We start from the raw sequence: 71,376 nt of genomic DNA on the forward strand, positions 1-71,376 counted from the left end.
TATCAAGGCACACAGTTCAAACCAGCCATCACCACAGACACTCAGGAGAAGCTCTGACATGTTGGTATTCAGCAGCTGATCTGCATGCAAACATCTTGGCAATTACAATATAATAGCTTTTTCCTGTGGCTTGGTGGCGGAGGAGACACATCCCTGGCTGGCACCTACTGGCATGTGGCCTGGTTAACTAACTACTTATATTGAAGCATTTAATTGGGTTATCTTATACTGGTCCCTTTTGTTTGTATCGAACCGGATTCTCTGGGGCAACGTTTTTCAATTAAAGCATCTTTGTTAATTTATTGTTTGCAGAGTTGGGTACCTGGCTGGAAAGCTCGCTAAATCTTTGAAAGAGAAACAGCCTGAACTGAAGATCGATGACAGAGACGTCCTCTGTGTGCAAATCGCTGGCCTCTGCCATGATCTGGGTGAGTAACAAGAGCTGCACCCCAACCCTTGCCCCAAAACATCCAACATAGGCCAGTTTCTGTGTGAGCATGAAACTAGTTCTGTTTGACGTTATCAATGATGGGATGGTAAATAATGAATGGTTCCATATTTCTAAACATATTTCTCTCTCTCTCTAGGACACGGACCTTTCTCTCATCTGTTTGATGGGATGTTCATTCCTAAAGTATGTCCAGACTTGCCAAACAAATGGAAGGTACTGAAGGATTCACCCACTGCTTTCCCCAAAATTCCCCTCGCTGTTTGTTCCGGGACATTTCACAGACCCTTATTTGGCAACACGCTAAAACAAGCCAAACCTCTGGCCTAACGTTCCTGAACTACTACTTTCTATCCACAGCCTCAGGATTCCAACCCAAAATCATTAATTTAATCTCAATCATTTAAATGATAACGTCATGGGTGCAAATGTGATTGACAGGCAAGAAAAATACAGAATCAATCAGGGAAGGGCCATGAATTGTTTAAAATATATAATGAATATGGCTGGTGGATGACTATGCCGTTTATAAAAGATTATACTCAAATTATAGCTCTTAAACAACTATAATTTAAGCATAACACTCGTGAAAAGATTTTCTCCAAACCACTGAACAAATCCTTGATACAGTTTTCTCCATTCATGCAAATTATTGAAAGTGAGAAACTGTACATTTTCCTTCGCTTCATTAGCAGTGTTAAGCAAGAATCTGTTCTTCAATGCATATAACCCAACAAGGATTAGAATTAGTATTAGAACATAATCGATATTTATCCCACTGCCTGGCTCCTTCTGAAGTCCACCAACTGCCTTTTCAGCAATTCATTAAACATGTTATATAGAGGTTGTTCTATATTAATTTAAATATTCAGATCCTCAGTCCTTAAGTTGCAAGCAAACCTTTTTGTTTGCCTAAAGCAAAATCTCAGCAAACCTCTAAACTATGCATACGCTGCGCACAATATATTCTATGAGTACACAAGGCTACCATTGTGTACTCACCATGGTGTACTCACCATACCATTATTATCCATTGTCAGGCAGTAATGTTTCAGCTGATAAGGGTTGGCGTTCGCACTGTTAAAGAGTATTTTGCTGCAGCTCTGGTAACATAAAAACTAAGAGAACAAGTTAAGATAATGTGTGTGTGGAATGCATTCATAGTGCTTTACACACATCCACACACTGTCGGCGGTGTCCACCATGCAAGGTGGCAGCTAGGTCGTAGGTCGCTAGGTTGGAAGCGGTAAGTGTGTCTTGCTCAGGGACACCTGAGCAACCTCTGAGTGTGTGTGTGTCATTGCAGCACGAGAAGGCATCGCTAGACATGTTAAAACATCTGATTGCTGTTAACAACCTGAAGCCGGTGATGAGGGAGAACGGGCTGGAGCTGCCAGTGGACCTCTTCTTCATCGAGGAGCTGATCTCTGGGAAAAAGACAGACCCTGATCATCCAGAAATAGAGGTGCACAATGACTCTCCCAACAGAAGGGTTGAAACAATGACTCTCCCAACAGAGGAGAATGTACTATGACTCTCCCAACAGAGGGGTTAGTGAAGTAACTTTCTCAATAGAGTGGCCCCGGTATGTACATTTTGATTTAGTTAATTCGTTATCCAAAGTGACTTACAAGTGGGGCTAACGACAATCAAAATTGGGGTAACTACAAAATAAATGCTATATATAGTGCTATGTATAGAGCTTCAAGAACTTACTGTTCATAACCTCCTCTCACAATAGCCTGAATAATGAATTGTTCTCAGAGAACCCCCTAGTAAGACTTGCTACACCACATAGCAGGCCTTTTTCAGTTCAAACTCATTGTACTCAGAAATAGGGTTTCCTTTGAAGTGAGCTGCTACATTGCTATGTTCTATTTCTATTTGTCTGTTGACCATTTCCTCGTGCTGTCGTGACAGTTGCCATACGAAGGCCGTCCAGATAAGCCTTTTCTGTACGAGATCGTGTCCAACAAAAGGAACGGCATCGATGTGGACAAATGGGATTACTTTGCGAGGTCAGTCCGTACTCAGGTCACTCACCTTGTTTGTGTATTGTGTGAGATGTTCATGCCACTGCTCTTTACAACTATGCAAGATATTCACTGCAGCCATCAATTACTTGAAGTGCGGGTCCGATGGGGGCAGGATATTGTAGTAGCTCGGTGGTTCATGGCTTTATCCCAAATGTCCATTTAGCCGTAACAGCGGGAATAGCGCAGTAATAGTGCGGTTACTTGATCTCATTCCACAAATCTGTTTAGCCGTATTATAGAGGTCATCTTTAAATCCTGTTCCACTTGTCAAGCGCAACGATTTTTCCAACAACAAAATATCTATAAATGAGAGTTTCCTGGTTAAAGATGAGATTGTCTTTTATTTCATTGGATACATGAGTGAAACTTGTACCTCAAGCCTTGTAAGAAATAATAACCTGCCAAAAAAATGTTGTTCCTATATTAACAGGCAAGGTATGTAGCGTCATATCGCTTTGGGTTGGATGCCTAATACTAATATTCCTAAAAATATGATTAGTTGGTCATATTTTTAAATACTAAAATGTATTTCAATTGAGAGATGACTATTGGACATAGGGTAGAAATAAATATTAGGCCAACATATAATTCAATAATACAAAGGAATACTATATTTAGGATAGAGGACCACACTCCCAACCAATGTTTGCACTACAGTAGGCCTACTACATTTACCATGGTTAAAAATGTCTGCACAAGACTGTAACTGACTCTTTTAGAAATAATAATAATAATAATAATAATAATAATAATAATAATAATAATAATATAATAATAGGGGATATCATATCTCATTGATATATGGACCTCTTAACCATGAATGTAACCTTTGGCTTGACAGACAATAAAGTCAGTTAGTTGAGTTTTTTCAGTATGAGGGGTTTTGAGGAGGTGTTATGGGGAAGAAGAGCGAGTGGACCCAAATGCTCGACACAGAGCAAATTATAAGGGGCTTCACTGAGAGCAACAACTAAGTTACGGCGGGGAAAGGGACGAGGAGCTTGACGGCAGGCAGGTAGACAGGCGAGGGTTCGGCAACAGGCTCGTAGTCGGACAGGCGAGGATTCGGCAACAGGATGGTCGGCAGACTAGACACAGGGAGAACACAGGGAGACAGTTTGGCGAAAGCGACGGAACACTACAACCAACAATCTTAACACGAGGAGGGGCCAGGGACGAGGTACTGACTGCTAGGTGTGAAACAACGATCTAGCGATGATTATCTGGGGAACCTGTATAGAACTACTGTGTGCTGATGGAAGATTGCCGGCAGGTGGGTAGAGCGAGGTAGATGAATGGGCAGTGGTGGGCCGTCAGGGCCAGCAGGGCCTTCTCTGCTGGCCCTGTCAGAATCTAAATAATATATATATGTATTCTTTTTTTCAAAATTACATTAATTTGTGTCTGAACGCATCTTAATTCCATATTTTTTTCAGTACTTAGAACATAATTCCAGAAGGAAAACCGTTTTTTTTTGTAAGGCTGAGCTCAGCTGAATAACGCATCACAGCTAGGTTACATGAACCGGCGGGGACAGCACTAAAAGTATTGCTACCCTTTCGCTGAAGCTGCCACCTCCCATTGGATAATAAATTTGACTGACGTGTGTAATCAGCCAATCAAATGTTGATGTATAATAATAGAACGACCCCAGGGCCCAGCAATATGCCGGCACTGGCCCCCGGTGATGACATCAGCGAATTTTGAATCGTTGGCGGTACAGAGTTGATAGTGAACTACCATGGCCACCGCCTTCACAGCACCTAGCGATCCTGTTTCTGATCTCCTTCGTTTGCCTTTTTCAAGGCGATCGTTTGGAGAGAAGACAGCTTTAATTTCAAGAGGAAGACCTACACCGAAGCCTGATGGGCTGACCCAGGCCGGTAAAGTCTTTGTGCGGCACTTTACAGAGTGCAACTACAGCCACTATGACTGGCTAACGGCTAGCACCGTTCAGAACAACCTATTCTGCTCGTCGTGTTTGCTGTTCAACATCAGTGAGGGGACATGAAACAGCGCCGGATTTAGCAGTCTTAACAGCTTCACCAAGGCAGCTTTAAAATATCAGGCAATGGGTGATGGTGAGTTTTACTTTGCACTGTGTAGGAGCAATAATGTTGTTGTGGTACTTTAGTTCATAACGCATTTTTTTTAATGGTTTGAAACACAAATATATTGCTGGAATTTGGGCAGTAGGCTTAATGGTAATGCTTTGTGTGGATGCCGCTTAATAAGCATATTAAATTAACCCGTTCACTACTACTCATGTGGGCCTAATATTCTGGCTGGAATAGCTGTTGTAAAATATGTGGCATAAAGCCCTACTTGTATGTTTCATTTTTGTTAAAGGGGACATCATACCACCAGGTGTGAGTGTGATTATCCATTACAAGCAGGTTTGAAAATGTGCAGCATTGTGACATCACAGGTGGGCGCGTCCATCTAGATGTGTGCTGCATAGATCAGTCTACCAGCCTACCCAGTAGACTAGCAAACACTGCTCATCTATCCGTCACACATCTAGGTGGACACTCCCACCTGTGATGTCACAATGCTGCACATTTTGAAAACGGCTTGTAATGGCTAATCACACTCACACCTGGTGGTATGATATGTCCCCTTTAATGAACTGGCGTTGCACTTGTAATATTGTCGCTGTAGGCTACTTTATTGAATCCGTTGAAGTTGCGAAAGCATCCGGTGAAAATAATAACTGAACACTTGTTTTTGTGTCATGTGTGTGATATGCAATCTGGTTGCGGAGTGACATAAGGAAAGATCTGATGGTGATGCTGCATTACTCTAGCTCTGCGGTAATGCAAAGTGGTGTGCGTGTGCGGTGTTGTTGTTGCTGAAGATAAACTGTCTTGTTGTGGATGTTGTGCAGTTGCGCAAATTGTGTCTGTATTGGCACCTAATATGAAATTTGTGTGCATGTCTGAGTGTTTGGGGGTTGGCCGTTGGTGGACTTCGTTACTGAAGGCCTTGACTTAAACCCCACGGTACGCTACTGTGAATGGGTGATGAGACTGGCCCCCGCACAGAAGTGGACAGCGTGACAGGAGGAGGCTCGATGCTGCTCTCATGAGAGTCATTTACAGTTACATTTAGGGCATTTAGCAGAAGTCTTTATCCAAAGCGACTTACAATAAGTACATTTGTCAGGAGAAAGAGATACAATGTATCGCTGTCGGTACAGTAAGGATGTTTATAGAACCAAGTGCCAAGCACTAACAACTGCTAGGTTAAACCCTTCCTCGTATACAACAAAGTACCATTTTTTTTAGTGCAAGGACGTACTATATACAATAAGTTTGTAAGAGGGGTGTGGGGGGTAAGGGGGGGAGGCTATGCAGAGTCTAGGTCAACTGAACAAGTGAGTCTTGAGTGAGATGAGGAATGGAGTCAGTGATGCAAGAAAAAAAAGATCCCAATAGCTTTGTTTTACCCCATGAAAGTTGTAATGAAACTAGAAATGAGAAATTAGCATGTTAATCTAATATCTTTCACATTTTTCTCCCAGAAGGCCATGCAACCAGACCTCCATAGCTGTCAGGGTTTCTCTATCCATGCAATATTCTCACCCTTTTTAACCCTTACCCATTTGTAAACCCCTCTACACCTTCCTGCTCCATAATGACTGGTATCAGAATTCACTGCACCACTCTGTAATACATTCTTTGAAAATCTCCTTAGTGACCTAACCGTACTCAATAACCACCCACAGCTGCCAGGGATATCTTTCTCTCTGGATCAACCAATCAATGGAGAAACAAAGCAATAACCTGTAAAAGTAAACCTGCACTATCATGTCAATGTACTCATCCTTTCCGTTCCTCATCTCAGAGACTGCCATCACCTGGGCATGAAGAATAACTTTGACCATGACCGCTTCATCATGTTCGCCAGGGTGTGCAAGGTGGACGGAGAGATGCAAATCTGTACCAGGGACAAGGTCAAATGATCTCAGACTTCTGTTTTTAATCTGATTGAAGCAGCTCTCTAATTGGTCCTATATTTGACTAAACATAACTATGGGTATTCCTTCAACAGGAAGTGGGCAATCTGTATGATTTTTTCCACACAAGAAACTGTCTCCACAGAAGAGCCTACCAGCACAAAGTAACAAACATTGTTGAGACCATGTAAGTACTGTGTCTGTGCTAGGTACTATAATAATTACGAAAGTAACTGTTTTCCAAACTGAGTCTGGTTGTGTTTTTCTAACTAGGATCACCGAGGCCTTTGTATTGGCAAACAAACACCTCAAATTCCAGGGGTCAGGTGGGAAAATGTCCACAGCTATAGATGACATGGTGGCATACTACAATCTGACTGGTGAGTGTTGAGACCACACGGTGCTCTGGTTGGCTTGGGTATTGCATTTTGCAATGTCAAAGACTAATTCTTTCTTACCCCAAGGGTAAACCTACCCTAAGGCTTCCTTAAGCACCGCTATCTGCTCCTTATTTTAAGATGTACTATAAGTCACTTCTGATGTGTGTGTATGCCCCTGTAGACAACGTCTTCGAACAGATCCTCTTTTCTACCTCCAAGGACCTGGTTGAGGCCAAGAAGATCCTAACGGACATCCTCCACCGTCGCCTCTACAAGTGTGTTGGCGAGCACTATTCAGCAAATGTAATCAACGATATAGAGGTGTGTGTGTGTGTGTGAGTGTGTGAGTGAGTGAGAAGCTGAAGTGAGCGAGCGGACCAAAATGCTCGACACAGAGTATTAATAAAAGTGTCTTTACTGAGAATCAACAGATATGTTAAGGCAGAACTTAACATATCTGTTAAGGGAGGGTAGTCGGACAGGTGAGGGTTCTGCAACAGGAGGGTGGTCGGACAGGCGAGGGTTCTGCAACAGGAGGGTGGTCGGACAGGCGAGGGTTCTGCAACAGGAGGGTAGTCGGACAGGTGAGGGTTCTGCAACAGGAGGGTAGTCGGACAGGCGAGGGTTCTGCAACAGGAGGGTAGTCGGACAGGCGAGGGTTCTGCAACAGGAGGGTAGTCGGACAGGTGAGGGTTCTGCAACAGGAGGGTAGTCGGACAGGCGAGGGTTCGGTGACACTGTTCACAGGGAGGAGATTGTTAGGGCGAGCAGCAGAACACAAGGACTAAGCAATCTAGACATGAGGAGGGTGTGTGTGTGTGTGTGTGTGCTTGAAGTGACAGAGGAACTAATAATTATAATTGATCCGTTTTTTATAGCACTTTTCTAAGTACTCAAAGACGCTTTCCAAATAAGAAAGGAATACATACAGACAATCAAACAAAAGGGAAAATAAATAAACAACACCACAACAATAGGCAACACATTAAGAGAGCGGGAGAGAGAAGATGGCGGAGGATGATTTGTCATATGTTGTAGGTGGTCCTGAAGAGATAGGTTTTTAGTTGACTTTTGAATGAACAGAGTGTATCAGAGATTCGGATGGCCAGAGGGAGGGAGTTCCAGAGGGTAGGGGCGGTGATGTCGAAGGCTCTGTCCCCCAGGGTGCGATACTTGGTCTTGGTGATGGAGGTGAGAAGGTTGGCATCAGCGGAGCGTAGGCGGCGAGTGGGAGAGTGGCGATGGAGGAGATCTGTTATGTACGAGGGTGCAAAGTTGTTTAGCGCTTTGTAGGTGGTGAGGAGGATCTTGAAATTGATGCGTTGTTTTATTGGAAGCCATTGAAGTTGACGGAGGATGGGAGTAATGTGTTCTCTGGAGGGGGAGTCAGTAAGCAGTCGGGCAGCAGAGTTTTGAACATATTGCAATTTTTGAAGAATAATGGAGGCGAGGCCATACAGAATGCTATTGCAATAGTCAAGTCTGCAAGTGATGAAGGCGTCCAAATCCATGACAGCTTTGTCGCTCTTTCCCTGATCTTCCCTGAAGGCAATTCCTATGCAGTTGGCAGGTGGCCAGGACATTAACCCGAAACCAGGCGACTTCATTGTCAATGTAAGTCCTACTGTCTCTTAGTGGCATCAAATCTATGCTGATTTTGAAGTTTCCCTTTGAGAGGTTAGTGGTTGATCTGATAGCTCTGTGGTGGGAATCAGGTATGGAAATCCCAGAATGTAGTTATGATTTACATTTCAACAATGTCTCCTGTGATTGACAGGCAACCAGGGAGTAAATGCTCCGATTGGTATGAAATGATCCGGGACTGTTCTAAATTCTGGGACATGGCCCAGGCGTGCAGATGAAAGTTATCAGAAATCCAGTTAGCTGCCGTTGTATTAAGCAGTTTGAAAAATTTATAAAATAACTGTGTTAGTTGTTGTTTTTAACAATGACTATTGCTTTCCCACCCATAATTTCACTGCACGTTATAAATACCCTTCAACTATGCATGTGACATATACGTCTCTGCTTTAAATTGAAAACATACCTTTTATTTATTTGTTTTCTTGATCAACCTATGACATGTACTGTATTCTTCCCTCTCTAGCACCATTCATGTGTCAGTAAAAGGTGAAATGTCTCCGCCCTGGTGTCTCTTAGGTTATCAAGATGGACTATGGCATGAACGAGAAGAATCCCATCGATGAAGTGCGTTTTTACAGAAAGAGAGAACCCAACACGGCCTTCAAGATCTCCGGGGGCCAGGTAAGAACTTTGCCATTGAACACAATTATTTTTAAAAGCATGATATTGCAGTATAAACATATATGTATTTGAGAGATAATATGTTAATTTATAATGGTTATTGTGATGAATAGTAAATGCTGACCTCCCCATCTTAGACTGGCATTACAGTGCATGCGTGAGATAAGCTGAACACTGGGCATCATTCGGGCAGCATTTCAGAGTAGACTCACATCGTAACTCAGCTTTACAACTGTAGTCAATGTTGTTCAAAAATTAAACAATTGGAGTAAAAGTACCACTAGTGTGTTTCCACACAAATAATGGTTGTTAATTTAAGAAAATAATTGAAAATGTCTGATATTTTTTTTTGGTCTTTCAAAACGCCTGGACATTTCACGTCTTATATGGACAGCTCGCCACTGCATTACAGTAAAGTATGGAGAATCTGGTGTTCTCTGATGATATGAACCAGGAAGCCTTCATCTCTTCAGCCTTCATGGTCATTAGGATTAGAAAAGCTTATTTACTGTTAACATTATCAATGCTAAGGTGTTATGTGTATCAATATATCTAGCTCTAGTCTCAGTACTCCTACGCTCTACTGAACCTGAACAAGTCTGTCCCTGACTGTGCTTCTTCTTTGTTCTGGCTCCTGTCCGCAGGTGTCCACGCTCATCCCAGATCACTTTCAGGAGTGGTTGCTACAGGTGTACTATAAGGGGACTGATGAGAAGAGCCTGGCGAGGGCCAGGGAGCGCTTTGAACAATGGCGCAACACTCAGGTAATAATATATTGTCTTCAGTTTATCGCTCCATGTGGTTACATTTTTTCAAATTAGATTGTTTTACTACTGCGTAACTAGATGTAGGAGTTGAAGCAAAGCTTTTATTTTAGGCTATTTTTTCCATACGATGGTGGCATCACCAATCGCATTGTGGCATGTTAACCTGTTGAAGATGTGACCTGTTTAGTGTCATTTCTTAAGTTCTTTCTCTTTCTTTCTTCAAGAATAGAGATGTGAACACTACGGAGCTGGAAGCCAATGAAGGCCCAAACCCAACTTGAGTTTTGACAGAACCAAACGAAACAAGATTTTCCTTGCTCCTTTTTTGATATTGGTATGGGTAGGAAATTGGATGGCTTAAGTAGAATTGTAATTATTACAATCCACCATTGTAACCAGAAAATGTCTTTAATCAAAGTAGGAGGCCGTTGAGGGCCAGTGCTCAGGGTTATACACTCAAAAGCTTATGCAACTTTGTGTCTCTTCATTTAGATATGCATGTTCTGTCCATAATTTACATGTTACCTTAAGGGGAATGTAACGCTGAGAGTTTTCATGCAAGAACTCTTTTTAGTGTTTCTGGATTGATTCGATTTTTACACAAAAGGTAGGGTAGGTATTTTCAAACTATTATCTCTCATATTTGTTGAAATTCTTTTTATATGCCGACAGCAATCAATATATCAAATGATCGGACAGAAAAACAAGGAAATCCGGTATCCTTGACGGTCGCAAGCCTGTAATTAGTCTGTTCAATCAATTCAACACACTTGAATGTGTATTTGTATGCAGTGGCTTTTAACTTCATATATATTCAATCTCATCTCTCTCAGAGGTTTCTTTAATCCCATATGCAGCTATTATTGTACTCATTTAGTCCAGGCAATAAATGACCAGAATCAAAGCAGGCTACAGACACCATAATGAATACATAGTCTAATCTTTGTTCATGGTTTTCTTGTAGTGCATTTATTATTAATTTTGTTGAAGTGTTCTTTTTCATTTTCAAAGTTTGAACGTCGTCCTTAATATTATTATTTATTATTATTATTATTATTATTATTATTATTATTATTAATAATAATAATAATAATAATTTTGGGAGATTCGTCCTTTGTTTGGGTTACTATGGTAAACATACCACAACGCTTGATACATTTTGTTCTCAGTGTGTGTGTGTGTGTGTGGGTTGAAAAAAAAAAGATATATTCTGTCTACGTTCATGTTAAGTGCTCTTTTCAAAGATATATTATGATATAGGCAAAGGTTGTATTAAGGGCTCAGGAATAGTGTTTAGAAGAGGCTGCTTTCTGTTTTGCTATTTAGGTTTACTGAAAAGTATATTTTCAAAAGATAGACAGAGGCTGGGGCAAAAATTGTGATAAATGGTGATGAAAAAAATAAACGGCTTTGTCCTCAACGTCTAAATGTTTCCTTTGTAACCACCAGAGGGCAGCATGGCCATGCGTTTCTCCAAGAAGGCAGTCATCCGCGGTCACCTGTTGAACGTTTCCTATTTGGAAATAACTTTTAAAGTATACGTCAATATGTATTTAAACATATTTAATTTGTTTTTTAACAAATGAAAAAAGGTGTGTAGACTAGTTGGTCTATAATGAACCTCATTTGTATTGTTTTTATCTTTGGTCTTTTAAATGCTCATATATCCATGTTTACCATAATTTGAGCTATTCTTGTTAATTTACCAGGAGGGAGGAGTTTTGTTGGTCCTTTCAACCAGGAAGACCATCATACAGGATGTAGGGACACACACACACTTCCACATCCTTTGGCAGTGATTCTCTTAGGGGAGACCAGAAACAAACACTACAGAGCGGTAGGACCAAGCCAACTGCCTGCTAGTATTTTTATAATCTTCATCCTCCGTCACATTTTGCTCTCTTTACATATGATGCCATCTCCCTCACTCTCAACACTGCCCTGTCCCACTTGGACCATAGGGACACATATGTGAGATTGCTGTTCATTGATTACACTTCGGCATCCAACACCATCGTGCCCTCCAAGCTCATTACTAACAGGGTTGGTGCTGGCCGTTTTGGTGCCCTACAACGGTGGGCCTCTTCATAACTAATTTACATATTTTTGTAATTCAATAATGTATTAATATATATTGTGGCAACCCGGCCCGGACCAATTAAGGACATGCAGAGCATGTATATACAGTATGTACAGTACAGTACAGTATGTAGGGACCCACACACTTCCACATCCTTTGGCAGTGAAGGAAATTATGTCAAGTTCTCGCTAGAGCAGGTCGGACGTACCGGCGTACCATGCAAATGCATAGCACCATTGGTAGAACATTTGGCGGGGTGTGATACCTGGGCAAGATGGGCCCCCGACCTGTTTGTCTGAGGGGGATCTGTCCTTGATCTGTGAGATAAAGGATCGGCCATTTGGGGTTGGGGACAGATGGCAGGGAGGAGGATGAGCACAAGATCAAGGTGAATACACATCAATTGTTTGATCAACTCCTCAAGTGTAATGGAGGGATAAGAGGCCAGCAGGGAGGAGGATTTAATCAACTGAAAGTGGGGGTCAGAGAAAGGGATCTGTTGTTGGGCTGTAAGAGCCAAGAAGGGCCATTTGAGGCTAATGCCAAACCCCTCAGTGGCTCCGTTGATCAGTTGCCTTAAAGCAAAAGGGGGGTTGGAGGCAGACGTCTGGTAGGGAGGTGGATGAGAACAGGATGAAGGTGTATACACATACATTGATCGACTCCCCCAAAGTAGTTGGGGGAGGGAGGGAGGGAGGATGATTGATAACAGGATGAAGGTGAAAGATATATATCAACTAAAACTGGGGGTCAGAGAAGGGGATCTGGCAGGGTGGGGCGTGAGGGCAGGGAAAATGTGTCATGAACTAACAGAGACAGGGCTTTAGTAGGGAGGGGGAAAACAGCATGAGACAAAACCGGATCTACCTTTAACAATAAATACAATCGTCAACACAGCCCCGACCGATAAGCCACCCAGCCCTACCTTGTACACAGGGATGTGCTGCTGTCATTCCATGGCAACAAGTGGAACCAATGCATTGTTGTAGATATGTTTAAAAGGTACAGCTAACCGGTTTGCCACAAATACACCTTTCAAAATAGACTATTGCACTTCATGCTCCTCAGTTTAAGGAAAACTTCATGATTGTTGACTAATGCAGACAACAAGGGAGAGAGAGGGTATGGGCAAATGCCACTGGTTTTATTTGTTTATGTGTTTTTGCAAGTATTTAGTCAAAATACTATCGATGGACGGGTTAACAAGTGGCGGTTATAGTTCTGAACAAAAAGTCAGAATAACCATCCCAAGTTGCAATACAAGTTATATTTAGCATCAACACAAGGTCCTGAAGTAAACAATAGGCTACGTTTTAATATGCCAGAACATCTCCTAATGACAAATGTCGGTAATCAAAAGATAAACCGGTATAACCTTGCACTCCGCACCAAACCAGTGAAACCAGAAACTACCCAACCCTGCCTTGTACTCAGTTATGTTCTGCTTTCATTCCATGGCAACAAGTGGAACCTCTGCATTGTTGTAGATGTTTGTTTCAAAGGTATACTCGCATCCTTTTCCACTCAGCTAACCGGTTTGCCACAAATGTGCCTTTCTATTCCTTGCGGCATTTCAAGGAGGCACGCCCCCTTTTGGTCGTAATATAAACCTTCCCAGTGGTAGTTCTGAGAGTAGACCGAGTTCAGTGAAGCTGAACGACTCAACAACAAAAATGGCTGCGCCCTTTTAAGAGAATTATTGCTTTGTATTTGTACCACGTTGGTCATTTTAATGTAGATTTTAAATGCTCTTAGACACTTGAATACATTGCTACTTTATTCCGGTCACACATTTATGCATTGCACGGTCTTGCTGTGCATGGCCTTTGTTGTTTGTTTTCGAGCTGGTTTGCTAACAATAACAACAACTAGCCAATGAGAAACTCGAATGCTTTAAGGTGCTACGAGCCAGGAAATTACGTCAAGTTCTCGCTAGAGCAGGTCGGACTTACCGGCGTACCATACAAATGGATAGCACCATGGGTTGAACAATTAGCGGGGCAAGTTGGGCCCCAGACCTGTTGGTCATGGGGGGATCTGTCCTTGATCTCTGAGATAAAGGATCGGAGTCTTGGTGTTGGGGACAGATGGCAGGGAGGAGGATGAGCACAGGATCAAGGTGAATACATATCAATTGTTTGATCAACTCCTCAAGTGTAATGGAGGGAGAAGATGCCGGCAGGGTGGAGGATTCAACTAAAAGTGGGGGTCAGAGAAAGGGATCTGGTAGGGAGGAGGATGAGAACAGGATGAAGGTGTATACACATACATTGATCGACTCCCCCAGAGTAGTTTGGGGGGGGAGGGAGGGTGAGAAATAACAGGATGAAGGTGAAAGATATACAGTGGGGCAAAAAAGTATTTAGTCAGCCACCATTTGTGCAAGTTCTCCCACTTAAAAAGACGAGAGAGGCCTGTAATTTTCATCATAGGTAAACCTCAGCTATGAGAGACAAAATGAAAAAAAAAATCCAGAAAATCACATTGTCTGATTTATTAAGAATTTATTTGCAAATTATGGTGGAAAATAAGTATTTGGTCACCTACAAACCAGCAAGATTTCTGGCTGTCACAGACCTGTAACTTCTTCTTTAAGAGGCTCCTCTGTCCTCCACTCGTTACCTGTATTAATGGCACCTATTTGAACTCCTTATCAGTATAAAAGACACCTGTCCACAACCTCAAACAGTCACACTCCAAACTCCACTATGGCCAAGACCAAAGAGCTGTCAAAGGACACCAGAAACACAATTGTAGACCTGCACCAGGCTGGGAAGTCTGAATCTGCAATAGGTAAGCAGCTCGGTGTGAAGAAATCAACTGTGGGAGCAATTATTAGGAAATGGAATACACACAAGACCACTGATAATCTCCCTCGATCTGGGGCTCCACGCAAGATCTCACCCTGTGGGGTCAAAATGATCACAAGAACGGTGAACAAAAATCCCAGAACCACACGGGGGGACCTAGTGAATGACCTCTAGAGAGCTGGGACCAAAGTAACAAAGGCTACCATCACTAACACACTACGCCGCCAGGGACTCAAATCCTGCAGTGCCAGACGTGTCCCCCTGCTAAAGCCAGTGCATGTCCGGGCCCGTTTGAAGTTTGCTAGGGAGCATTTGGATGATCCAGAACAGGATTGGGAGAATGTCATATGGTCAGATGAAACCAAAATATAACTTTTTGGTAAAAACTCAAATCGTCGTGTTTGGAGGAGAAAGAATGCTGAGTTGCATCCAAAGAACACCATACCTACAGTGAAGCATGGGGGTGGAAACATCATGCTTTGGGGCTGTTTTTCTGCCAAGGGACCAGGACGTCTGATCCGTGTGACGGAAAGAATGAATGGGGCCATGTATCGTGAGATTTTGAGTGAAAACCTCCTTCCATCAGCAAGGGCACTGAAGATGAAACGTGGCTGGGTCTTTCAGCATGACAATGACCCCAAACACACCGCCCGGGCAACGAAGGAGTGGCTTTGTAAGAAGCATTTCAAGGTCCTGGAGTGGCCTAGCCAGTCTCCAGATCTCAACCCCATAGAAAATCTTTGGAGGGATTTGAAAGTCTGTGTTGCCCAGCGAAGGCCCAAAAACATCACTGCTGTAGAGGAGATCTGCATGGAGGAATGGGTCAAAATACCAGCAGCAGTTTGTGAAAACCTTGTAAAGACTTACAGAAAACGTTTGACCTCTGTCATTGCCAACAAAGGGCATGTAACAAAGTATTGAGATGACCTTTTGTTATTGACCAAATACTTATTTTCCACCATAATTTGCAAATAAATTCTTTAAAAATCAGACAATGTGATTTTCTGGATTTTTTTTTTTCATTTTGTCTCTCATAGCTGAGGTATACCTATGATAAATGACAGGCCTCTCTCATCTTTTTAAGTGGGAGAACTTGCACAATTGGTGGCTGACTAAATACTTTTTTGCCCCACTGTAATTATTCTTGGGTATTGCAAAAATAACATAAGCGTTATGCAACACTAAGAAGCCAAAAACAGCACAGTGTGGTCTCAACACTCACCAGTCAGCTTGGTGTATGCCACCATGTCATCTATAGCTGTGGACATTGTGAACATTTTCCCATCCGACCCCTCGAATTTGAGGTGTTTGTCTGCCAATAAAAATGCCTCTGTGATCCTAGTTGAAAAGCACAACCAAACTCAGTTTGGAATACAAAGACTCTGATTCATCATGTTAATACCGGACTAGATGATGATACTGGTAGTATTATAGTACCTAGCAAAGACACAGTACTTACATAGTCTCAACAATGTTGGCTACTTTGTGCTGGTAGGCTCTTCTGTGGAGACAATTTCTCGTGTGGAACATGTCATACAGATTGCCCACTTCCTGTTGAATGAATCCCCAGAGTTATGTTTAGTCAAATAAAGGACCAATTAGAGAGCTGCTCGAATCAGATTACCAACAGAAGTCTGAGATCATTTGACCTTGTCTCTGGTACAGATGTGCTTCTCCCCTTCCACATCACACACCCTGGCGAACTTTAGGAAGCGGTGGTAGTCAAAGTTATTCTTGATGCCCAGGTGATAGCAGTCTCTGAGATGAGGAATGAAAAGGATAAATATATTATAATAATAATGCAGGTTTACTAGTTAGTCACTTAGGGAACTTTTCATATATTTATTACAAAGCGACTTGGTTTGAATTCTGATACCAGTCAGTATGGAGCATCAAGGAGTAGGCTTTTGCTTAAGGCTGCTTACAGGAAGGTAGGGGATTGAGCCATGTACCACCTAGCCACCACAATATCCTGCCCCCTTATCTAATCACTTCAGTTATGGCGGCAGTGAAAATCTTACAAAGACCAGTGGCATTTACTCCCGACGCTACGGTCAGCAGAACAGACAGACTGACCTCGCAAAGTAATCCCATTTGTCCACATCAATGCCGTTCCTTTTGTTGGCCACGATCTCGTACAGGAAAGACTTCTCCTCTGGACGGCCTTCGTATGGCCACTGCAGCGACAGCACGAGGAAACGGTCAACGGGCAAACAGAAATAGAACACATCACATTTCACAGGAAACCTTATTTCAGCGTCCATGAGGTTCAGAACACAAAAAAGACCTGCTTTGTGGTGTAGCAAGACTAATCGGAGGAGGTTCTGTGAGAATGATTCACTTTTTTGTCAATGGTGGGAAGAGGTTTTTGGACAGCCTTGCTGACCAAAAACTTCTTCCCACCATTGCTAGAAAAGTGAAAGATCATACATATTTATTTTTTTTGCGATTTCTTATTGGTCAGGCACATACGCCACAATCAATGTACATACCCCTCTGTTTGGAGAGTCAATGTACATACTACGGTAGGAATTTTGAGACCGGTGTGACTGGTAGACAGTGTTGTGTGTAACGCGTTACACAGTAAGTTGCGTGTTAATACATTAACGTAACTACTTTAATGTAAAAAGTAAAGTTTCAATTCGGCGCAACATTACTTTTCCACGGGACAGATTTGACAGCGATACTGCAATCTCAGGCAGTACGCTATTGTGCATTAGCATACTATTGCGAAGTAGCTAGCATACTGCGCAATAGTATACTATTGCGCAAGCACGCAGGCGCGCTTACTGCGTACCTGCGTACTTGCACATTAGTCCCTTCACAAGCTCTCATTCCACACCGTACGAGACAGAAGCTGGTAGCGTGAAACTGTCCCTGCATCTCAGACATCGCTTCCACAGGCATTGTCCAAAGCCAGTCCTTAAGACAAAAAAAGCCAGCGGTGGAACGTGATAACAGACGCTGTCACTGTTGACCTGTGATATACATTTTAGTCCATACCGTACAGCCCCAGTACACAGCCCTCTGCTGGGAGAGTCAATGTACATAGCCCACTGCTGGGAGAGTCAATGGAGAACTGGGGTCCACCTATCTGCTCCTTGATGAAGACAAGGTCCTCCGGTAGAACCAGCCCGTACTCCTCCATCACCGGCATTAGGTCATTATCCTCAACCAGATAGTCAAACATGGCTAGTGACGCAGTCTCATGCTGCAATGACACACACAAGCAGAAACGCATACACGATTCAACAAACTTTCCCCCACAACTCGAACACTGCACAAAGTACAAGCTTTTCATGAGCTTGTATAAACTTGGTTTGATTTGCAACTAGTTTGTTGAAAGGGTTTTTCAAACAGCTGATATATAGCTCTTATCTTATTTAATGAATGCTAACAGCCAAATAGTGACCTCTAAACATTTAACATTTCAATGGCCAACCCTTATCGGCTGAATCATAACTGCCTGCCAATAGATAAAGCTAAAGGGCTGATTATGGTCACAACCGCACTCCATATTGGTCCCAAACTGTGCTCATGGTCACGTTCTCTTAAAATGACTCAGATACAACCTCACCCGAGACCATTTTACAGCAACGTCGCAGTAACCTCTCGTGAGTTGAGCAGGTAGGCAAAAGGAAGGAGTGCGGATGCACACAAGTACATTGGAGATCGTACAACTTTCAGAAACAATCAAGACACATGTGGATACGTGATTATATGTTGCGTCAAATCGGTGTTGGGTGTATATTATCCATACTGTCCATGGTATTCTCAATACTTTCCTTAATTTGTGAGGGTCGGCCTCACTTATTCGCATGAATAGTATTCCCACTGATTCATTCACTTTGTTAAAGGTCCCATGGAATGAAAATATCACTTTTAGGTTTTCGAACATTAATATGAGTTTCCCTAGCCTGCCTATGGTCCCCCAGTGGCTAGAAAGTACACTAGGTGTAAAACGAGCACTAGGTATCCTGCTCCGCCTTTGAAAAATTAAAGCTCAGCCGTGTCGATTCGGATTTGGCCCCATATGTCGTCATAAGGGGCCAGGTTACCTCCCCTTTCTGTGCTTTGCCCGCCCAGAGAATTTGGCCCCCCAATGAGACAATGACAAGACAACGAGCGCCACATGTGTGTGTGTGAATATACACACCGTAACGCAAGTGTTGTACACTTCTTTGTTATTTGGATTACCGTTCTGCTGTTGGTGTTATGGCGCATAACACCCAACAACATAAGGTAAGGTTTGCGTAAAGCTCCCATTTGGTGGAAAGACTAGACTGCGTCGGGTTCTCTGATGTCTCTGGTACTTCCACAACGAGACTCATAGTGGGGGTTATCTCGGCCATGGTTGAGAAGGACTTTGGCTTTGGCTCCCTGAAGTCCAGATTGAACCGCAACATGGAGGAGAAAGGGATTGTTGCCCGCCGGGAGACAATCCTGGTCAACAATTCCTTTCTCCTCCATGTCGGCGGCGGTGCATCACCGTCGCCGCCTGGCAGCGGGGCTCAGGCGGGAGACAATCCCGGGCAACGATCCCTTTCTCCTCCCAAGATAACCCCCACTATGAGTCTCGTTTTGGAAGTACCGGGAGTCCGCAAACGGCAACAATCCCTTTCCCTCCATGTCGCCGCTCAGTCTGTACTTCAGATTGACATGGAAGAACCAGTTGAGATTCATAATATCATCCGGAGGCGCACACAGCTTTTGGCCATGATAATATATATTATATAGATATCTATACATTATATTAAATTATTTAGATATAGAGCTCCAGGACTCCACCCGGAGCACCTGGAGTGTTCTGAATATTTACAGAACACAGCAAAAAGCTGTGTGCGCCTCCGTATGACATTATGATTCCGAGCCATTGCGATACATCCACTGTAAAGGCCAGCGCATGGCGGAGCCTCATTGTGGGACTGGCTCGTAGTGGCTGTAATTCTGAACCAAGGCAGACGTTCTTGAACGTCTTCAAATACTGTATTAGGGGCCCAATGACACCTATATAAAAGCATCCATAAAGTAGCCTGCCATGGGACCTTTAAAGTGAGTCAGTGCACTCAAGTTTAGTTTTGTTTCTACATGGCGTCTTTTCTAAAAGGAAAACAATGCATTTCCGTTGCCTCAACAAAATAACAATAACTAGCATATAATGCATTGCATATATCGTGCAAACCCTTCTATAATGGGCAAAGAATTATCATAAACGTCAAATTAATATAGGGAACAAACAACCCAAGTCAGCAAAAGCATCATGTTGTACAGTTAATTATAGTCAGAAGTTGAAAAACATCTGATGAAAATCAAACATATTTTCGATGTCATTGTTAGAACTGCAATGGTAGTATGAAGTACTTATATGTGTACTTTGTATCAGCAAGTATCCAAATGTAAGTACTTGGTTTGAAAATGTGTTTTCGGTGGATCCCAACTTGTTTACCATATGTCTGCATAAGCCTATTGTAATCATAGCACATGATACGATTAAGAGAATAAAAAATAAAAGTTGGCCTGCAACTCAAGAACTGAGGACATGTAAATATAGAAGAACAAAGCTTGCGGCCAAGACCGTTGGTGGAGTTCAGATTACGACCAGGCAATGGGATGAAAATAGAAACTATTCTAGTCCGATTGACTCATGAGTTACCACTGCTAAATAATAAATAAAAAATGTAACAGATCCACACTTTTAATCAGTTGACTTAATAGAGAACAATGTGTCCAAAAATTAATACATTTGTGGGAGAAAATCTGGGAAATTATAATTCAAATTCTTGGGATACAGATTCCGTTGACATGTGTATCATTGTATTTGGTTGATTTTTCAGAAGAACTAAATGTGCTCGAAATGAATATGCTCCCATAGCATTTTTCACTTGTTATCTTGTCAGCAGATGGATGACTATGCCACAGATTATACTAAAATTGTAGCTCTTAAATCTGTAGACATCTGTAACCTTCCTAGAGTTGACTGTGTCTGGCCTTGTACAAGCCCTTTTACAATTTAGGCAACTCCAGGCTCTTCCATGATTGGGTTGGGGAATTGTCAATCACATTCGCAAACCCTGAGTTACCATCTCAATGGCAGAGAAACGTATGGAGGGAGCAGAGAGGGCCGGTATGTTTTTCTGGATTCTCAAAGAATTCAAAACTTACCAAAAACACCTTTCATTTATCACATCTCAAGGACAAAAATTTTCTTTTCTAAATTGAGATTACATTTAGTTAGTTAGTTTCTGAAAGCTTCAGTGTTTTGGGGTTGGATCCTGAGGATGTGGATAGAAGGTAGTAACTAGTAAGTTAGTTTAGGAATGTTTTGCCAGACGTCTGACCTGTTCTAGCGTGTTAAGGGATAAGGGTCTTTGAAATGTCTTCGAACCAACAGCAAGGGGAATAAACAAACTGCAACGCCTGACCTTGAAACAGGGGTTTGGGTTATAGGGAAAGCAGTGGGAGAACACTTCAGTACCTTCCATTTGGATCCTGGACGTGCTTTAGGAATGAACATCCCATCAAACATATGAGAGAAAGGTCCATGTCCTAGAGAGGGAGAAATAGGTTAAGGAAATATGGAACTATTCATTCATTCATTAATTTACCTTCCCATCGTTTCTCACGGCAACCATAAGTGGTTTCAATCTCACACAGAAACTGGCAGTTGTTTTCTGGGTTTGGGGTGTGGCTCTTACTCACCTAGATCATGACAGAGGCCAGCGATTTGCACACAGAGGATGTCTCTGGTATTTATCTGCAATTCAGGCTGCCTCTCGTTCAGAGAGTGCACAAGTCTTCCAGCCAGGTGCCCAACTCTGCAACCAGTCAATTAACACAGATGGTTTAATTGATAAATATTGCCACAGAGAATCCGGTTAGATACAAACATAAGTGGTCAGTAAAAGATATCCCAGTTAAATGCTGCTACACAAGCATGCAGTGCAGCATGCATTATTTGTCAAGAAAGCAATGAACTTACAAGCATACATTATATTAATTTTGGGGTATTTAAGGCCTAATATCTGGAAACATATGTGGGAACACACACACACACACACACACACACAAACACACACACACACACACACACACACACACACACACCCAATGGAATGCTCGAAGCGATTATGAGATGCTCCGGGGAAAACGAGGTAGGCCCCTCCGAGCTGCTTGAGGTTCCTCAGTCTTTGGAATTGAGGTGTGTCCATGATTTTGACCAGAAGAGGGTGGAGTTCAATGTGTCCGTGGATGGGGTCATTAAAAACCTGAAAGAGAAGAGGAGGGAAAAAAACATTACTCCAAGCAACAGAATCAGCCGTTTAGGTGTTGATAGGTTGTATCAGCATGATGCGACATGTTGTACATCACAGAAATACTGCAGGCACAACACCAGTACATTCAATACTGCAGAGATAACAGGCCTAAAAGCTGTCTGGTCTGTTGCCTTGATTTGAAACAAAGTGAGTTTGAAAGCAAATATGCTAAATACAGCAGGTTTACAGTTTTGCATTATGCTTCACAGGTGTGGACATTCCTTTGGCTCAAAAAGGGTTTAGAGTTTCAGCAAACCATAGCAAAACAAACCTTTAGCTTAACAACCATTTACTTGGTCTTATCTCTGATGCTTTCTCTGCAAGAATTGAATTACCTTGGAGGGGATTATTGAAGAACTTTGGAGCTTCTTAATACTGTGCAGAATTTTTAGGCGGACACCTAGCGGGCTGGGGAAATGAAAAAATAAGAGTTAGAAATGTGTATGAGGATAGACTTTGACTAGCACATTTCATCAGGCAAATACCATATCTTATTGAGCGACAGTTGTCCCTGCCAGACTTACCTAATATTCATTTTCTGCAAATGTTCTTCAGTAAGTTCACGCAGCCCAACACCAGTTATTCCATTTTCTTTAAAAAAGGTATATACACATATGTTTATCTATCAAATGGCCACAATGTAAATGCTATAGGTTGTGTTTAGCAGTAGTGGTCAAGGGGGCTAGCGTTAATGCTAAAACTGGACAATGTATACACAAATAGTTTGAGGTTTGGATGGCTGTTCAAAAGACAATCTACCACTAAAATAGAAAAACAAAATGTACCTCTAAAAGTGTCCGTCCATTCTTGGAGCCCCTGCCCTCGAAGGAATTGACATGTGTCCTCAACTTCCCATCGCATAAAGTACTGCTGGGGGACAGAAGACAACAGTTTCTGTGCCGTTTTAAATACGCCAGGGGACAAATCCTCTTCAATTGGGCGCACTGGACAATCCATGTTGATCAAACAGTCGGCGAGTTTTCTGAGAGACTACTACGTTACTCAAATAGTGTCGGTTCAGCTGATCAGACTTGGCGCCCGACATGGATAAGACTCCCCGCGTGAGAAAATGCCGGGGGTTGCTTCGCTCTGATTGGCTGTCTGGCCAGTAGGCGGGACAAAGTGCCCTGAGTAAAACGTGACGTAATTGCTGCGCTGCGTTCAACAGTATCTGCAGAAAACACAGTTGCTTGAGATATACACCGTTTTATCACCGACTATTTGGTAAACCCTACATGAGTCTCACAAATCCGTCTAAATAATAATATATAAAATCTGATGTGTGATGAGTGATGAGTTTCACTTTATTTTGCGTCATGTTTGTTTGGACCAATCATGTTGCTAGAGGCGGATATTCTTTCGGAAACCCAGAGCCATAGAGCGAGAAGAGTAACAACACTCTCTGACCTGGCCGGCAGGGTGGTCACGTGGTTCATGTAAGCCTGTATAGTTAGCTCGGCTTCGCCATCTGTGAAGGTGTCTCCAGGGGTAAATTGATTAAATTGCTGCCTCTTTTGAATTGTCAACTCTGTATATTATATCAGAGGGCCTTTATGATGCATATACTGATCTTTATTTGTATGTGCACAGCGTAATTATATATATTTTTATCTTGGTAGACGACCGATTTTCAGTCATTGCCTGCTAGTTAGTCAGCTCGATTTCGCCAGCTGTGAAGGTATCACTGCACCAGAAGTTAAGTAGTGAATATCTGACAACTTTTATTTAGTTAGTTATTGACGTAGGGTTACTAGGATCAATACGGTTGATTAACGACGGGTTTAATCGGCTGAACCTGACGGTGTTAGCTACGGTGTTGGAGTACTGTGTGTCTGATGCTATAGCTATGAAAAGGCTGTTGGATTACATATATGAATACAAATTATTCCACACAAAAAAATATAAGCCATAATGACAAGCTTTCAAATGTTATTACACAGACAGTAGTGTCATTCTTTTTTTTCATAATGTAAACTTCTGTCCACCCCTTCCCCAACTTGGCAGCAATTTGGCCATGTGTGGGGAAACTCAATGACCTACAGGCTATTCAAGGTCTTGTCTGATTATTTTCACCCTCCTGCAGGTGGTGGCTGCTGCTGCTGATGGTGGATGCTGATGGCGGTGGCGGCTGCTGCTGGTGGCTTGAGCTGGCTGGTGCCGGCAAACACTGCTGCTGCAGGTTTCTGCTGCTTGAGGCGATGGCTGCTTGAGCTGGCTGGTGGTGGCGGCTTGTGCTGGCGACGGCTGTTGGTGGTGGCGACTGCTGGTGTTGGTGGTGGCGGCGGCGACGGCTTCGAATGTTGTCCTTCCTTTCGACCTGATGCACTTTGCTATCCTTAACCTCAGCCTGATGTATGTGGAGTATTTTCTTTGTTTATAAATAACTTAATAATATTCCCCCCTTTTCCTTCACCTTGTTCTTGTTTTACAAGTTAGATATACTTTACACCTGTTTGCACATTTGTTGTTCTTGTTCCAAACATGACTAACTTTGTTTTATTTATTGATACCCCCTGGCTCGACTTTGCTGTTCTTGTTCACACTTACCGTATGTTTGCTTCATTTTTTATACTTGTTTATACTATTCTTGTTCCCGCTTGTTCTTGGTTCCACAAAACTCAGCCGGATATATGTGGAGAGGATTTTTTCCTTAGCACTCAGCATCTCAAACACTGGGTCCAGCTTTTACATGGTGCATCCTCCTGTGCAGCGTGCAGATGTTAGGCAGTGGAATCTGCATTTGCTGGAGGGTTTTATAACCAGTGGTCCATTTTATATTTATTGCTTTTTTTAATTGTCTCCTTTCCTCACAGTATTCCTCTCTTGTAAACACTTATGATTTTATGATTCCAAGCGTAATGATTTGTTATTCTTTAATATATTTGATACTTTGTGTATGGCTTAGTCTTAAAAGTATCATGGTTGTGTGGTCAGCTCCTGCCTCATCAGAAGAAGTTGCCTGGAAACTAGATGATAAATGGACTGTTGCTACTCTGCTTTCTCAATCGCACTCTGACCACGGGTAAGTGAATCGGAATTAGGCTATAAGCAAAATCAAGGAAATCCAATAGTCCAGTTGGGCAAAAATGAACATCTTGAATCGTCTATAATTTAACAGAAGGTAAAAGTTAAGGTTAAGCCACTAAAGTCAGTAGCCTAGAGTTACCCATGCTAACACGAAAGTGAAGCTTTCCCTCAAACTTAAAAACGTATCTAAGTAGCTTTCAGTTGTCACCCTACCACTCCAAATGTAAAACTGATATTTACCAGTCCCTCCAGAAAAACGCGATTATGCGATCGCATAATCAGCCAAAGTCCGCATATTCATGCGGGGGTCGCATTTTTTCAAATATGCCGCACTTTCACCGCATAAATTGCCAATTTCCGCGCAAAATATGCGGGGCTTGCATGATTTCATAATCCCCGCATTTTCGTTGCAAAAAAGTTACATATTTTAGCAGAAAGTTGAAAAATGTTGCGTTTACTTCACACAAGAGCAGCCATTTCCCCCTGTTGCCATGGGAACGTTATGAAGTGACGAAATTACGCGATGTGAACGTCATCGAAAAGCTGCATTTTTCGCAAGTTCCCGCAATATCATCGCATAAATATGCCGAATATTTCATCGCATTTTTTAAGAAAACATGCCGCATAATCAAGGATTTTTGACCGCAACACAATCACAAAAAAACGCCGCGTTTTTCTGGAGGGACTGATTTACAAATATGCAACAATAGTCAGAAATGTACTTGGGTATGTGTTTTTTAAATTTATATTTACCATTCAATATTGTAATCGCAGCTGTCAGTCCCATAGAAGAACATAGCAGCACGGCGTGTTTGGAACTATACAGGCTTACATGAACCACGTGACCTCCATGCTGGCAATATCAGAGTGTCGCAATTCTTCTCTCTATGGCTCTGGGCCAGCACAGTGATGGATTTCATGATTCTTTTCGTTTATTCAGTTCGCGTCGGTCACTTCACCAAGAAGAATCATTCAGTCGCGTTTCCGGTAGCATTGATTAGAATCATGAGCTGTGTTCGAAATCGTTCCCTATTCACTCACTCACTATTCCCTATATAGTGTTCATGATATAGTGCACTATATAGGGAACGAACAAACGAGAATTCGGACACTACGCTGAGCATTTCTAAACGTCATTTGCGTCAGTAAATGTGCCGGGTATTTGTGTAACGCAGACAGATGCGCCCACATCATGTAAACAAACCTGGCACTCACGAGGAAAGCTGGAGGTTGTATTGATGTTGAGTGTTACATTTTCTTGATAAATGTTTTTTTTTATTAATTTTAATGTTAAATTTTGTATGTTAAATCCGAAATAAATTGTTGACATTTCTAAACGAAAGCCGGAGACTCCATTAAATTAAATGTATTCGTTTTCGCGATTATTCAGCTTCTTCTTCTCTTCCGGAAAAACACGACCGCATTGCATTGTGGTATACGGGAGTAACCTGTAGGGAACATTGCATGTACACTCAAATTTTGGGTACTTTAAGTCCACTTAAAGTACCCAAAAGTGCATGAAATTACCACTGAGAATTCGAACACCACTACAAAATGGCGAGCACCCTATATAGCCTAGTGCACTATATCCGTGATAGGGAACGATTTCGAACACAGCTTTGGAATGCACGGTTCTCAGCTGAGTCAGTCAGACTCAGCTCCTTCCTCGTTATCATTCTCAAACGATCGTGGAAGTCGGTCATCAATCAACACAACATTACAACTTTAACCAAACGCAGCGGGATGGGGGGGGTGTAGATGATTATTGGATGTTTAACATATCAGCAAGATAATAGACTTGATTTAGCAATGATGGGGGTCCCGGGTGGAGAATGAACCATGAAATAACGAGACAGATTGACGAGACATGTTTTATTAATTTGGCATGACACAGAAAATACAAAGACAGCATGCATTTACCATTTCACTGATATTGAATCGTATTATCATAGGCTTACGCTTGCTTAGTAAGCTTTTCCTTCTTCACCACTCCCATCAGTGAACAAACAGAGACTCAGCGACTCAGCTACTAGTGGGTCTGGGAGGAGTAGAGTGTGAGAACGAACAAGAAGAACGAGAGAGAAGAATCAGTTCGGTTCGTTCTTGTTAAAGATTCGTTAATTCAAACTGATTCGGTCGTGAACGACCCATCACTAGCCAGCAGTAGTCAGTCAACTGTAAATGTGAATGTGCAGGTTTCAGACGCCCTGTCGAATAGACACCATATTGTGGCGAGCAGCACGGGAAGGACGAGACGGGAGCCCAGGTTGAACAATTATGCAGTTCCGTGCCCCATACACCGCACGACTACGGACTGCCTTTATTAACCACACGAACATTACAGAAACACGGGACACCTGACTACCACACACAACACTCTCACTAATGGTCCCGATCACACTACACATCACACAACGGATGGAACAACACACAATTAACACCCGATCCCCGCGGCTTCGGAACATGGCGCCCACACCCGTGGTCGCCACACAGCCCCCACCTTAGGGGTCAGACGTCCCGTCGATCCCAACACCCAACACATAGTCCCGATAGCCTTCCTCCCTGGTTGGGACGCCCGTCTCCAACAGTCCCTAGAAGTCCTGTGGGTGTGGTTGGGGACCACCGCCATCGGGGCCCCCACCAGTTTCTGCCGTGGGGGGCGCTGGAGCGCAATTCGGGGACCCCATCTAACGTTGCCCTCCGCCGTCTCGCCCGTCGCCACGCCGGCGGCTGGGATGCTTGACCAACCGACACTGCTCGAGGTCCGGTGGCCTGGGTTTCCGGACCCGGTCCTTGTCCTGCCCGGACTGGAATGCCACTGGCATTGTGCCACGGGAGAGGGCTGTCCCAGCCGCGTCCTCCCGGGCACCACAGCGGCGGCAGCAGTACTTGGCCGGACCACACTGGTCCTGGCACCATCCTCCGTGGACGGCTGCAGGCTGGGTTGCTCGCAAAACTCCCGCTCCGCCACCTCAAGAGCCACCTCGAGGTTCGGAGGCCCGGTGAGGCGGACGTGCCGTCCCAGCCGCGGCGGGACAAGTCCTTGGAGGAACGATTGAAGGGCTAGTTCCTCCCTAGCCGCAGCAGGAAAGTCGGGGTAGCCCCGCTGGGCGTACTGCAGTACATCCGCTGCGTAGGCCCCCAACCGTTCCCCCTCCTGGCGGCGGCGGCCGGTTAGCAGCTCCCGGCTGTCGTTCACGGCCGCCCGCTGCCCGAAACGCCTCTCCAACGCCCGGATCAAGGCCCGGAGGTCCCGTTGGTCCTCTGGGGCCAGGTCCAGGAGCGCCTGCACCGCCGTCCCCTCCAGCGCCAGGGCTAGGTGGACGACCGCCTCCCCGGCACCCCAGCCGTTGTGCCACTCAACAAGCCGGAACTGAGCAAGGTACGGCTCAAGCTGCGTTGCCCCGGAGAACTTCGGCAGCTTCACCGCAGTCCTTGCCACCAGGGGGCGGTTGACCGCTGCCATTTCTCCGTCCGTGGGCCGCTGCGCTCCCACAACGCAGGGTGCGTCGGCGTCGGTTGGGGCTTCCATGGGCTCGACCGTCAATTCCAATCCTTTATCCACGTGCGCAGGCCAATCCCACTTCTGACACCAATGTGGCGAGCAGCACGGGAAGGACGAGACGGGAGCCCAGGTTGAACAATTATGCAGTTCCGTGCCCCATACACCTCATGACTACGGACTGCCTTTATTAACCACACGAACATTACAGAAACACGGGACACCTGACCACCACACACACCACTCTCACTAATGGTCCCGATCACACTACACATCACACAACAACGGAACAACACACAATTAACACACAACCAATAAAGACCCCAAACCCGTTAACCCCACTTAACCTAACAACAGAATAAATTAACAAAACCCTTCTGTCAACTGAACCCCAATTCCCAGAATCCCCGCGGCTCCGGAACATGGCACCCACACCCGTGGTCGCCACAATATAAAATGCACTTGTTAAAATGCTCTTCTGAAAGCTTAATCCACTCCCACCAGCACTCGAGTTGAGGGGGGATGGCATCCCACTTTGGAATTAAAATGATCAAAATCATCCCCCTACTGAAACAGCCATCCCCCTTCCCATCCCCTGTTATTTTATCTATTAATGTGGAAATATTACACATTTCCTTTTTCAATTCGGCGCAAGGTTACTTTTCCCAGGGACAGATTTGACAGCGTTACTGCATTCTCGGCCAGTATGCTATTGGCCAAGCACGCAGGCACGCTTGCTGTGGGCCTGCGTGCTTACACAATAGTGCCTTCACGAGCTCTCATTCCACACCGTACGAGACAAACACTGGTAGTGTGAAGCTGTCTCTGCATCTCAGACATCGCTACCGCAGGCAAATCTATCCCCTTTTGTCCCTTTCATTCCAACCCGTGAGCAACGCTAGACTCCCTCCTCTGCCGAATGCATTTTTGAAAAAAAAGAATAAGAATCAGTTTTTAAAATCCTTAAATGCAATACATGCCTCCGAATCGTGTGATGCGTCCGATTAGCTGCGTTTTGGGGGATAAAATAATAATAATAATAATAATAATAATAATAATAATAATAATAATAATCACACCGTTGGTCTTCCACCATATGGCTGTCATCAGCACAAATGATCCGCCCCCAGGGGCGTAGCCACATGGGGGACACGGCCCCCCCTGGTCAGAGGTTGGCCACCCCGCTGGCCCCCCCGAGACTGATAAAAAAAAAAAATATATATATATATATATATAATTAAATTTAAATATTTTTTTATTAAAAAATCCCGAACGGAAACGGTCTAAAGAAAGCTGAAATATATGCACTATTAGTTTGATCTAACCTTTACTTATTATTCTTATTTGTGTAATATTTTGACATTTTGAATAAATATTGACAATGGAGTTCCCCCCCCCCCCCCCCCCCGTTGACAATGGAGTCTCCCCCAAACCCCCCACCACAGTAATAATATCCTGGCTCCGCCCCTGTCTGTCCCTAAAACTTAAAATTCACCATCCCACCTGGCTTTTTTTTTACAACTCGACCACTGGTTGCAGGGACGTCACTAGGTCTCTGAGTGTGTAAGCCAGGTTTTTATTTGTCAAACAGGGAGCATTTGGCAATTACGTGGGACTTTCTGCTGTTAGCTGGGGGGCTGCAGCTAACTTATTGTTACTATCAGCAGTGATACTTACTGCTAATGCTGCTGTAGTCGGTTCTGTGTGCTCCGTTCCCGGTACACACACTGCAGGTACCCAGGTACCGAGTGCAACCTAGGTTGCAGGGAAAACGTGGACTGGATTTCAGTGATGTGGGCGTGCTCTATATGAACAAGTGGAATGGACTCGATAACGACGCACTGACTCTGACTCTCTACCGCTTCCATAAGGGAAACTAAGATTTATGATCACATTTAAGTTAATAATAACTGGTTATATGATTATTTATCTAAACTCAAATTCTCGCCACATTATATTGAATTTGTCGGCACTTTTTTGTAAAAAAAGATAATAAAAAAATAAAAATTCTATTTATAAATGAACATAAAATTATTAAGGGGGGCTAAAGAATATTTTAGGGGGGCTGAAGCCCCCCTAAAATAGGCCTAATGACGCCACTGTTGCTGGCAACGCCCCGCACTCTGTCAAGTGGCAGCTTGCGGGAGTAAACCACTTTTCGATGCAAGTGCTTGAAACGAGGTAATCATAGCCATGTAGAGTGTCGCCTTTGCTTATTTGTTGATATTTTGACTGCTGGCTCTCGCTATATCACGGCTGTCAGTTCTCCCTATCTCTCCTCACTTGCCATGTCCCCTCTTTCGTCACTCTACCTTTCCCATCTCTCAATCTCCTTATTCCTTATTTCCTCAAACTTTAAAGCTGATGTAAGTAGAAGAGACGGCACTGTTCATTTATAAATATAAAAAAAATACATTCTATAATTTTCAAAAATATGAAACTATTACTATAATTCTGTTCATACGTATTATACCTGTGTCCCGTTTAACGCTATAGCTGCTACAAGAGCTTGAGCTCCATCTTTACAAGTCGAGCGGCCATCATGCTGCAGGGGCCTTCCTCTTTTTGACCACAGGTCGATGCACAAAGATGGTGAGAATAATATCTGTTCTCAGCCTAGTCTTGCCCTTTTTGGTCTGGACAAACTATTTAGTTTAGTCATTTTTTAATGAATCAAACATTAAGCTTCCCAAGGGTGTGTTTTTTGTTTGTGCAATAACAGTGTTTGATTATGATTACCTCACATATTTTATTATTATTTTGGTATTTTGAGAAAAGTTAGTTTTGGTCCTGCCAATTCAAGCCAACCATTAGGCCTGGACGATATCCCTGGCGAGTAGCAAGGCGTGTGCAGACCAGCTGGCAGATGTATTCAGGGACATCCGCGTGGCACTCTAGAGCAGAGGAGTGTAAATCATTTAAAGGGCTCATGTCACGCCACCTGGTGTGGGTGTGATTAGCTGGTATAGCCGTTTGAAAATCATTCCTTCCCTGTGCCATAGTGACATCATGATTGGATGTGTCCACCCAGATATATGAAGGATAGATGACGTTTGCTACAGTCCACTGGGTAGGCTGGCAGACTGTCAATCAATAATCCACCCGAAGCAATATTTTTTTCAACAACTGATACCCGCCACCGCCCGATAATTATTCACTTTCAACAGCTGACTTATTGACGCGTATGCCACAAACGAAATCGAAATACAATCGAAATAATTAACACTGCGTTTGTTTGATTGTTTAATTTTATTTGAAAGTAAATGTATTTACTGGAGTTGGAATACAATATTTAACTAAAGAAAATCCATAAGATGGCCAGGTGAGTCTGATATTGACAAGAATATAGGATGATCACTTAACATTTTTTGAGTTTGAGCGAACGGCGGGTCACTTGCCCACAGTGATCAGTGAGCGGATCGATAAAATGCATCTAAAGTAGCCTACCATGTTCATGTTTATCTCGATAGACAATGATTTATTTTGGAAGATTGTTTAGATTTAAGCTTCCAAACCTAGATTGCTAATAAAAAAACACACCCGTTTAATCGTTGTTGTGGATTTGCTCCGGGAGAGAGGATGCACACGGCAAAATGCTTTTTGGCCTAATTTAAAATAAGATAGGCTATATAAGATGGGCTATATCATGCAACATAGTTTCTCAAACCTGTTTGGTCTCTTGAATAGCCGTTTTTATCGATTTTCTATTCTAGTTGTTAATTAAAAACATATCCGGTTAACTGTGGTAGAAGATGTAGTTTTTGTTGGTTTGTTAGTTTGTGTGTAAATAAGGTCAAAATGTTTTCTTGGTCATCCCAGCAAACATTTCGTCGTCGATCACAAGTCTAATCAACGGTGGTCATGGAGGTCGATATGACGTCTAGTCAGAGCCCGTCTACATCCTATGAGTTGCCATTGTCTTAGTCACAGTAGGCTATGTTATGTCAGTTACCTTGAAGGTATAGGCTTTCCACTTGGCAGTGGCGTAGCCAGAAATGTTCAAATGTGGGCGGACAGGCAAAACCAATTTGATTGAACATAAGATAGGCAAGATGCACCATACAAACATTAATCAATGGCATGTTATATTTATGACATAAAGGTGGAATTAATTAAAGGTATTTGATCGCGGCTGACAAATTACGCGGAAACATTTTAAACTTGCGCAAAACTGCATGAACCCATGCATCGCTGAATCACATTTATTGAACACTTCAGCGCTTTCGGTCATAGCTGACAATACACCGGTTAAACATTGTAAACATGGGTCAAACTGCATGAACTTTGGTGTGTCATCACATCAAATTGAAACAGATTGGCCATATAAGACAAGCCTACCGCAAAGATTAAAACGTATCTCTCTCTCACACACACCACACACACACACACACACACGGCACGGCGCCAGGAGTTGTGGATGGGCCAGACCAATTGTGGGTGTTGTCCTTAAATTGAAAACGTTATCAAATCCTTGTTTAACCCTTATACAAATGACTGACAAATATACTGTTATATTATCTGTTTATAATAGCTTGATGCTCTTTAAATATTTTGTTGCATTGTAAAAAGTTTCGGTGCATAGGACGGACCTATCGCTCCTTAGGCCTTTTTACACTGCCAAGCCAGTTCGGTCGCGATAAGGCCATAATACGGCCCTAGAATGGCGGGGTAAATGGGCTAAACCGGCCGGACGCCGGCCGGAACCCGTACGGAAAACGCTGGCCGGTTTAAACGCTCTAAGCGGCTTAGACGCATTTAGCCGCGGACGATTAGCTGCTTTTGCATACCTAATAGCCGTGGCTATTAGGTATGCATGTTATGCCTGCCATGTTATGCCGTAACATAAAGTTGTGTTGACTTTACTAGTTTCTCTACAGTATAATACACTACAATGTATTGACCACCACTAGCTAGTGGAAAATACATTTGTGTCTAGTAAAGTGTTATATTTTAATATGTTAGGCTATATATTGAGATGGCAGTGTGCGAAATACCCGTCAATATTCGGGGATGTCCTCATCCCCAGATTGTTGCGCAACACCGATCTAAATGTTCTCAATATGCAGTAGCCTAGGCCATAACATTACAATATTTCATGGATGCAAGCCAGCATGATAGCCTACATGACAACACACACACACACACACACACACACACACACACACACACACACACACACACACACACACACACACACACACACACACACACACACACACACACACACACACACACACACTGCACCGTCTGTCAAAGGACGTCGGAAGGCGTGGCTGACGGATGGGGGAGCTTTCCAGGGTCGTCAGAGCCCGAGTAGTGTCACAGTGCTTAAATTTGCATACGAGATCTGATTGGATGACGGAACCGTCACTGCCGAAAAAGTTGAACATTTTACAACTTTTTGACGGCGCAGACGGATCCAACGGAACGGACGGATCCACAATGCATTGCGCGTCCGTCCCCATTCAAAGTCAATTGGGATCCGTCAACGGACGGTGCAGTGGGCACGAGGCGTAACACAGAATTTCGTACTCGTAGACGCTATTCTGTGTTTACGATGGTAGAAAAAATATTGACGACTTCAAATGTAGGCTACTGTTACACATTTGTGACTTTAGAGTACACATGCAAAATAAATATATACGACTTCAAATTTACTGTGACTTTAGTGTACGCATTCAAAATCTGCAGTTACAGGTGCTAAAGACTTTTGCTACAATAATACCTTCATACTTTTCCACCGGAGGGTGCGGGTCGTTTCAGTCTGCAAAGGTGTGGCACGGGTCGCGTTTCAACCGCCAAAAGTGGGCGTGATCCGGACTGAGCCGTCTTAAACCGTGTTCCTGATTCCTCGGACGCCAGCCTTCCGAGTCGAAAGTCGGGAAATCTCCCAGCTTTCTTGCGGCATTTCTCGGAGGCACGCCCCCTTTTTGTCTCATCTCTCGGAATTCTGAGAGCAGAGATGATGCTTAAATTCAACAGTTTAGCATGCAAATGATAAAAGGATAATATATATAAAAGGATAATGTCTTTACAAATACAGTTGCATTTTAAATTCGAGTGTCTTTTCGAAACTCACCTGCAACTCGCACCCCTGTCGAACTTGACGGCAAACTGATATCACCTGTTGCGCTTGCGTTGGAGGACAAAGGGATTACTTGTTGGGATTACGTGTTGGTGCGCAAGGAAAAACAGTTCATAAATGGTAGGCCTACTCGAGTAAATGCTTTAATAAAAATGTTTTGCCCCCAAATCCTCATAGCATATTGCGTTTGGAATAATAACTTTTCAAAATCACAATTCATGTGCAAAACATTACCGTTCACACTCATGTTACAAAGTTATATCGTTGTTAATTTAAACATTGTTTATTCAGTTACACCGCGTCAAACAAGCTTTCCTCGAAATCACCATTTACCTAGGCCTATATGGTTTCATGTCGGCAAATGGTAGAAATAAAGTCACGTTGTGACTCGGCGTATATTCGATTTTTTTGATGCATAAATTTTGCTGGGAGTGGTAATTCGGTTACACCACTCCTCTGAAATCAAGCTGCGTACACACCAAGACACCTTTGTCGCACGTTCTCGTTGTCGCCCAAGTTTTGTCACGCGACAAATCACAATCCTTAATCAGTATTGATTAGACAGCGATTTATTAGATCAAACCGTTGGAACACACAAGGCCGTGGACCACAGCAACGCCGGTAACTACAACAAACCCCGCAAAGCCAAATCACCACGAGAGCTCCCCCGTTACGGCCATCTGGAGGCTCACACAACTTTTGGCCGTGATATTATTGTGGCGAGCAGCACGGGAAGGACGAGACGGGAGCCCAAGTAGATCCAATTATGCAGTTCCGTGCCCCATACACATCACAGCTACGAACTGCCTTTATTAACGACCCACCCACTAATTAACTACCCCAACCCATTAACCCCACTCAACCCAACAACCACACTGTCCCCGAAATGGTCCAAACCCCAGGATAAATTAACCCCCCAGAATCCCTTGCGCCTACACCTGTGGTCGCCACATTATGTTATATAATATTATATACTATTATATGTAGAGCTCCGGGAGTCGCAAACGGCAACAATCACTTTCTCCAAAATGCTGCGGTTCACCCCGGACTGCACTGCAAGGCAACAGTTGGCCGGTTGAACGCTGATTGGCTGTTAACGTTACGCATGTCACTCAGTGGCCATGCTGTTGAATGCTGATTGGCTGTCATCACGCGAATGTCGCGGCGAAGTTGAAATATTTCAACTCGATCGAAAGTGTCACGCTGCAAATCCACGTGAACGCGCCGGGCCGTGCCGGGTAAAAGTGTCGCGCTGCAAGTCAAATCTTGTCACGGGTTTTCTCTAGCGAAAAATTTGCCCGATTCGCGTCTCTACGTTGACTTTGTATGGAATCGTGTCGCCCCTTCGAGTTTGGTGTGAATGCACAGCAAAGCGAAAGTGTCGAGCTACAAATCAAATCTTTTCGCAGGTTTTTTCTAGCGAAAAATGCACCCGATTCGCATCTCTACGTTGACTTGGTATGGAGTCGTGTCGCCCCTTCGCGCTTGGTGTGAACGCACCTGATTATGTTTTCATGTCGGCAAATGCTCGAAATGAAGTCACGTAGTGACTTGACGTCTACTGACCTTGTTAGCCGACGCAGGTCGGTTAATGTTTGCTGGGATACAAACACCCCAGGTTGGCAAGCTGACCAAATGCAATCTTTAAAGGACCGTCTGAAAAGTGCTCATGCAAGCTACTGATGGCTGTGTTGTGTTCTCTCTCATTCAGCCGAAATAAATCAACTACAATGCTTTACTACAACAAAAAGGTTTAAGTGTTGACTCTCGCTATATCATTTTCACGACATTAACGGTTAATGAAGGGAAATAAGTCAGAAGGAACATCCCATAATAATATATGGTAGGCTAATTGACTAATCAAATGTGCTGTCTAAGTTTATCTTTCTCCAATCCACTGTCATACACTCCTTTTTTTTTTTTTTTCTCAAGACCTAATGATGCCGGCCTTAACAAGGTAATATACAAACTAACAGTCATGTTACAAGTTTACATAATCTTGCCACAAACAGCGTTATATTAAGCTAAGCTCAAAGTTTCAATTGTTAAGGTTTACTGAAACAAAATCTTGTAAAAATAATTTCCACCCCTGTGAAGCATAATGCAAAACTATAAACCCTGTATTCAGCATTTATGCTTTCCAACCCTCTTTTGGTTTGGAAATTTTCTTTCAAAATAAGGGTACAAACAGCTTTATCAATGTTTTTTCTCTCCTCTTCTCTTTCAGGTGTTTAATGACCCCATCCACGGGCACATTGAACTCCACCCTCTTCTGGTCAAAATCATAGACACACCTCAATTCCAAAGACTGAGGAACATCAAGCAGCTCGGAGGGGCCTACCTCGTTTTCCCCGGAGCATCTCATAATCGCTTTGAGCATTCCATTGGGTGTGTGTGTGTCTTTGTGTGTCAGGGGGATACCTTGTACGCGGGTTGGGCCAGTGTAACATCTTTCAAACTGTTGATAATTAGTCAAGTCATCATGAGTTATGCCTGGCACACGCCTGACAATTTTTCAAAGTTTGCACAGCAAACCGGTAATTCCCAATTCTGTCCCCACAACCCTGTCCCTTGGCTAACATCTTTACAGTCAGAGCAACAAATCCTTTGACACATCAGCAGCAGTCATCTTGGCCCAAAATTGTATAATTGTTGAAGTTGAAAACCAAGATATTTCAAAATGTGTTATAAATTCATACAATCCATGTTGACATTGCTTCAAATTACAATGAGGCCTGAAATTGGGTTTTATATATTGTACCTGAGTTTCCGACAACTAACTTCAAGATGACACGCCTTTTACTCGATTTTTCCTCAGAGGAAGTCGAAATTTTCCAACCTGTGCTTCAAATGCTCGTGGGGCAGATTGGCATGTTGTGGGTTTTTGTTTGTTCTTACTTAAAATGTTGGGTTGCATTCAGTATCAAGGCACACAGTTCAAACCAGCCATCACCACAGACACTCAGGAGAAGCTCTGACATGTTGGTATTCAGCAGCTGATCTGCATGCAAACATCTTGGCAATTACAATATAATAGCTTTTTCCTGTGGCTTGGTGGCGGAGGAGACACATCCCTGGCTGGCACCTACTGGCATGTGGCCTGGTTAACTAACTACTTATATTGAAGCATTTAATTGGGTTATCTTATACTGGTCCCTTTTGTTTGTATCGAACCGGATTCTCTGGGGCAACGTTTTTCAATTAAAGCATCTTTGTTAATTTATTGTTTGCAGAGTTGGGTACCTGGCTGGAAAGCTCGCTAAATCTTTGAAAGAGAAACAGCCTGAACTGAAGATCGATGACAGAGACGTCCTCTGTGTGCAAATCGCTGGCCTCTGCCATGATCTGGGTGAGTAACAAGAGCTGCACCCCAACCCTTGCCCCAAAACATCCAACATAGGCCAGTTTCTGTGTGAGCATGAAACTAGTTCTGTTTGACGTTATCAATGATGGGATGGTAAATAATGAATGGTTCCATATTTCTAAACATATTTCTCTCTCTCTCTAGGACACGGACCTTTCTCTCATCTGTTTGATGGGATGTTCATTCCTAAAGTATGTCCAGACTTGCCAAACAAATGGAAGGTACTGAAGGATTCACCCACTGCTTTCCCCAAAATTCCCCTCGCTGTTTGTTCCGGGACATTTCACAGACCCTTATTTGGCAACACGCTAAAACAAGCCAAACCTCTGGCCTAACGTTCCTGAACTACTACTTTCTATCCACAGCCTCAGGATTCCAACCCAAAATCATTAATTTAATCTCAATCATTTAAATGATAACGTCATGGGTGCAAATGTGATTGACAGGCAAGAAAAATACAGAATCAATCAGGGAAGGGCCATGAATTGTTTAAAATATATAATGAATATGGCTGGTGGATGACTATGCCGTTTATAAAAGATTATACTCAAATTATAGCTCTTAAACAACTATAATTTAAGCATAACACTCGTGAAAAGATTTTCTCCAAACCACTGAACAAATCCTTGATACAGTTTTCTCCATTCATGCAAATTATTGAAAGTGAGAAACTGTACATTTTCCTTCGCTTCATTAGCAGTGTTAAGCAAGAATCTGTTCTTCAATGCATATAACCCAACAAGGATTAGAATTAGTATTAGAACATAATCGATATTTATCCCACTGCCTGGCTCCTTCTGAAGTCCACCAACTGCCTTTTCAGCAATTCATTAAACATGTTATATAGAGGTTGTTCTATATTAATTTAAATATTCAGATCCTCAGTCCTTAAGTTGCAAGCAAACCTTTTTGTTTGCCTAAAGCAAAATCTCAGCAAACCTCTAAACTATGCATACGCTGCGCACAATATATTCTATGAGTACACAAGGCTACCATTGTGTACTCACCATACCATTATTATCCATTGTCAGGCAGTAATGTTTCAGCTGATAAGGGTTGGCGTTCGCACTGTTAAAGAGTATTTTGCTGCAGCTCTGGTAACATAAAAACTAAGAGAACAAGTTAAGATAATGTGTGTGTGGAATGCATTCATAGTGCTTTACACACATCCACACACTGTCGGCGGTGTCCACCATGCAAGGTGGCAGCTAGGTCGTAGGTCGCTAGGTTGGAAGCGGTAAGTGTGTCTTGCTCAGGGACACCTGAGCAACCTCTGAGTGTGTGTGTGTGTGTGTGTGTGTCATTGCAGCACGAGAAGGCATCGCTAGACATGTTAAAACATCTGATTGCTGTTAACAACCTGAAGCCGGTGATGAGGGAGAATGGGCTGGAGCTGCCAGTGGACCTCTTCTTCATCGAGGAGCTGATCTCTGGGAAAAAGACAGACCCTGATCATCCAGAAATAGAGGTGCACAATGACTCTCCCAACAGAAGGGTTGAAACAATGACTCTCCCAACAGAGGAGAATGTACTATGACTCTCCCAACAGAGGGGTTAGTGAAGTAACTTTCTCAATAGAGTGGCCCCGGTATGTACATTTTGATTTAGTTAATTCGTTATCCAAAGTGACTTACAAGTGGGGCTAACGACAATCAAAATTGGGGTAACTACAAAATAAATGCTATATATAGTGCTATGTATAGAGCTTCAAGAACTTACTGTTCATAACCTCCTCTCACAATAGCCTGAATAATGAATTGTTCTCAGAGAACCCCCTAGTAAGACTTGCTACACCACATAGCAGGCCTTTTTCAGTTCAAACTCATTGTACTCAGAAATAGGGTTTCCTTTGAAGTGAGCTGCTACATTGCTATGTTCTATTTCTATTTGTCTGTTGACCATTTCCTCGTGCTGTCGTGACAGTTGCCATACGAAGGCCGTCCAGATAAGCCTTTTCTGTACGAGATCGTGTCCAACAAAAGGAACGGCATCGATGTGGACAAATGGGATTACTTTGCGAGGTCAGTCCGTACTCAGGTCACTCACCTTGTTTGTGTATTGTGTGAGATGTTCATGCCACTGCTCTTTACAACTATGCAAGATATTCACTGCAGCCATCAATTACTTGAAGTGCGGGTCCGATGGGGGCAGGATATTGTAGTAGCTCGGTGGTTCATGGCTTTATCCCAAATGTCCATTTAGCCGTAACAGCGGGAATAGCGCAGTAATAGTGCGGTTACTTGATCTCATTCCACAAATCTGTTTAGCCGTATTATAGAGGTCATCTTTAAATCCTGTTCCACTTGTCAAGCGCAACGATTTTTCCAACAACAAAATATCTATAAATGAGAGTTTCCTGGTTAAAGATGAGATTGTCTTTTATTTCATTGGATACATGAGTGAAACTTGTACCTCAAGCCTTGTAAGAAATAATAACCTGCCAAAAAAATGTTGTTCCTATATTAACAGGCAAGGTATGTAGCGTCATATCGCTTTGGGTTGGATGCCTAATACTAATATTCCTAAAAATATGATTAGTTGGTCATATTTTTAAATACTAAAATGTATTTCAATTGAGAGATGACTATTGGACATAGGGTAGAAATAAATATTAGGCCAACATATAATTCAATAATACAAAGGAATACTATATTTAGGATAGAGGACCACACTCCCAACCAATGTTTGCACTACAGTAGGCCTACTACATTTACCATGGTTAAAAATGTCTGCACAAGACTGTAACTGACTCTTTTAGAAATAATAATAATAATAATAATAATAATAATAATAATAATAATAATAATATAATAATAGGGGATATCATATCTCATTGATATATGGACCTCTTAACCATGAATGTAACCTTTGGCTTGACAGACAATAAAGTCAGTTAGTTGAGTTTTTTCAGTATGAGGGGTTTTGAGGAGGTGTTATGGGGAAGAAGAGCGAGTGGACCCAAATGCTCGACACAGAGCAAATTATAAGGGGCTTCACTGAGAGCAACAACTAAGTTACGGCGGGGAAAGGGACGAGGAGCTTGACGGCAGGCAGGTAGACAGGCGAGGGTTCGGCAACAGGCTCGTAGTCGGACAGGCGAGGATTCGGCAACAGGATGGTCGGCAGACTAGACACAGGGAGAAGACAGTTTGGCGAAAGCGACGGAACACTACAACCAACAATCTTAACACGAGGAGGGGCCAGGGACGAGGTACTGACTGCTAGGTGTGAAACAACGATCAAGCGATGATTATCTGGGGAACCTGTATAGAACTACTGTGTGCTGATGGAAGATTGCCGGCAGGTGGGTAGAGCGAGGTAGATGAATGGGCAGTGGTGGGCCGTCAGGGCCAGCAGGGCCTTCTCTGCTGGCCCTGTCAGAATCTAAATAATATATATATATTATTTTTTTCAAAATTACATTAATTTGTGTCTGAACGCATCTTAATTCCATATTTTTTTCAGTACTTAGAAAATAATTCCAGAAGGAAAACCGTTTTTTTTTGTAAGGCTGAGCTCAGCTGAATAACGCATCACAGCTAGGTTACATGAACCGGCGGGGACAGCACTAAAAGTATTGCTACCCTTTCGCTGAAGCTGCCACCTCCCATTGGATAATAAATTTGACTGACGTGTGTAATCAGCCAATCAAATGTTGATGTATAATAATAGAACGACCCCAGGGCCCAGCAATATGCCGGCACTGGCCCCCGGTGATGACATCAGCGAATTTTGAATCGTTGGCGGTACAGAGTTGATAGTGAACTACCATGGCCACCGCCTTCACAGCACCTAGCGATCCTGTTTCTGATCTCCTTCGTTTGCCTTTTTCAAGGCGATCGTTTGGAGAGAAGACAGCTTTAATTTCAAGAGGAAGACCTACACCGAAGCCTGATGGGCTGACCCAGGCCGGTAAAGTCTTTGTGCGGCACTTTACAGAGTGCAACTACAGCCACTATGACTGGCTAACGGCTAGCACCGTTCAGAACAACCTATTCTGCTCGTCGTGTTTGCTGTTCAACATCAGTGAGGGGACATGAAACAGCGCCGGATTTAGCAGTCTTAACAGCTTCACCAAGGCAGCTTTAAAATATCAGGCAATGGGTGATGGTGAGTTTTACTTTGCACTGTGTAGGAGCAATAATGTTGTTGTGGTACTTTAGTTCATAACGCATTTTTTTTAATGGTTTGAAACACAAATATATTGCTGGAATTTGGGCAGTAGGCTTAATGGTAATGCTTTGTGTGGATGCCGCTTAATAAGCATATTAAATTAACCCGTTCACTACTACTCATGTGGGCCTAATATTCTGGCTGGAATAGCTGTTGTAAAATATGTGGCATAAAGCCCTACTTGTATGTTTCATTTTTGTTAAAGGGGACATCATACCACCAGGTGTGAGTGTGATTATCCATTACAAGCAGGTTTGAAAATGTGCAGCATTGTGACATCACAGGTGGGCGCGTCCATCTAGATGTGTGCTGCATAGATCAGTCTACCAGCCTACCCAGTAGACTAGCAAACACTGCTCATCTATCCGTCACACATCTAGGTGGACACTCCCACCTGTGATGTCACAATGCTGCACATTTTGAAAACGGCTTGTAATGGCTAATCACACTCACACCTGGTGGTATGATATGTCCCCTTTAATGAACTGGCGTTGCACTTGTAATATTGTCGCTGTAGGCTACTTTATTGAATCCGTTGAAGTTGCGAAAGCATCCGGTGAAAATAATAACTGAACACTTGTTTTTGTGTCATGTGTGTGATATGCAATCTGGTTGCGGAGTGACATAAGGAAAGATCTGATGGTGATGCTGCATTACTCTAGCTCTGCGGTAATGCAAAGTGGTGTGCGTGTGCGGTGTTGTTGTTGCTGAAGATAAACTGTCTTGTTGTGGATGTTGTGCAGTTGCGCAAATTGTGTCTGTATTGGCACCTAATATGAAATTTGTGTGCATGTCTGAGTGTTTGGGGGTTGGCCGTTGGTGGACTTCGTTACTGAAGGCCTTGACTTAAACCCCACGGTACGCTACTGTGAATGGGTGATGAGACTGGCCCCCGCACAGAAGTGGACAGCGTGACAGGAGGAGGCTCGATGCTGCTCTCATGAGAGTCATTTACAGTTACATTTAGGGCATTTAGCAGAAGTCTTTATCCAAAGCGACTTACAATAAGTACATTTGTCAGGAGAAAGAGATACAATGTATCGCTGTCGGTACAGTAAGGATGTTTATAGAACCAAGTGCCAAGCACTAACAACTGCTAGGTTAAACCCTTCCTCGTATACAACAAAGTACCATTTTTTTTAGTGCAAGGACGTACTATATACAATAAGTTTGTAAGAGGGGTGTGGGGGGTAAGGGGATGAGGCTATGCAGAGTCTAGGTCAACTGAACAAGTGAGTCTTGAGTGAGATGAGGAATGGAGTCAGTGATGCAAGAAAAAAAAGATCCCAATAGCTTTGTTTTACCCCATGAAAGTTGTAATGAAACTAGAAATGAGAAATTAGCATGTTAATCTAATATCTTTCACATTTTTCTCCCAGAAGGCCATGCAACCAGACCTCCATAGCTGTCAGGGTTTCTCTATCCATGCAATATTCTCACCCTTTTTAACCCTTACCCATTTGTAAACCCCTCTACACCTTCCTGCTCCATAATGACTGGTATCAGAATTCACTGCACCACTCTGTAATACATTCTTTGAAAATCTCCTTAGTGACCTAACCGTACTCAATAACCACCCACAGCTGCCAGGGATATCTTTCTCTCTGGATCAACCAATCAATGGAGAAACAAAGCAATAACCTGTAAAAGTAAACCTGCACTATCATGTCAATGTACTCATCCTTTCCGTTCCTCATCTCAGAGACTGCCATCACCTGGGCATGAAGAATAACTTTGACCATGACCGCTTCATCATGTTCGCCAGGGTGTGCAAGGTGGACGGAGAGATGCAAATCTGTACCAGGGACAAGGTCAAATGATCTCAGACTTCTGTTTTTAATCTGATTGAAGCAGCTCTCTAATTGGTCCTATATTTGACTAAACATAACTATGGGTATTCCTTCAACAGGAAGTGGGCAATCTGTATGATTTTTTCCACACAAGAAACTGTCTCCACAGAAGAGCCTACCAGCACAAAGTAAAAAACATTGTTGAGACCATGTAAGTACTGTGTCTGTGCTAGGTACTATAATAATTACGAAAGTAACTGTTTTCCAAACTGAGTCTGGTTGTGTTTTTCTAACTAGGATCACCGAGGCCTTTGTATTGGCAAACCCATACCTCCCAATCCAGGGGTCAGGTGGGAAAATGTCCACAGCTATAGATGACATGGTGGCATACTACAATCTGACTGGTGAGTGTTGAGACCACACGGTGCTCTGGTTGGCTTGGGTATTGCATTTTGCAATGTCAAAGACTAATTCTTTCTTACCCCAAGGGTAAACCTACCCTAAGGCTTCCTTAAGCACCGCTATCTGCTCCTTATTTTAAGATGTACTATAAGTCACTTCTGATGTGTGTGTATGCCCCTGTAGACAACGTCTTCGAACAGATCCTCTTTTCTACCTCCAAGGACCTGGTTGAGGCCAAGAAGATCCTAACGGACATCCTCCACCGTCGCCTCTACAAGTGTGTTGGCGAGCACTATTCAGCAAATGTAATCAACGATACAGAGGTGTGTGTGTGTGTGAGTGTGTGAGTGAGTGAGAAGCTGAAGTGAGCGAGCGGACCAAAATGCTCGACACAGAGTATTAATAAAAGTGTCTTTACTGAGAATCAACAGATATGTTAAGGCAGAACTTAACATATCTGTTAAGGGAGGGTAGTCGGACAGGTGAGGGTTCTGCAACAGGAGGGTGGTCGGACAGGCGAGGGTTCTGCAACAGGAGGGTAGTCGGACAGGCGAGGGTTCTGCAACAGGAGGGTAGTCGGACAGGTGAGGGTTCTGCAACAGGAGGGTAGTCGGACAGGCGAGGGTTCTGCAACAGGAGGGTAGTCGGACAGGCGAGGGTTCTGCAACAGGAGGGTAGTCGGACAGGCGAGGGTTCGGTGACACTGTTCACAGGGAGGAGATTGTTAGGGCGAGCAGCAGAACACAAGGACTAAGCAATCTAGACATGAGGAGGGTGTGTGTGTGTGTGTGTGTGCTTGAAGTGACAGAGGAACTAATAATTATAATTGATCCGTTTTTTATAGCACTTTTCTAAGTACTCAAAGACGCTTTCCAAATAAGAAAGGAATACATACAGACAATCAAACAAAAGGGAAAATAAATAAACAACACCACAACAATAGGCAACACATTAAGAGAGCGGGAGAGAGAAGATGGCGGAGGATGATTTGTCATATGTTGTAGGTGGTCCTGAAGAGATAGGTTTTTAGTTGACTTTTGAATGAACAGAGTGTATCAGAGATTCGGATGGCCAGAGGGAGGGAGTTCCAGAGGGTAGGGGCGGTGATGTCGAAGGCTCTGTCCCCCAGGGTGCGATACTTGGTCTTGGTGATGGAGGTGAGAAGGTTGGCATCAGCGGAGCGTAGGCGGCGAGTGGGAGAGTGGCGATGGAGGAGATCTGTTATGTACGAGGGTGCAAAGTTGTTTAGCGCTTTGTAGGTGGTGAGGAGGATCTTGAAATTGATGCGTTGTTTTATTGGAAGCCATTGAAGTTGACGGAGGATGGGAGTAATGTGTTCTCTGGAGGGGGAGTCAGTAAGCAGTCGGGCAGCAGAGTTTTGAACATATTGCAATTTTTGAAGAATAATGGAGGCGAGGCCATACAGAATGCTATTGCAATAGTCAAGTCTGCAAGTGATGAAGGCGTCCAAATCCATGACAGCTTTGTCGCTCTTTCCCTGATCTTCCCTGAAGGCAATTCCTATGCAGTTGGCAGGTGGCCAGGACATTAACCCGAAACCAGGCGACTTCATTGTCAATGTAAGTCCTACTGTCTCTTAGTGGCATCAAATCTATGCTGATTTTGAAGTTTCCCTTTGAGAGGTTAGTGGTTGATCTGATAGCTCTGTGGTGGGAATCAGGTATGGAAATCCCAGAATGTAGTTATGATTTACATTTCAACAATGTCCTCCCTCCCTACATGTATCTGTGATTGAGAAGTGTTGCGTTAACTCCTGTGATTGACAGGCAACCAGGGAGTAAATGCTCCGATTGGTATGAAATGATCCGGGACTGTTCTAAATTCTGGGACATGGCCCAGGCGTGCAGATGAAAGTTATCAGAAATCCAGTTAGCTGCCGTTGTATTAAGCAGTTTGAAAAAATATATAAAATAACTGTTAGTTGTTGTTTTTAACAATGACTATTGCTTTCCCACCCATAATTTCACTGCACGTTATAAATACCCTTCAACTATGCATGTGACATATACGTCTCTGCTTTAAATTGAAAACATACCTTTTATTTATTTGTTTTCTTGATCAACCTATGACATGTACTGTATTCTTCCCTCTCTAGCACCATTCATGTGTCAGTAAAAGGTGAAATGTCTCCGCCCTGGTGTCTCTTAGGTTATCAAGATGGACTATGGCATGAACGAGAAGAATCCCATCGATGAAGTGCGTTTTTACAGAAAGAGAGAACCCAACACGGCCTTCAAGATCTCCGGGGGCCAGGTAAGAACTTTGCCATTGAACACAATTATTTTTAAAAGCATGATATTGCAGTATAAACATATATGTATTTGAGAGATAATATGTTAATTTATAATGGTTATTGTGATGAATAGTAAATGCTGACCTCCCCATCTTAGACTGGCATTACAGTGCATGCGTGAGATAAGCTGAACACTGGGCATCATTCGGGCAGCATTTCAGAGTAGACTCACATCGTAACTCAGCTTTACAACTGTAGTCAATGTTGTTCAAAAATTAAACAATTGGAGTAAAAGTACCACTAGTGTGTTTCCACACAAATAATGGTTGTTAATTTAAGAAAATAATTGAAAATGTCTGATATTTTTTTTTGGTCTTTCAAAACGCCTGGACATTTCACGTCTTATATGGACAGCTCGCCACTGCATTACAGTAAAGTATGGAGAATCTGGTGTTCTCTGATGATATGAACCAGGAAGCCTTCATCTCTTCAGCCTTCATGGTCATTAGGATTAGAAAAGCTTATTTACTGTTAACATTATCAATGCTAAGGTGTTATGTGTATCAATATATCTAGCTCTAGTCTCAGTACTCCTACGCTCTACTGAACCTGAACAAGTCTGTCCCTGACTGTGCTTCTTCTTTGTTCTGGCTCCTGTCCGCAGGTGTCCACGCTCATCCCAGATCACTTTCAGGAGTGGTTGCTACAGGTGTACTATAAGGGGACTGATGAGAAGAGCCTGGCGAGGGCCAGGGAGCGCTTTGAACAATGGCGCAACACTCAGGTAATAATATATTGTCTTCAGTTTATCGCTCCATGTGGTTACATTTTTTCAAATTAGATTGTTTTACTACTGCGTAACTAGATGTAGGAGTTGAAGCAAAGCTTTTATTTTAGGCTATTTTTTCCATACGATGGTGGCATCACCAATCGCATTGTGGCATGTTAACCTGTTGAAGATGTGACCTGTTTAGTGTCATTTCTTAAGTTCTTTCTCTTTCTTTCTTCAAGAATAGAGATGTGAACACTACGGAGCTGGAAGCCAATGAAGGCCCAAACCCAACTTGAGTTTTGACAGAACCAAACGAAACAAGATTTTCCTTGCTCCTTTTTTGATATTGGTATGGGTAGGAAATTGGATGGCTTAAGTAGAATTGTAATTATTACAATCCACCATTGTAACCAGAAAATGTCTTTAATCAAAGTAGGAGGCCGTTGAGGGCCAGTGCTCAGGGTTATACACTCAAAAGCTTATGCAACTTTGTGTCTCTTCATTTAGATATGCATGTTCTGTCCATAATTTACATGTTACCTTAAGGGGAATGTAACGCTGAGAGTTTTCATGCAAGAACTCTTTTTAGTGTTTCTGGATTGATTCGATTTTTACACAAAAGGTAGGGTAGGTATTTTCAAACTATTATCTCTCATATTTGTTGAAATTCTTTTTATATGCCGACAGCAATCAATATATCAAATGATCGGACAGAAAAACAAGGAAATCCGGTATCCTTGACGGTCGCAAGCCTGTAATTAGTCTGTTCAATCAATTCAACACACTTGAATGTGTATTTGTATGCAGTGGCTTTTAACTTCATATATATTCAATCTCATCTCTCTCAGAGGTTTCTTTAATCCCATATGCAGCTATTATTGTACTCATTTAGTCCAGGCAATAAATGACCAGAATCAAAGCAGGCTACAGACACCATAATGAATACATAGTCTAATCTTTGTTCATGGTTTTCTTGTAGTGCATTTATTATTAATTTTGTTGAAGTGTTCTTTTTCATTTTCAAAGTTTGAACGTCGTCCTTAATATTATTATTATTATTATTATTATTATTATTATTATTATTAATTATTATTATTATTATTATTATTATTAATAATAATAATAATTTTGGGAGATTCGTCCTTTGTTTGGGTTACTATGGTAAACATACCACAACGCTTGATACATTTTGTTCTCAGTGTGTGTGTGTGTGTGTGTGGGTTGAAAAAAAAAAGATATATTCTGTCTACATTCATGTTAAGTGCTCTTTTCAAAGATATATTATGATATAGGCAAAGGTTGTATTAAGGGCTCAGGAATAGTGTTTAGAAGAGGCTGCTTTCTGTTTTGCTATTTAGGTTTACTGAAAAGTATATTTTCAAAAGATAGACAGAGGCTGGGGCAAAAATTGTGATAAATGGTGATGAAAAAAATAAACGGCTTTGTCCTCAACGTCTAAATGTTTCCTTTGTAACCACCAGAGGGCAGCATGGCCATGCGTTTCTCCAAGAAGGCAGTCATCCGCGGTCACCTGTTGAACGTTTCCTATTTGGAAATAACTTTTAAAGTATACGTCAATATGTATTTAAACATATTTAATTTGTTTTTTAACAAATGAAAAAAGGTGTGTAGACTAGTTGGTCTATAATGAACCTCATTTGTATTGTTTTTATCTTTGGTCTTTTAAATGCTCATATATCCATGTTTACCGTAATTTGAGCTATTCTTGTTAATTTACCAGGAGGGAGGAGTTTTGTTGGTCCTTTCAACCAGGAAGACCATCATACAGGATGTAGGGACACACACACCCACATCCTTTGGCAGTGATTCTCTTAGGGGAGACCAGAAACAAACACTACAGAGCGGTAGGACCAAGCCAACTGCCTGCTAGTATTTTTATAATCTTCATCCTCCGTCACATTTTGCTCTCTTTACATATGATGCCATCTCCCTCACTCTCAACACTGCCCTGTCCCACTTGGACCATAGGGACACATATGTGAGATTGCTGTTCATTGATTACACTTCGGCATCCAACACCATCGTGCCCTCCAAGCTCATTACTAACAGGGTTGGTGCTGGCCGTTTTGGTGCCCTACAACGGTGGGCCTCTTCATAACTAATTTACATATTTTTGTAAATCAATAATGTATTAATATATATTGTGGCAACCCGGCCCGGACCAATTAAGGACATGCAGAGCATGTATATACAGTATGTACAGTACAGTACAGTATGTAGGGACCCACACACTTCCACATCCTTTGGCAGTGAAGGAAATTATGTCAAGTTCTCGCTAGAGCAGGTCGGACGTACCGGCGTACCATGCAAATGCATAGCACCATTGGTAGAACATTTGGCGGGGTGTGATACCTGGGCAAGATGGGCCCCCGACCTGTTTGTCTGAGGGGGATCTGTCCTTGATCTGTGAGATAAAGGATCGGCCATTTGGGGTTGGGGACAGATGGCAGGGAGGAGGATGAGCACAAGATCAAGGTGAATACACATCAATTGTTTGATCAACTCCTCAAGTGTAATGGAGGGATAAGAGGCAAGCAGGGAGGAGGATTTAATCAACTGAAAGTGGGGGTCAGAGAAAGGGATCTGTTGTTGGGCTGTAAGAGCCAAGAAGGGCCATTTGAGGCTAATGCCAAACCCCTCAGTGGCTCCGTTGATCAGTTGCCTTAAAGCAAAAGGGGGGTTAGAGGCAGACGTCTGGTAGGGAGGAGGATGAGAACAGGATGAAGGTGTATACACATACATTGATCGACTCCCCCAAAGTAGTTGGGGGAGGGAGGGAGGGAGGATGATTAATAACAGGATGAAGGTGAAAGATATATATCAACTAAAACTGGGGGTCAGAGAAGGGGATCTGGCAGGGTGGGGCGTGAGGGCAGGGAAAATGTGTCATGAACTAACAGAGACAGGGCTTGAGTAGGGAGGGGGAAAACAGCATGAGACAAAACCGGATCTACCTTTAACAATAAATACAATCGTCAACACAGCCCAGACCGATAAGCCACCCAGCCCTACCTTGTACACAGGGATGTGCTGCTGTCATTCCATGGCAACAAGTGGAACCAGTGCATTGTTGTAGATATGTTTAAAAGGTACAGCTAACCGGTTTGTCACAAATACACCTTTCAAAATAGACTATTGCACTTCATGCTCCTCAGTTTAAGGAAAACTTCATGATTGTTGACTAATGCAGACAACAAGGGAGAGAGGGTATGGGCAAATGCCACTGGTTTTATTTGTTTATGTGTTTTTGCAAGTATTTAGTCAAAATACTATCGATGGACGGGTTAACAAGTGTCGGTTATAGTTCTGAATAAAAAGTCAGAATAACCATCCCAAGTTGCAATACAAGTTATATTTAGCATCAACACAATGTCCTGAAGTAAACAATAGGCTACGTTTTAATATGCCAGAACATCTCCTAATGACAAATGTCGGTAATCAAAAGATAAACCGGTATAACCTTGCACTCCCCACCAAACCAGTGAAACCAGAAACTACCCAACCCTGCCTTGTACTCAGTTATGTTCTGCTTTCATTCCATGGCAACAAGTGGAACCTCTGCATTGTTGTAGATGTTTGTTTCAAAGGTATACTTATATCCTTTTCCACTCAGCTAACCGGTTTGCCACAAATGTGCCTTTCTATTCCTTGCGGCATTTCATGGAGGCACGTCCCCTTTTGGAGGCAAATCTAACCTCAAGGAGGCAAATCTAACCTGTGCTCTCTCTCCACAGGCTGACCCGAGGCTGCTGTGTGACGCTGCAGACGCTGTGTGACGCCGCAGACGCAACTTCCGGGTAGCCGGCTTGGTTTGTTTGGTTTGGTTAGCAGGACGCTTAGCGTCGACCTGCTAACTCGGTTTGTATCTTGGTTTGTATCTATTTTCCGGCATTTATATCTACGACCTGTTCTGCATACTCTGTATTGTATTCGCTGTTTCCCCCGCTGGAGCTCCGTCTGCATCAACCACGGTAAGCATGGATTCCGGTTGCTCTTGTTCCGCCTTTCTCATAAATAAGATTGCTCTGTTAGAGAAACGTATATGTCAGTTGGAGGATGAAAGGGTGGCGAGCATAAAGAAGACAGATGCTCCAGAAAGTACAGAGAAGAGACCTGCCAGGCGGACTCGTAGAGCTAACGCTATCGTTAGCAGCGACTCCGTCAAGGCAATTCTGTCGGCAGCACCACCTGCGAGGCAGAGTGCTGTCAGTAGCCTGCCTCGCAAGTCCTTTTCGGGGGTAAAAACGCTAGTCATAGGCGACTCTGTTACACGTAAAGTTAGACTACACTCGCCAGCAAAAATGATTTGCCTACCCGGGGCCAGGGCTCCCGACATTGAAGCTAATCTTAGGGTGCTGGCAAACACCGACACTACTTTCGACAACATTGTAGTTCATGTCGGCACCAACGATGCTAGGACGAGACAAACTGAGGTCACAAAAAGTAACATAGCTAGGCTTTGTGACTTCGCCAGAATGATGTGTCGGCATCGATTAATCCTCTCTGGCCCTCTACCCGATAAGGGTAATGATGAGCGCTATAGTAGATTACTGTCTCTAAATCGCTGGCTGGCACGATTTAGTTCGGAGCAGGGCTTTGGTTTCATTGATAACTGGCCCTCCTTGTGGGGCCGCCCTGGTGTGCTCATGAGAGACGGCCTACACCCTACTGGGTTAGGCGCCTCAATTATGTCAAAAAACATAGACAGATGTCTTATCCAGGCGTGACTCATCCAATCACAGCACGCTGGGTTGCAGGAGCTTAGCAAACCTGCTAGCAACAGGTCAGCTGATCCAGTTTATCAGGAAGGTGTATTTATTGCGCCAATCTTATCAGAGTTGAGTGTTAACCAGACTCCCTCTGAAAATAACGCTGTTCCTATATGTACGGTGGTGCGGCCTCGCACTGTCTTGAGGTGTAAAACCCGCAGGCAAGGGCCGCGACCAGTATGTCGAAATCGCACCATCCCCTTGATCGCTTCAGAGCTGAGTGTTAATCGGACTCCCTCTGAAAATAATAAAATGGAAGCACTCAGAATAGGGTTCATGAATATAAGGTTGATTTCATCTAAGGCGCTCTTGGTCCATGATCTAATTGTTGATAATAAGATTGACATACTGGGCCTTTGTGAAACCTGGTTAAAACCAGATGAGTTTCTAGCCCTAAACGAAGCTACTCCCCCCAATTACGTCAGCGCTCAAGTATCTAGAGAAATTAAGAAAGGTGGTGGAGTAGCCCTGATATCTAATTCTAAGCTTAACTTAAAGCCAAAGAATAGATATACATTCAGATCCTTTGAGGTGCTTGCGTTCTGCTCCTCAGCTCCCCGACAAGCGAAACGAGTTCCAGACTCTTTCGTTTCAGCTATAGTATACCGTCCCCCAGGACCGTATTCACTTTTTGTTGATGAGTTTTCTGACTTTGCAGCTGATCTGGCTACATATTCAGACAATATTTTGCTCATTGGGGATTTCAACATTCATGTGAATAACCCATCTGATGCCCTCGCAAGGGCTTTTCTGTCCATTACAGATACGCTTGGCTTCAAACAGCTCGTCCAGTACCCAACCCACATCGGTGGAAACACGCTGGACCTCGTTTTGACCCGCGGTGTAGACATCTCACAGCTAGTGGTCTCTCCCTACACCTCAGCTTTATCAGACCATTATTTGCTCACTTTCCAGGTGGTGGTACCCTGCACCTGCAACGATCAGCAGACTACTTTCAGCTGTCGCCGCATCACACCTGCAACCATTACAGCCAGTGGTTAAATTGGGATTTTATATGTGGGGGGGCTCTGATCCAGAGGGGCCGCCGCTCCCCATACGCAGAGTACGCAGAGCCAAAATTAAGGTTGCAAAAAAAAAATCCATGATAGTCGTTATATTAGTACATTAAAGAAATTAGCATTTTTTATATGTTGCTTAATATGTACACTGTAGATTTTGAGTGTGTTTGATGAGGTCACATTAAGAGCTGATTTTATTTTCACAAAAACAAACAACAAAAACAATATGTCTTTAAGGTACATTGACATGGATGAAAACAAACATTTGAACAAATAATGGGCAATGGTAATCCCTTTGTTACTACATTTTCTATTTACACTGCATCATGTGCATCTAATTCATCACCTCCCATATGGTCTGATATGGAGATACCACATCATTACTTTCCCTTTTCCTACAGGCCAAGTGATCAGCTGACCTTCTGGTTGCCACCCACTTTCTTACAAACCTGGTAGGCTTCCAAGATTTGAGAGGAGGGCCAACCAGCTTAATGAACATCAAAGCCGACACATTCTCCACATTCAATCTGGATCTCAATGGAGTCACAACATTATTCATCTCTGAAAACCCCCTCTCACACTCTGCACTGCTGACAGAAATGGTATTAACGGAATGTCTAAGTGTGAGAAGGGCCTTTTGCATTGTGTCTGGTTTGTTTTTGTACTCACGGTAAGCTTGTTTCACTCCAGTGAAACCAACTTTTACCTGGTCACAGAGTTCCCTCAACTCACTTTCCCCATACATCACAGGTAGAGGGCTCGGCCATGTTTCGGGATTCAAGATGTTAATCTTGGTGAAGAGAGACTCCTCTTCACTCCTCACCATTCTTTCCTTCATGCTCTGGCATAAGGCCTCATAAAACTTGGTTGGGTTGATGACCTTCTGCCCTCTATCACCATGAAGTGCTATGCCATTGAAAGACCCTTGCTGCACTGCCTCACATGCCTTTCTATAGAAGGGGCCATTTTCTGGATCCTCACTCATGGCGGTAAAGACATCAGTCTGTCTTTTAATGAGGTTCACTGCTTGAGACAGTCTAATGTCTCTGGCCTGCAGGGCCTCAGACAGGTCTTTGAGTTCCTCCAGTGCATCCATCATTAGTCCCAGGTTCCTCAGAAATGCATCCGAACTCAATTTAACAGCTAGGCCCGAATACATAGATCTCTCACTTGATGTTCTGTTAACATCTTGACCTGCAGCTGTGAGATGACTGTGGAGTGCAGCATACATCATCCAAATGGCTTTCACTGTTCGGAAAGATGAAGCCACCCACCTTACCCCTAAGACTCTACCGATTCTCCTAAGACACACACCAACCTCAGAAGCTGCAGCATCAAGTTCTCTAAGGTTCTTGGGTGACTGATGGTATAGGCAGTACAACTTGTCAAGGAAAGCTGTAAAGTGGTTGGTCTCAGTGCATGTCTTCACAGCATCTGACACGGACAACTCCAACCTGTGGTTCAGACAGTGCCAACCAATGAGACCTGGGAACTTAGTTTTAAGTTGTGTGTACACTCCATTCTTTTTCCCCACCATTACGGCAGCTCCATCAGAGCAGAAACCCACCAGACATTCTTTTAGAAAATCCTCATGAAGACCATGTTTTAAGAGGCATTTGAGTAATTCACCAGTGATTCCATCTGCTGTTGTACTTTCTAATTCAAGCAAATCTAAGAAGAACGTAAGAGGCTCAGAATCATGGACAGATGTTCTGAGGTACACAATGAGACACGATTTCTTACTGAATGAGGTGCTTTCATCCACAATAACTGTGAGCTTTGGCTGAGTCTGTTTAATACTATTCAGTAATGCCTGTCTCATCTCTACAGATATGAAATGCACTATGTCTGCACATGTGACATTGGAATGGAGTACACGGCCAACATTTGCACCATTCATCCTCTGTAGCTCTACTAGGTTAGGATGATCAGAGTAAGGCCTGTTGCCCTTTGCCAGGTAGTACGCTGTTCTAGAGACATTGTGAGTTGATGCTAAAATTTCACCTTGTGTTTTCAAAAAACTTGACTCAAGAGCTTGCTCACCTTGTTTTTTCAGTATATCTTCTGCAATTTTGTGACTTTGGGAGGCACTATGTTCATTTATTTTTTTTCTTAAAGATTTCATTTGCTTCTCTGTACTACTGCCATATGGACCTACTCTGCAGTTTTGCCATTCACTGGAAAATGTGTATCTGAGTTTACCTGTTCTCTCTGCCCCAAGTGATGATGCCGCACTGCATGTTTCACATCTCAATTTTTTATTTTTTGCCACAAGAAATGGGTAGGTTTTTTTAAAATAATCATATTGCTGTCTCTTCCAGCAGTCAGGGAAGTTGTCAGTTGCACCTACATGCTCATCTGCACCTGTCCCTCCCGGTCCATCCTCAGCTCCTCTGCCCTGTCCATCCTCAGCTCCTCTGCCCGGTCCATCCTCAGCTCCTCTGCCCTGTCCCGCCTCACCTCCTCTGCCCTCAGTGTCCTCATTTCTGCCCTGTCCATCCTCAGCTCCTCTGCCCTGTCCATCCTCAGCTCCTCTGCCCGGTCCATCCTCAGCTCCTCTGCCCTGTCCAGCCTCATCTCCTCTGCCCTCAGCTCCATCCTCATCCCTGTTCTGTTCAACTCTGCATTTTTAGTTTAGTGGAGGAAGAGACAGCACTTAAGACATGACAGACACACTATCAGGATGAAAAGATCTAGCAACAAATCACAGCTTGGTTACAGTGACTTCTGCACACAGGCCTAGCTTAATTATTTCAAAATTATTCAAAATTGAAGAAATCTGTAAGCTTCCTCCTTTTTGTTCCACTCATGTTTACCTTTTATCTCTGAAATGTTCACTTGTTGACTTTCACCCTAAGTTAAGAAGTAGATAGAATGTCTTTTAAAATGGTTCATATTATATAATGATGTAATCAAACGTTCTTTAAATAAAACACTTTTGAATGAATGAATGAATGAAGCTATCTTTTTCTTAAAGGCTAGCCGATAGGCTACGTCACCATCATGTTTGGTGGCTTTTAAATCTAACCTGCTGTGTAGCCTATATGCAAACATTAAATCACAGGACCTACTGTACTCACAAATAAATAGCCTAGGCAATGCACTGCAATTCATAGATACAAATAAGTTTGAAATTCATCCAGCTAGGAATGAGAAATGTGATTCGGAGATCGCATAGACTACTTGCTAAATCATTTAGAATTTGCAGCATTGTTCTTTTTAACTAGCGCTTGCCATTTGACATACCAGTAGCAGGCTATCCCTGCATGTCAGCCTGCCACACACAAAGATTTTATAAATCTCAACCGATTTTTTATCTGTGAGAGACCCCACACATGAAGATAAAAAATCTGTGATTTAACAGTTTTGATCGTATTGTGTGTGGTGTCCTGCGATATTCCAAACACAGCACACCACACACATTAGGATTTGTCCCGATTGTCGGCTTCCCCCCCACACAAGACGATTTGACACCACAACGTTCTCCGCCGACAATCGTAAATATTGAACATGTTTAATACTTACGATTATCGGCGCCGACTGATTTCGGAGCCGATTGTCGGCCGAATTTCACTCTTAACACATCACACACTACAAGAGAATCTTATAAAATAATCTTAAGAGTTTAAGATAATCGGGCGATGTCTGTCCGTGGTCGGAAGGGGGAAAATCGGGGCAAAATCAGCCCGATTATCTTTATGTGTGTGGCAGGCATAAGGTTAATTTTTCCTGCTTAATGAAAATGCAAGCCCATATCTAATGATATTAGCCTATTGGTTTAATTTCGTTTCTCTTACCTCGCCATTCACCTGTCTACTACGATAATTATGTCTGATGATGACCGTTAGAATGATTTGACGTTGTGTTGTCTGATCTGGGGGGAGGAGGAGCTGCTGCGCAAGTTTCGTGCGCGATATGCCTACTTCTCAAACTTGCTCCAGATGTCTAGGCCAGCCTATCCCTACTCCATTATTTAGAATTGTGTTTTAAAACAACATAGATTTGCAATGGAAAAGTTGTAAATGAGTAGGACAACATTGCTCGTGATGGACTAGGCAGACTGCCAAAATCGGCTGGAGCTGATCTGCTGCGCAGAACTCCAGACCCGGCCGCTTATGTGCCGGGGCTCCACCCCGGACAGCCCCGGCCCAATTTAACCTCTGATTACAGCGATGGCAGATAAGTTACCCCGTTCACTTGCTCCTCTTTGTAACTATAGGGGTTCTGTGGACTGCCTTACTGATGACCTCAACCCTGCCCTGTCTGCTGCCATTGATTCAGTTGCCCCGCTCGTAATTAAAAAACGATCATTGAAAAAACCAGCTCCCTGGTTTAATGCAGAAACGCGCACTATGAAGCGAAGCTGCAGAATCCTTGAACGCAAATGGCGCTCGACTAAACTTGAGGTCTTTCATCTTGAATGGCACAACAGTCTGCTCACCTATAAGGGTGCGCTGACTTCTGCCAGGAACGCCTACTTTTCCCGTATCATCAACTTGAATAGAAACAATCCCAAGTTTCTTTTTGACACGGTGAAGAGTCTGACTCAGAATCAGACTGAGACAGTAAGTTCTTCCATCATGGCAGGTGAATTCATGGATTTCTTTGTGAATAAGATTCAATCGATTAGAGAGGAAATTGATGCTTGCCGTGCAGCTTGTCCTACACATCCTGTGGGGCAGGATGGGGTCCTGCCTAGTAGGATGGGGAATTCTGACGCAACTTTCTTGGAGTTCAAGGCAATTCCTCTGGTGGAACTTGAAAAGGTGATAAAGGCATCGAAACCAACAACTTGTATGTTGGATCCTCTCCCTTCCAAGGTTCTTAAAGAACTTCTTCCAACTGTGGGGCCTACTATCCTCTCGCTTATGAATCTTTCGCTTTCAACAGGAATTGTTCCCTCCGATTTCAAGGCTGCGGTGATAAAACCGCTACTCAAAAAGCCTGGCCTAGACCCTGACTTAGTCAGGAACTATCGGCCTATATCGAACCTGACCTTCCTGTCCAAGGTACAGGAAAGGATTGTAGCAAAGCAAATCGTCGATTATCTGACGAGGAACAATCTCTTCGAACCTTTCCAGTCAGGGTTCAGGAATTTCCACTCAACTGAAACTGCTGTTACAAGAGTTGTAAATGACATCCTTCTTGCCTTGGATAAAAATACAAGCTCAATGCTTGTGCTGCTGGACCTGAGTGCTGCGTTCGACACGATCGACCATAGCATTCTTCTTCACCGTCTTGAGCACTATGTTGGTTTCGGGGGTACGGCTCTTGGTTGGCTTGAATCGTACCTCACAGATAGAACCCAATTTGTGCTCCATGAGGGTTCAGAATCAAAACACTGCAAACTACGCTTTGGCTTACCACAAGGGTCGGTCCTTGGCCCATTACTTTTTGCAATTTATATGCTTCCCTTGGGTGACGTTATCCGCAGCTTCGGATTAGTTTCCACTGCTACGCGGATGACACCCAGCTCTTCATTCCAGTGGATTCAGGGAACTCGCCCCAGATCCAGAGGGTTGAGTCCTGTCTAGCTGCGGTGAGGGGCTGGATGTCACAAAACTTCCTCCAGCTTAATACTGGGAAGACAGAGCTGATAATTATCGGCTCGAAGCAGGACCGGAGAGAGTTTGAGGATGTCTCACTGTGGTTGGATGGACTCGCCATCCTACAGAGTGCATCAGTCAAGAATCTTGGGGTCCTGTTCGACCCTCAACTGTGCTTCAACCAACATGTTAGAAGCATAACTAGAATTGCCTTTTTTCATCTGAGAAACATTGCAAGAATCAGACCAATGTTATCTGCAGCGGATGCAGAGACACTGATTCATGCATTTGTTTCATCAAGACTGGATTATTGCAATGCACTGTTCTCGGGACTACCAAAATCTACCACAAAAAGTCTACAGCTTGTACAGAATGCTGCAGCTAGACTGCTGACCAGAACGAGAAGGTTTGATCATATCACACCTATTCTCGCCTCTCTGCACTGGCTACCAATAACTTTCAGATCGGACTTTAAGGTGCTACTGCTAACCTATAAAGCCTTGCATGGATCTTCTCCATCCTACCTGAAGGACCTGATCATTCCTTATAGTCCTTCTCGGTCCCTCCGGTCTTCGGGAGCTGGCCTTCTTTCACTGCCGAAGGTTAAAAAGAAATCGGCCGGACAGAGAGCGTTTGCCTATCGAGCCCCCTTCCTATGGAATAGGCTGCCACAAGTGATCAGGGAAGCTGACTCTGTGGAGCTATTCAAAGGAAAGCTCAAAACGCACCTCTACGATCTTGCATTTGGAACATAGGATTGTGAAAACGATTGTGAAAATGCGAAGTGAAGACCACTCTGGTTGTTTGTGTTTTGTTAATGCAGTATACATTCCCGCTATGTACTGTTCCGTTCTAATTCACTATTCTGTCTGTTCTAGCATGTTGCGGTGACTGGACTGGATGCCTGGACTCTCCTCATGGTCAACCGGCCAGCACCACATCACCATTTTTGTGCATGTATTTACCTGTATGTCAATTATGGCACCCATTGCACTCCTGACCATCCCTGGAAGAAGGATCCCCCACTATGCGTTTCTTCTCAAGATTTCTTCCTTGCTAATTTCAAGGGAGTTTTTTCTTGCCCTTGTGGGGGCTTGGGTAAAGGGGGGTGTCATAAATATTTGACTTGTTAAGCCCTTTGAGACTGTAATGGTGATTAAGGGCTATACAAATAAAATTGAATTGAATTGAATTGAATTTTGGTCGTAATAGAGAGTTTTTTTTAGTTTTTTTTTAGAGAGTAGACCGAGTTCAGTGAAGCTGAACGACTCAACAACAAAAATGGCTGCGCCCTTTTAAGAGAATTATTTCTTTGTATTTGTACCACGTTGGTCATTTTAATGTAGTTTTTAAATGCTCTTAGACACTTGAATACATTGCTACTTTATTCCGGTCACACATTTATGCATTGCACGGTCTTGCTGTGCATGGCCTTTGTTGTTTGTTTTCGAGCTGGTTTGCTAACAATAACAACAACTAGCCAATGAGAAACTCGAATGCTTTAAGGTGCTACGAGCCAGGAAATTACGTCAAATTCTCGCTAGAGCAGGTCGGACTTACCGGCGTACCATACAAATGGATAGCACCATGGGTTGAACAATTAGCGGGGCAAGTTGGGCCCCAGACCTGTTGGTCTGGGGGGATCTGTCCTTGATCTCTGAGATAAAGGATCGGACACTTTGTGTTGGGGACAGATGGCAGGGAGGAGGATGAGCACAGGATCAAGGTGAATACATATCAATTGTTTGATCAACTCCTCAAGTGTAATGGAGGGAGAAGATGCCGGCAGGGTGGAAGATTTAATCAACTAAAAGTGGGGGTCAGAGAAAGGGATCTGGCAGGGAGGAGGATGAGAACAGGATGAAGGTGTATACACATACATTGATCGACTCCCCCAGAGTAGTTTGGGGGGGGGAGGGAGGGTGAGAAATAACAGGATGAAGGTGAAAGATATATATCAACTAAAACCGGGGTTCAGAGAAGGGGATCTGGCAGGGTGGGGAGTGAGGGCAGGGAACATGTGTCATGAACTAACACTGGGGGTAAGAGACAGGACTCTGGCAGGGAGGGCATGAGGCAAAACCAGTTCTACCTTTAACAATAAATACAATCCTCAACACAGCACATACCGGTAAGCCACCCAGCCCTACATTATACACAGGCGTGTGATACTTTCATTCCATGGCAACAAGTGGCACCATTGCATTGTTCCTCCCTGTATTTTTGTGTTTTATTCTATTATTAACTTCTCAGTTAATTTTAGGATTCCAGGGGTAGTGACAATATGTGCATAGCCTAATGCCTCTTGGCACAATTGGATGGACCTACAACCATTCAGAGCAAGCCAACTCAGTTGTTTATGAAACGTCACTCACGTTGGGCGCTTCCCTGTAAACAATTGTTGAATCTACCCGCCCTATATTAGATAAATAGTTTTGATTGGCCCAACCCAGCCATGGAGATATGTCTGAATATTATTTAAGCCGCATATACCAGAGCAAATAAAACATGAGCTCACAGATTTTCTAGTCCAAGGCTTGAAGCATTGACCGCTAATGCCACACAAACTCAAAATAATTAACATAGCGTTTGTTTAATTGTTTAATTTTGTTTGAAAGAAAATTTATTTACTGGAGTTGGGATACAACATCTAACTAAAGAAAATCCACAAGATGGACGGGTGAGTCTGATATTGACAAGAAAATAGGATATTCACGACAAATTGCAGCTCTTTCTAGTCTTAACGTTCTTTCTGAGTTTGAGCGATCGGTGGGTCTTGCCCAGAGTAATCAGTTAGCGGATCGATAAAATCTATCGAAAGTGCCGTGTTCATATTTGTCTCGACAGACGATGATTTATATATTTGGCCTAATTTAAAATAGGATTCCAATATAAAAATGTTATATTATATCATGCAACATAGTTTCTTAACCATGTTTGGTCTCTTAGATTGTAGTGTCCCCAGTTTTGATTGATTTCTAGACATTTTCTATTTTTTCATTTTGTTTTAGTTGCTAGGTCCCGTTAACTGTGGTAGAAGATTTAGTTTTTGTGAGCACCAGTTTTTGTAGTCACAACATGTTATGTTAGTTATCTTGAAGGTATAGGCTTTCCTGGTAGACGCAGACACCCCAGTTTGGCAGGCTGACCAAATGCAATCTTTAAAAGATCACAGTCTGAAAAGTAGGAGTGTTCAAGCAAGCTACTGATAGCTGTGTTGTGTTCTCTCTCATTCAGCCGAAATAAATCAACTACTATGCTTTACTTTAACAATACATTTTAAGTGTTTGACTCTCGCAAGATAATTTTCACAACATAAACCGTTAATGAAGGGAAATAAGTCGTAAGGAACATCCCTAATAATATATGGTAATGGACAAATCAAATGTGCTGTCTAAGTTTCTCTTTCTCCAATCTTTAATGAACTCCTTTTTTTATTTCTCCAGACCTAATGATCCCCCCATTGGCAAGGTAATATACAAAGTAACAAAGTCATTAAGACTCAGTAAATGGTTGCTAAGATCAAAGTTTGTATTGTTATGGTTTGCTGAAACAAACTCTTATTGAGCCAAAATAATTTTCCACCCCTTTGAAGCATAATGCAAAACTATAAACCCTGTATTCAGCATTTATGCTTTCCAAACCTCTTTGGTTGCAAAACCACGGTACAAAGGTACAGACAGCTTTTAGCAATGTTTTATCTCTGCTCTTCTCTTTCAGGTGTTTAATGACCCAATCCACGGGCACATTGAACTCCACCCTCTTCTGGTCAAAATCATAGACACACCTCAATTCCAAAGACTGAGGAACATCAAGCAGCTCGGAGGGACCTACTACGTTTTCCCCGGAGCATCTCATAATCGCTTCGAGCATTCCATTGGTGTGTGTGTGTGTGTGTGTGTGTGTGTGTGTGTGTGTGTGTGTGTGTGTGTGTGTGTGTGTGTGTGTGTGTGTGTGTGTGTGTTTGTGCGTCAGGTGGACACCTTGTACAAGGGTTGGGCCAGTTTAACATCTTTCAAACCATATTGATCATTAGTCAAATCCCGTATCGTACCGCTAATATCTTCACCACCAGATGGCACGCACATGTCCACAAAGCAGCTGGTGACAAGTGGAACATCATGAATTATGCCTGGCATACACCAGACAATTTTTCAAAGTTAGCACAGCAAACCGTTAATTCCCCAATTCATACCCCACAACCCAGTCCTGAACCTCAAAATTCCCAATTAGAATCTCGAGACTAACGTGACTCAAGCGTGAAGAAATCTGGCGGACAGCGGTCACGCTGTGCTAGATGTTACTTTTCTTTTTTGCGGAACATTTTAAATAACTACTTAAAGGTCCCATGGCATGCTACTTTATGGATGCTTTAATATAGATATTAATAGGCCCCAAACACAGTATTTGAAGACGTTCCCGAAATTCAGCCGTGGTGCAGAATTACAGCCACTACGAGCCAGTCGCACATTGAGCTTTCCCCAAATGCGCCGTTTCGGTGTCTGTAGCTTTAGTGCAAATGAGGAGGAGAGAGGCGGGTCAAGGAGGAGGGTGGGGGTGTGGCTCTGAGCAGCTTGCAGCCACGATACCATGCGCTCTGTATATAGTGGATGTATCGCAATGGCGAGGCGCACACAGCATTTAGCCGTGTTCTGTAAATATTCTAGAACACACAGGAGTCCTGGAGCTCTATATCTAAATAATATCATATTATACATAGATATCTATATCATATAATATATATTATCACGTTCAAAAGCTCTGGGAGCCTCCAGACGATATTATGAATCTCAAACGACCGCGTCTGGTTCTCCGACGTCTCTGGTTCTTCCACGTCCACATCAGTCTGAAGTAGACTGAAACACGATATGGAGGAGAAAGGGATTGTTGACCGCGGTTGTCTGCCGCCAGAGCCTCGGTGGTCCCTCGGCAGCGGTCAGCGCTTAGGCACCACAGCCTCCTAGAGCGCCGAGGCTGTTGTCCCTCGGCAGCGGGAAGTGGGGGTTCCGTGAATGTCTGAAGCGGAAAACATTCGTGGCCAGCAATCCCTTTCTCCTCCATGTCGTGGTTCATGTACTTCAGGGAATCAAAGCCAAAGTTCCTTTCCCCCAATGAATTCTCAACCATGGCTGAGATAACCCCCACTACAAGTCTCATTGTGGAAATACCAGAGACGGGAATCTGACGTGTTATGCGGCATAACACCAACAGCAGAACGGTTATGCAAATAACAAGGAAGTGTACAACACTTGCGTTACAGTCCTGGAGCTCTATATCAAAATAATATCATATAATACATATTATCACGGCCAAAAGCTGTGTGCGCCTCCAGACGATATTATGAATCACAAACGACTTTGCCGGATTCTCCGACGTCTCTGGTTCTCCACTTCCACATCAATCTGAAGTAGACTGAACCGCACGCTGCCTGCTGCCGGGCGGTGGTGCCTCGCGGCAACCGGCGGCAGGCAGCACATCGCAGTTCATGTACTTCATGGAGTCAAAGCCAAAGTTCCTTTCCCCCAATTCCTTCTCAGCCATGGCTGAGATAACCCCAACTACAGCCTTGTTGTGGAAATATAAGAGACGTCAAAGAACCAACGTGTTATGCGCCATAACACCAACAGCAAACACTTGCGTTACAGTGTGTGTAATCACACACACACACACATGTGGCACTCGCACACTCGTCGTGTCTCATTGGTGGGCCAAATTCTCTGGGTGGGCAAGGCAGAGAAAGGGGAGGAGCTTAGATCCTTTATGACGACATATGGGACCACATTCCAAATCAGCGCGCTTGAGCCTCCATTCTTTCAAAGGCGAGCAGAACACCTGGTGCTCGTTTTACACCGAACGCAAGTTTTAGCCACTGGAGGACCATAGGCAGACTAGGGGAACTCATATTTATGTTAGAAAACCTCATAAAGTCAGATTTTCATGCCATGTGACCTTTAAGAACTTTGGAAGATTTACTGTTCTCAATTGGCTAACATCTTTCCAGTTAGAGCAACAAAACATGACACATCAGCGGCAGCCATCTTGGCCCCAAATTTGATAATTGTTGTTATAGGACCAACCCCAGCCAGGAATAGGGCCGCACAATATGCCAGAGCAAATTAAACGTGAGCTTGCAGATTAGTTTGGTTCCCAGATTAGGAAAAACATGGATACTTATGCTAAACTTTGTGCTTATTGTGGACTAGCATCATTAAAGTATTTGTGAATATGTTAATATTAAAGATAAAACAACATATAACTACATTGACATTCATTTGATGGGTTAAGGTTGAACCAAATACTGTTGAGGTATGCTGATGGGTCTGAAAGCATACTAAATTGAAAACCAAATATCTTTAAAAAATGTGTTTGAAATTCTTACAATCCATGTTGACATTACTTCAAATTACAATGAGGCTTGAAATGGGATTTTAGACATCGTACAAGGAACTTCAAGATGATACGCCTTTTACTAGATTTTACCTAGTTGGAAGACAAAAAGTCCCAACCTGGGCTGCAAATGCTCGTGGGGCAGATTCTGGGCAATGGCAGTATTTTTTTTTGTTTGTTCTTACTAAACATTTTTGGGGAAAAGTATGTTGTAAAAATATGCTTGTTTCTCAAACTGACATTTTAGAAAACCAGTGTTTGAGGCTCCCAAACAAGTTTACAGTGGAGCGTGTGTGGCTGATGGCTGGTTTGAGTCATAGTCAGATTGATTTGAATCTGGGACTGGATGGGGCTGCACACCTTGGGTGCATTCAGTATCAAAGCAGGCACACAGGTCAAACCAGCCTTCAGAACAGACACAGCGCAGAGGAGCTCTGACATGTTGGTATTCAGCAGCTGATCTGCATGCAAACATCTTGCCAATTACAATATAATAGCTTTTACCTGTGGCTTGGTGTCGGAGGAGACACATCCCTGGCTGGCACCTACTGGCATGTGGCCTGGTTAACTAACTACTTATATTGAAGCATTTAATTGGGTTATCTTATACTAGTCCGTTTTGTTTTTATTGAACCGGATTCTCTGGGGCAACGTTTTTCAATTAAAGCATCTTTGTCAATTTATTGTTTGCAGAGTTGGGTACCTGGCTGGAAAGCTCGCTAAATCTTTGAAAGAGAAACAGCCTGAACTGAATATCAATGACAGAGACGTCCTCTGTGTGCAAATCGCTGGCCTCTGCCATGATCTGGGTGAGTAACAAGAGCTGCACCCCAACCCTTGCCCCAAAATATCCAACATAGGCCAGTTTCTGTGTGAGCATGAAACTAGTTCTGTTTGACGTTATCAATGATGGGATGGTAAATAATGAATGGTTCCAAATTTCTAAACATATTTCTCTCTCTCTCTAGGACACGGACCTTTCTCTCATCTGTTTGATGGGATGTTCATTCCTGAAGTACATAAAGACTTGCCAATCAAATGGAAGGTACTGAAGGATTCACCCACTGCTTTCCCCAAAATTCCCCTCGCTGTTTGTTCCGGGACATTTCACAGACCCTTATTTGGCAACACGCTAAAACAAGCCAAACCTCTGGCCTAACATTCCTGAACTACTACCTTCTATCCACAGCCTCAGGATTCCAACCCAAAATCATTAATTTAATCTCAATCATTTAAATGATAACGCCATGGGTGCAAATGTGATTGAAAGGCAAGAAAAATACAGAATCAATCAGGGAAGGGCCATGAATTGTTTAAAATATATAATGAATATGGCTGGTGGATGACTATGCCGTTTATAAAACATTATACTCAAATTATAGCTCTTAAACAACTATAATTTAAGCATAACACTCGTGAAAGGATTTTCTCCAAAACACTGAACAAATCCTTGATACAGTTTGCTCCATTTATGCAAATTATTGAAAGTGAGAAACTGTACATTTTCCTTCGCTTCATTAGCAGTGTTAAGCAAGAATCTGTTCTTCAATGCATATAACCCAACAAGGATTAGAATTAGTATTAGAATATAATCGATATTTATCCCACTGCCTGGCTCCTTCTGAAGTCCACCAACCGCCTTTGCAGCAAATCATTCAACATGTTATATAGAGGTTGTTCTATATTAATTTAAATATTCAGATCCTCAGTCCTTAAGTTGCAAGCAAACCTTTTTGTTTGCCTAAAGCAAAATCTCAGAGCAAACCTCTACACTATGCATACGCTGCGCACAATATATTCTATGAGTACACAAGGCTACCATTGTGTACTCACCATGGTGTACTCACCATACCATTATTATCCATTGTCAGGCAGTAATGTTTCAGCTGATAAGGGTTGGCGTTCGTGTAACCCCAATGGGCAATAGAATATATTCAGATGTGGGCTAGTTACCAGGTTCGTACGGAGGGAAGAATAAAAGGACACACACAATGATCAACTGGAGCCACTGATTACGTTTAGATGAGTTGTATTGGCTTTTAGAAAAATAATAAAATAGATTCAAGTGCAATCAGTAATATTCAATTTTCAATAATAATCTATATCCGGTAACATTAGAACAATTCAAAACAATTTCTTTTAAACATCAATAAATGGCTGCGGAATGTCCATAAGGAAAAATAAAATAAAAACAAAATAAAATCCTTGCAAGTGTTCTTTGGTTCAATGTACTTCAAGTCAAAATGTCAGGTCGTAAGTCAAAAAGTTAGTCAATGGTCACGTGTGCGCTTCAGAACGTGTTCACCTGATGGGAGGTGATGCTTCTCATACAGGTCATCCGATCCACTCCTTGGGATAAGGAGGTGTTTTCGTCACTAGCTCGCCACCCCTTCGTCAAGGGGAATTCGATCCAATCTCTCAACGGTTTCAAGGGATTCCAAAAAACCTAGCCAAGACTCCGCCGAAAATAATAAAACTCCCGACGATCATCAATTCGGTCTCACTTCGGTTCCGTTTCCTTCAACTTCCACTTCCACTGCTTTATATAGTTTTATAAACACAGTTTCTAGTTATACTAGTTTTACGACTTCTACTAGTTTTCTCTGCCTGTCTCTCGTCTGCTCGTGTGTGGCTGCGCATCGACGAGAGCTACGTGAAAAGGCGGGACTTACTTCCCTCTACCCAATCGTAGGTCTGCATCCTTAGATACAGCCAATTAGACTCCAGTATACTCAATCACTAATGGACAGCTTAATTAACCAACAGGTAAACGATATGTGAATGCAGGGAATGGTACAGAAAGGGGAAATCGAGAAATAAGTATATATTATATGGAAATAAAATAATGATAGTAAATGATAATAAATAATAATTATAATAAACAGGGCCCAATTGTCTACAAGGTTACATCCTCCCCTCTTAAATATCATGCACGTCCCGTTGCATGTTACTCTAAGATAGGGGTTGTTATTTCAAAGGCTTGACTCTGTGACCAATAATCTTGGTCAACATTCAGGGAATCAATAAAAGCTTTACTTAAACCCTGGAACAATGACTTAACCACTGTGACTAAGGGATTTCCTAGCTCGGGATAGTCAAGTCTACGGGGTGGTTGTCTAATTCTCTCAGATCTTCTGATGGATTGAGGTTCAGTGTCTGAGTGCTCATTGATCTGATTTAACATTTCTGTTTCTGCATCATTCTGGTTTTCTGTATGTACAGGGCTCGTTTTGGTCTGTAGGTCTGGTGTATCTGCTAAGGAGTACTCCTGCATGGATGGATGCATGTTCGTTTCACTGTCCTTAGCCTCAGGTTCAGACTCTCCATTTGGTGTGTTTCCTTGTACCATTTCAGGTAAGTATGGCTCTGTTTCTTTTTCAGGTTGATGTGATACATGGCTAGACTCCTCATTCACAGATTTTTGCATGGAAAAAGTTTCAGGTGAGTGAGGAACTTTAGCCGGTTCATCAGGTAAGTCATTTTCACAAGAGAGGATCTCCTGATCTTCCTGTGGTTCTGAACCAGGTGAATTTGCACATGGCTCTCCTTCAGATTTTTCATATTCCTCTCTGTGAATGTCTGTGCTTTTTATTGGGTTGTCAATGATTTCGATGAAACGTGTCTCTTTTATTTCTTGTGATGGTTCAAAGTGATAACAGGTATCTTCGTCATCCTCTTGATTCCAGCTGTTATCCTCTGGTTGATCTGGGCTTTGTCGGTTTCGGGGTTTTTGAGGTTTAGTAATGCGCTCAGGTTCCTCTTCTGTCTGTGAGAGAAAACCACAAGGGAGTAAGAGATCCCTATGGAGTGTTCTCAGAGGTCCAAACTCTTTTTCTGGTCTCACTGTGTATAGAGGCAATTCGCCCATTCGTTTGGTGACTATATATGTAGTCGATTCCCACCTGTCTGCCAGTTTGTGTTTACTTCTGAGACGAAGATTTCGGACTAAGACTCTGTCTCCAACATCCAAGGTAGACTCACGAATGACTTTGTCAAACCTCTTCTTGTTTTTGTCAGCCACTTTGCGAGAGTTATTGATGGCTACTTGGTAGCTCTCCTCAAGATGGCTTTTCAATTTTTTCACATACTGTGAATGTGAGAGGGGCTGTTTGTCGGTGAGTGGTAGTCCGAAGGCAATATCAATGGGTAGACGGGGTTGCCTCCCAAACATAAGTTCATATGGGGAGAAGCCTGTGACATCATTTCTGGTACAGTTGTAGGCATGAGTAAGCGGCTTAACGAAGTCACGCCAGTGGGTTTTCTCTGTGTCCTTCAATGTACCTAACATACTCAGTAAAGTCCGGTTGTAGCGCTCCACAGGATTACCTCTGGGGTGATACAGGCTGGTTCTTACTTTGCGTATACCTAGCAGGGAGCACAGTTCTCGGATGGTATGAGATTCGAAATCTCTTCCCTGGTCACTGTGGAGTCGCTCTGGAAAACCATAATGGACTAGGAAGTGTTCCCAGACTCTTTGCCACAGTACTGGCCTTTTGATCTCTTGTAGGGATGGCCACGGCGTACTTTGTGAAGTGATCTGTGATCACTAAGATGTCTTTTGTGTTCTTGCTATCAGGCTCTATTGAGAGGAAGTCCATACAGACTAGCTCCAACGGCCTGGTGGTATTAATGTTTACAAGTGGGGCTGCCTTGTCAGGAGAGGCTTTTCTGCGGACACACCTCTCACAGGTTTTCACTTTCTTCTCAATCTCTGAGGCCATTTTGGGCCAATAGAAGCGAGATCTTGTAAGTTCAACTGTTCGCTCGATTCCTAGATGGCCCATATGATCATGAAGGTTTTGCAACACAGTGAATCTGAGGGCCTCAGGGAGAACGAACTGCATCAGAATCTCTGTTCCAGACAGGCGATTTCAGTAAAGAAGATCGTCTTGTAGCTCAAGGCGCTTCCATTCATTCAAGATCAAGTGAAGATCGTGGGAGTCAGCTTTGTAATTGGCAGGTAAGTTGGTCCCTGCTTCCAACAAGCAAATGACTTTTCCAATGACAGGGTCATTTCTCTGCATCTGCATCAGATCAGGTTGACTGTACTTTGGTATAGTCAGAAGACCATTCTTAAGATCCTCCTGTTCAAACATGACAGGGATAGCAGCAGGGGACATGGCAAGAGATTGTACCAGCCCAAAGGAAGACAAGTCATTCTGCATAAGGACTGTATGTTTCTGGCAGGTTGCGGCAACTGTATCTGCAAGGAGGATTTGTGGCCCTACATCCTTGAAAGATGACATGAGACGGGATCTGAACTCTTGGATACGACCCTCCTCCTCAAAACTCATGTCATCTTCCGCCACACCATGTTGCCTTCGGGACAGACCATCTGCATCGAGATTGTGTTTTCCGGGTCTATATTTGATGTCGAAATTGAATGTGGACAATGCTGCCAGCCAGCGGTAGCTAGCGGCATCAAGCTTCGCCGTGGTGAGAAGGTAGGTTAAAGGATTGTTATCTGTGATAACAGTGAATGTGTTACCATACAAATAGTCGTGAAATTTGTCTGTTATGGCCCATTTAAGGGCCAAAAATTCTAATTTGTGAGCAGGGTATCTGGACTCACTGCGTGATAAACCTCGGCTTGCGTAGGCAATTACACGTGTCACTCCGTTCCGTTCTTGGTACAGAGCAGCTCCAAGACCGATGGTGCTTGCATCTGTATGAAGGAAATACTGAAGTTTTGGATCAGCATAGCCTAGCACAGGTGAAGAAGTAAGTTTTTCGATAATGCTTTCAAAGGCTTGCTGACATGCATCACGCCAACATTCTCCAAGCGGTTCCTTGGGATTTAGGTATTTACCGTCACCCGGACTGGATTTACAGCCTTTCCGAAGAGGTGGGTAGCCTGCGGTGAGAGAGGTAAGTGGTTTAACTATCTTTGAATAGTCCTTCACGAACCTCCGGTAGTAACCGGTAAATCCCAGGAATGACTGGAGTTCTTTCAAGGTTTGTGGTCTTGGCCAGGTTTTTAAAGCCTCTGTCTTATCGGGATCAGTTTTCACTCCATCTCTGGACACTATGTGTCCTAGATAGCGAACGGAGGTCTGAAAGAACTTACACTTTTCAGGTGAAAGCTTGAGTCCGTATTCTTTCAGGCGTTCAAGGACATGAATGAGCCTGGTCTCATGCTCCTCAAGTGTACTGGAAAACACGATCAAATCGTCAAGGAAGACAAGAACTTCTTTCAGATTGAGGTCTT

At 43.2% G+C, this 71,376-nt stretch overlaps 4 protein-coding genes across 9 annotated transcripts in view; 3 read left to right on the plus strand and 1 right to left on the minus strand.

The window, feature by feature from the left end:
• LOC307079276 (deoxynucleoside triphosphate triphosphohydrolase SAMHD1-like) overlaps positions 1–11,245 on the plus strand; it is a 20,541-nt gene extending 9,296 nt beyond the window's left edge. Inside the window, exons 4-15 of one of the 2 annotated variants that reach the window (XM_079741502.1) lie at positions 313–428; positions 588–664; positions 1,755–1,913; positions 2,369–2,466; positions 6,331–6,439; positions 6,538–6,629; positions 6,716–6,822; positions 7,004–7,143; positions 8,371–8,436; positions 8,983–9,087; positions 9,732–9,851; positions 10,079–11,245. In XM_079741502.1, coding sequence (XP_079597628.1) covers positions 313–428; positions 588–664; positions 1,755–1,913; positions 2,369–2,466; positions 6,331–6,439; positions 6,538–6,629; positions 6,716–6,822; positions 7,004–7,143; positions 8,371–8,436; positions 8,983–9,087; positions 9,732–9,851; positions 10,079–10,135 — 1,246 coding nt within the window. In that variant the 3' untranslated portion in view covers positions 10,136–11,245. The remainder of the gene's footprint in view (positions 1–312; positions 429–587; positions 665–1,754; positions 1,914–2,368; positions 2,467–6,330; positions 6,440–6,537; positions 6,630–6,715; positions 6,823–7,003; positions 7,144–8,370; positions 8,437–8,982; positions 9,088–9,731; positions 9,852–10,078) is intronic. The other variant, XM_079741503.1, reaches the window with a different exon arrangement.
• Positions 11,246–16,393: 5,148 nt separating this feature from the next.
• On the minus strand, positions 16,394–23,073 carry LOC307079277 (deoxynucleoside triphosphate triphosphohydrolase SAMHD1-like). Its single transcript, XM_079741504.1, has 9 exons — positions 22,843–23,073; positions 22,582–22,648; positions 22,393–22,465; positions 21,849–22,009; positions 21,444–21,559; positions 21,220–21,290; positions 17,748–17,955; positions 16,821–16,921; positions 16,394–16,502 (listed from the first exon to the last, which is right to left on the minus strand). The coding sequence occupies exons 1-8, from the start codon at positions 23,012–23,014 to the stop codon at positions 16,848–16,850; spliced, it is 942 nt and encodes a 313-aa protein (XP_079597630.1). The 5' UTR covers positions 23,015–23,073; the 3' UTR covers positions 16,394–16,502; positions 16,821–16,847.
• An 8,596-nt stretch (positions 23,074–31,669) lies between these two features.
• LOC307079275 (deoxynucleoside triphosphate triphosphohydrolase SAMHD1-like) lies at positions 31,670–48,900 on the plus strand. Of its 2 annotated transcripts, none has more exons than XM_079741501.1 (15): positions 31,670–31,908; positions 36,604–36,628; positions 36,899–37,059; positions 37,905–38,020; positions 38,180–38,256; positions 39,345–39,503; positions 39,959–40,056; positions 43,911–44,019; positions 44,118–44,209; positions 44,296–44,402; positions 44,584–44,723; positions 45,915–45,980; positions 46,570–46,674; positions 47,319–47,438; positions 47,671–48,900. In XM_079741501.1, the coding sequence occupies exons 1-15, from the start codon at positions 31,901–31,903 to the stop codon at positions 47,701–47,703; spliced, it is 1,416 nt and encodes a 471-aa protein (XP_079597627.1). In that variant the 5' UTR covers positions 31,670–31,900; the 3' UTR covers positions 47,704–48,900. The 2 variants fall into 2 exon arrangements, with proteins under 2 accessions (XP_079597627.1, XP_079597626.1); XM_079741500.1 differs by having other exon boundaries at positions 47,666–48,899.
• Positions 48,901–61,211: 12,311 nt separating this feature from the next.
• LOC307079273 (deoxynucleoside triphosphate triphosphohydrolase SAMHD1-like) overlaps positions 61,212–71,376 on the plus strand; it is a 24,575-nt gene continuing 14,410 nt past the window's right edge. For 3 of the 4 annotated variants that reach the window (XM_079741494.1, XM_079741495.1, XM_079741496.1), the window contains exons 1-5: positions 61,212–61,461; positions 62,228–62,252; positions 62,502–62,661; positions 65,861–65,977; positions 66,137–66,213. In XM_079741494.1, the coding sequence (XP_079597620.1) occupies positions 61,454–61,461; positions 62,228–62,252; positions 62,502–62,661; positions 65,861–65,977; positions 66,137–66,213 (387 nt within the window). In that variant the 5' untranslated portion in view covers positions 61,212–61,453. Of the gene's footprint in view, positions 61,462–62,227; positions 62,253–62,501; positions 62,662–65,581; positions 65,720–65,860; positions 65,978–66,136; positions 66,214–71,376 lie in introns of those variants that run through there. The other variant, XM_079741497.1, reaches the window with a different exon arrangement.

The sequence above is a fragment of the Pollachius pollachius genome (genome assembly GCF_949987615.1).
Source record: "Pollachius pollachius genome assembly, chromosome: 8".
Classification (NCBI taxonomy): Eukaryota; Metazoa; Chordata; class Actinopteri; order Gadiformes; family Gadidae; genus Pollachius; species Pollachius pollachius.

Bases quoted from the DNA above. Each gene is read 5' to 3' on its own strand.
- LOC307079275 (XM_079741500.1), top strand. The intron at 36,629-36,898 runs GTAATATACAAA...CTTCTCTTTCAG, and splicing joins ATGATGCCGGCCTTAACAAG to GTGTTTAATGACCCCATCCA. The intron at 38,021-38,179 runs GTGAGTAACAAG...CTCTCTCTCTAG, and splicing joins TGGCCTCTGCCATGATCTGG to GACACGGACCTTTCTCTCAT.
- LOC307079277 (XM_079741504.1), bottom strand. From the start codon at position 23,014: ATGGATTGTCCAGTGCGCCCAATTGAAGAGGATTTGTCCCCTGGCGTA. The intron at 21,291-21,443 runs GTGAGTAAGAGC...CTCCCTCTCTAG, and splicing joins TGGCCTCTGTCATGATCTAG to GACATGGACCTTTCTCTCAT. The intron at 16,922-17,747 runs GTATGGACTAAA...CTGTCGCTGCAG, and splicing joins CTGTGTACTGGGGCTGTACG to TGGCCATACGAAGGCCGTCC.